General features: G+C 43.8%; 1 protein-coding gene across 2 annotated transcripts; it reads left to right on the plus strand.

Annotated features, from left to right (window-relative positions):
• The first annotated feature begins 881 nt into the window (after positions 1-881).
• Positions 882-42,473, plus strand: PPP4R3A (protein phosphatase 4 regulatory subunit 3A). 2 transcript variants are annotated; one of them, XM_056133648.1, is made up of 15 exons: positions 882-1,112; positions 13,565-13,620; positions 16,737-16,835; positions 21,900-22,517; positions 24,692-24,769; positions 24,846-24,962; positions 25,555-25,710; positions 28,711-28,842; positions 28,946-29,048; positions 30,496-30,654; positions 35,877-36,046; positions 38,258-38,400; positions 39,534-39,724; positions 40,124-40,350; positions 41,630-42,473. In XM_056133648.1, the coding sequence occupies exons 1-15, from the start codon at positions 971-973 to the stop codon at positions 41,741-41,743; spliced, it is 2,505 nt and encodes an 834-aa protein (XP_055989623.1). In that variant the 5' UTR covers positions 882-970; the 3' UTR covers positions 41,744-42,473. The 2 variants fall into 2 exon arrangements, with proteins under 2 accessions (XP_055989623.1, XP_055989624.1); XM_056133649.1 differs by having other exon boundaries at positions 25,555-25,671.
• The last annotated feature ends 10,463 nt before the right edge of the window (positions 42,474-52,936 follow it).

The raw sequence follows: 52,936 nt of genomic DNA on the forward strand, positions 1-52,936 counted from the left end.
CGTCCCGGGAAAAAAAGCGGCGCCGGGCTGGGCGGGGAGACGGACTCGGAGTCGGAAGCGCGCGGGACCCGCGGCCGGGGCGGCCGGAACTCGGCAGGCGCGAAGCCGCGGCCGGGCCGCGGCCGGAAGTGGCGCGATGACGCACAAAGGGCGCGACGGACGCCCGGGCCGCGCCGCGCCGCGCCGCGCTCGCACGACGACGACGACGACGACGCAGCGTGCGGGCCGCGCGAGGGAGCCCCGGGCCGTCACCGGCGCGACCAGCCTCTTCCGCCTCCCCGGCTCCCGCTCGCGTCTGCACGTCGGGCCTCGGCCTCGCCCCCGCCTGTCTCTCGCCTTGCCCGCCCGTCCGTCCGTCCGCCTGTCTGCCTGTCTGTCTCTCTCGACGGGCCGCCCCTGCAGCGGCCGCCCGGGTGGCCCCGCTCGCCGCTATTGAGGGGCGAAGCAAGATGGCGGCGGCGGCGCTGTGAGGAAGACGGAAGCGGCGGCGGCGGCGGCGGCGGGGAGGAGGAGACGTGCGGCGGCCCGCAGCGCCCGGGTTCCCGCGGCGGCGGCGGTGCCCCTCGAGTCCTCCCGCGCGGACGGGGCCGGCGCCCCCCGGAGAATCGCGCAGCGCCGCGGCCGGGCCGGGTCGCAGGCAGGAAAACATGGCGGCGGCGGTGGCGGCGGCGGCCTGAGGCGGCGGCGGCAGCGGCGCGGGAAGCGGCTCGGCGGCGGCCATGGCGGCGGCGGCGGCGGCGGCGGGGCAGTGAGCGGCCACCCGGACGCGGGGCCCGCGGCGGCGCGGGGAGCTGCGGGGCGCGGCGCGGGCGAGCTCGCGGGGCGCGGACAATAGCGGGGGGTCCCGGCGCGGGCCATGCGGGCGGCCGCGGCGGCGGCCTTGCTGGCGGCGTGGGCGGCGGCGCTGCGCCTCTGAGGCCGGGCGGCGCCCCCGGCGCGCGCGCGCGGCCCCCTCCCGCGGGCCGCCACCATGACCGACACCCGGCGGCGGGTGAAGGTGTACACGCTCAACGAGGACCGCCAGTGGGACGACCGGGGCACGGGCCATGTGTCGTCGGGCTACGTGGAGCGGCTGAAGGGCATGTCCCTGCTGGTCCGCGCCGAGAGCGACGGTGAGTTGGCGGGAGGGGGGGGATCGGGGTGGGGGGGGAGGCCCCCGCGCGCGCCACGCGCCCGTGACCTTGAGGCCGCGCGCGCCCGGGGGGTCCCCGCGGCCCGGGCTCCCCCCCGCTGGTGCCAGGGAACGTGCCCGGGCCGCTCTCGCCGGAGGGTTCCTGGAGGTGGGGGGGGTTGCCGGGGGCGCTTCCGGCCCCTGCACGAGCTGGGTAGTGGGGGGGAGGGGTCTCCCGTCGGCGCGCCGGCCAGAACTGGCTTTTGCACGCTTTGGGGGGCCGCGATTTGCACCCACGCGGGAGAAATTGGACTGTCGAGTGTGCAAGTGTGCTTGCTGTCCGGGCTTGGCTGGGCTTTTTTTGTTGTTTTTATTTTTTAACGACTGATCGCGTAGTAACCACTGGTCGGACGTGTCTTGGGGCTTGGGGGGAAACTTGGCCCTTTCGGGTTGGGGTTGGGTTTGGGTTTGGGTTTTTCCGTTGGAAGGTGTGGGATTTTGAAGGTTCCCCCGGCTGCTTGGAGACGAGCGCGCGAGCCTCCCGTGAAAATCGATTCTCTGCGAGCACCACTAACCTTACTTTGTTTACTTAGGCTCGCCCTCCGGGGTTGTGCGTTCGGAGTACTTTCTGGAGCGCAGGTTCCGAGAGTCTAGGGGATCGGACCTTGTCGGGCGGGCTGTTGCTGACTGGTCGGGGCTTGCTCCGAGGTGCTTGGGGCGGGGGGCGAGGGAGCAAGCCTGGATCTCCCACGTGCAAAACACGCGCTCGGTCCACTGAGCTGTTCCTCCAGCTGCTTCTTCCGCAGGGTGTTTTGAATCCCCTCTGTGGCTTTTTACTGGCGCATTTGTTCCTTTTGTACTCGGACACAAGATTTATTTCGAAGATTGGAGAGCAGTTTTTTGCTTGAAGACCTTTACTTGATGGTTTCTCTCCAAGCCACGCGGGGAGGGTTTTTGTGTGTGTGTGTGTGTTGACTACTATCTGGGGCTGTGTGTGCGCTTCCCCGTTCCTAGCTGTAGGGTAATTAAGAACTTTTATTAGGAGCCGAATGCAAAGCTTGTGGTTTTCCATAAGAATACACATTTATCCGTTAGAAAATAATTGACGACTGTCCACACGTGGACTGTATTGTTTCTATTTAAGTGTTTCCCCCTGCTTCCCCCCCCCCCGCAAAAAAAATGAAATTAAAGGGAGTGGCCATATAAAATGCTGAGTTAAGGTTGCTTATAATTTTCTTTTTTTGTCTGTTTGTTTGTTTGGGGGCTACATCCAGCAATGATTAAGGATTACCCTTGGTTCTGCACTCGGGAATTATTCCTGGCAGTGGTCAGAGGGACCATCTGGGATGTCAGGGATCCATCCTGGGGTGGCCTGCAAGGCAAGTGCCCTACCTGCGTGTCTCTCCAGCCTCTTTTCTATTTTCTCTGAATGCATATTTGGTGCTTGAGAGATAGTTCAGTAGGTATTGCATTCAGTCCCTTTCCTGAAGACAGCCAGGAGTCAGCCCTGAGTATTGCCAGGTGTGGTCCCAAAACCAAATAAAGAAATAAGTAAATACCTGGTTCTAAGTGTGGCAAATACTAATTTTCCTCTCAGAATGTTAACTTTTTCAAAGCTGTTCACCTGTTGAGATGAATTGGGATTCAGATTTTGGCCTTTTGTTTCTGGTTTGGAACACTTTCTACTGTAGTAGACATTTTCTTTCTGGGGCATCGCTTCTGGTGGGCTCAGGGGACCATACAGGATGCCAGCCATCAAACCTGGGTCACCTGCATACAAGCAAGCACTGTACCCACTGTAGTATTGCTCCAGCCCCAACCCCGCTGGCTATAGGCTTAAAGCATGCACCAGCCTATCTAAATGAGCGTTTGAACTTTGAGTGGCTCGTTTATAATGATGCTTCACACTAGCAACACAATAATTAAAAAATTAAAATAAACTTGTTAAATAATTTATAAAATTCCTTTTTAAGTGGGGTTGGAACCATAGTATAGCGGGTAGGGTGATTGCCTTGCAAATGGCTGACTCGGGGTCAATCCCAGGCATCCCGTTTGGTTCCCTGAGCACCACTGGGAGTAATTCTTGAGCGCTGAGCCAGGAATAACCCTGAGCATTGCCAGGTGTGGCCCAGAAACAAACAAACAAAAAGTTTTATTTTAAAGTTATAAATAGTGGGTAGGGCACTTGCCTTGCACAGCACTGACCCTGGTTCAGTCTTGGCCCCACCTATGCCCACGCCCTGCCTGTACGGTCTGTGAGCACAGCTCCATGTGCCCACCACCACCACAACCACCCTCCCCCCCAAAAAAAAATCTTTTACACTTATAAAATGACTGTCAGGTTAAAACCAGGACAGTCAGGGTGAAGGAAAAGCCTATGTCTTATTTATGAAAAGCCTATGTCTTATTTATGTGCTTGAGGTCTTGGTACCACAGAACAAAACATAAACATGTATTCGCCCCTCCTGTCCCCCACTTCCTGGTTTGAAAAAAAGGGGAACCAATTCCCATGGAACATTTTATAATTCAGACATAGACTTTTGGAAATCTAAAGAAGTAGATTAGTGAGTAATGTTTACTTCAACCATTAGCCAAGATTATTTGTTGTTACACAAAATAATATTCAAGAACCCACAAAGTTAGAGTGATTTTTTTTTTTTAAGCAGTGTAAAATACCTGTGTTCATCAATTAACCGTTTATCTGTAGTGTGTTTCTGGATCGTTTTTATTGCTAATTTTTCAACTCTACAACATGGTACAGTAATTTTGGTGGGGATCAAGGTTCACGGTGTGTTTCTGACTTTATTGGGGGACTCAGTTCTTGGGGGACTTTGATACCATATGTGGTGCTGTTGATTTGACCCTGGGTCAGCCATATGCAAGCCAAGTGTCCTACCTTCTGTACTATTTCTATGGATCCTTAAATTTTAAGTGTTACATTAATGCTCTTCATATTAGAGGAGGCAAAGTGGTTAATAATCGAGGATTTTTCCTCTTTTGATGTCTTGGTGTATTTATTATTTTGATGTTTTGGTGTATTGATTATTATTATTGGGGTAGTTTAATTTTTTCTGCACCTAGCTAAAACTTACAGGTTTCAATGAGACCGTCTTCCCATTTTGAAACATTTTCATGAATTCAGCATATGAATGCCATTTGTTAACACTAGGAATCAGACTGGATTCAGACTGAAAAACTAGTTTTGAGTTCTCTAAATCTTTTAAGTGAAACCTGGGCCTGTCAAGGAGCCCACCCCACTCTGAAAGTTTGGTTGCTTAGATTTGAAGGGAATGTGCAGGAAAAAAGGAAGATTCTTGCATTTTCTTTTATAGGACGAACAAAGATGTCATGACATAGGAGAGAGAGCTCTTTATTTTTGAGAGAGAGAGAGCGTTTTTAATGGCCTGATTATACATCTGGTATTTGTTTCCTTGCTATTGAGGTGGGACAAGTTTTACCGCTGGTTGTCTTGGTTGTCTTGGTGATGTTCTTAGTGGCATTTTCTAAGTGTGCGGGCCTACATTTGTTGGTATATTTGAGGTGTCTATTTGTGTCTGGATACAAAGGCATTTTATATACAGGTACACGTTTAGCATAGTGTACCACATTTTTAATTTGCACTGTATATTGGTGGTGTCATAGAATAACATTTCTCAAGTGTTTCCCTCAGAATACTTTTATGCTCTTAACTTTAAATTTGAGAATCTTCAAAGCTTTGGTTTGGATTATTTGGATTTGTGGGCTGCTTTTTTTTTTTGACAAATTTTTCTAGGGTCGTAGAATGTGTTCAGTGATAGAACACTAGTTTTGCATGTGTGAAGCCTTGGATTTCCTGGGTACTGCAAAAACAACAAAATTAAGCCGTTCAGAACTTTTAAAAAAAATAAGCATTTAGGGGTTGGAGCAATAGTAGTGGGTAAGGATTGCTATGCCTTGCTGTGACTCTCCCAGAGTTGATCCCCAGCATCCCATACTGTTCCCCTGAGCCATCCCCAGGAGTAGTGCTTGGGCATAGCTGGGTATGGCTCAAAAATCAAGAGTAAGTACAATAAAACCAGAATTTAATGGTTCAGAGAGCTAGTACAAGGTTAAGATGTTTATCCTGCATGCCTGACCCCTGTTTGATTGCCTGCACTATTCGTAGTTCCCTTAAATGCAGTGAAGAATAACCCCCTGAACACTGCTGCATGTGAGCCCAAAACTAAAAGGTCATTTCTATATTCTCTATTTCTATATCACTTGTGTTCTTGAGCCACACCTGGTGGTTCTCAGAGCTTACACTTGGCTCTGTGCTGGGGGAAGTCACTCCTCGCTATGCTTAGGGGACCTTATGTGGTGCAGGGGATAAAATCTGGGCCAGCTTTGTGCAAGGCAAACTTCTTACATCCTATACTATCCCTCAGCTTAATGCTTTTTGTTTCATTTTAACTGTTTTTGATGCTGATTGGGGATTACTCCTAGCTCTGCCTCGGGAATTATTTCTAGTAGTGATCAGGGGACCATATAGGATGCTGGGGATCAACGTGAGTTGGCCACATGCAAGGCCAGCATCCTACCTGCTGTACTATCTCTCCAAGCCCCAGTTTAATTTTTTAAAGGAGGATTCTCTACCTGCATACAGTCTGCTGTGGTGTCACTGTAGACACTGAGAAATGAGTTACAGGGCAGATAACATCTTAATAATGTTACAGAAACAGCTTTGATATTCCAGCTTTGATATTTGGGAACAACAGCTGGCACAGAGATTGTTTCTAGTTTTGTTGTTCAGTTTGATTTTTACCATTAGAGGCACCACAAACTACATCTATATTCACATTCCTGCCATTTCTGTAGATATATAGAATAATTTCCTAGAAGAATTGCTGAACCAAAGGGTAGAAGCATGTGTTAAAATTTTGATGACGACTCCAAAAATACCATTTCTGATTTTTAAGTCTTGTAATAGTAAAGGAATTAAGAACTATTGCTTGAAGAAGTCTTAAGTACAAATAAGGAATTACAGACCTTTAAGAACTTTTTGGAAATGGGCTGGAGCCATAGTATAGCAGGTAGCGTGCTTGCCTTGCATGCTGCCAACCCAGGTTCGATCCCCAGCATCCTGAATATGGTCCCTCAAGCACCGCCAGTAGTAAATCCTTAGTGTAGAGACAAGAATAACTTGACATCACTGAATGTGCCCCCGACTCCAAAAACTTCTTGAGAGTGGACTCAAATGATTTATGTAGTACACTTGAATACTCCCTGAGGATAGTTGAATTGACTAGTATCTGCATGTTGGTTTGTAATGAGAAATTCAAATGCATATCAATTCATTCCTCTTAGCTCTGCCACTTTCTTTTGCTTTTTGTTTTGGGGCCACATCCAGAAATATTCAGCAAGTGTTCTACCACGTATGCGCTCTCGCCCCTCAATTCTTTGTGCCTCCATATTTTTCCTCATTTTTAAGTCTTGCCATTTAGGTTTGCTGTTTAGGCTTCATTCTCTGGTTTGTGTAGTTGTCCTTTTTCAGATCTGTGAGGAGGCAGTGTCATAAAGAGGCCCAGTAAATTCCTTTTGGGGCATCAGGACATCTGTTAGAACGGATGGGTATGTCTCAAATAGGTTGGGTGGGTGACTGTCTTGTATGAATGTTTCCCTTATTTTATTGGAAGAACAGGCTACACCTTGCACCTGGAAGTGGTCGGACGACCATATGTATTGGGATTTGGACCAGAGGTGCAGTCATCTTTGCTCTGGTTATTACTAAGATACACTGCACGGACCTTCTCGTTCTCAGAAGCGTGTGTTTTCTTTCATGAAAACTTTTTCAGCCTCATTGCTGCTTTGGGTCTTCAACTGAGGATCATTTTTTCCTATCCCTTTTTTGTCTCAGCTACCATGATAAATACTTGCTTGTTACCTACAGTTGAATCTCCACTTTCCCATCCATACCTATACGTTACTAAAATAGAAGTATGGTTCCCACTGTCATAGTTTTAACAAAAGCTTTAAATAAACTTGGAAAGGATTGTGTTTATGTATAGTACGCCTCAAATGAATCTTTTTCCAGTTGATTAGCGCTCAGCTCATAAGTTGATCTAGTAAAACTTGTTACTATAACTTAAGACTAGAAAAATGCCCTCTGTCAAATAAAAAGACTTACCTACATTTCAGCCTTACAGGTTCATTAGGAAATATGGTATTTGGGGACCAAACAGACTTGATCAAATTGATTATCAGTAAAGGTAAAGGTAAAGGCCCTCCCGTTGATCGTCGATTTGCTCGAGCGGGCCCAGTAACGTCTCCATTGGAGACTTTGTTGTTACTGTGTCTGGCATATCGAATACTCTCGGTAGCTTGCCGGGCTCTCCGAGAGGGGCGGAGGAATCGAACTCGGGTCGGCCATGTTGGCCACTTGTAAGGCGAACACCCTACCGCTGTGCTAACCCTCCAAATAAGCTGATTTTCAGTCTTGCAAATAGTGAATGAGGATTGTTCTAGTGTAAGTTTGTTTTGTTGTGCAGTGAGGGGGCTGCAGAAATGGATTCATTCTTGACTTTGTTGTTGGGAGTTAGGTGGGAGTGGAAATGGGGTTACACCTGGCTCTGTGCTCAGCAATCACTCCTGGAAGGAATCTGGGGACCATTTTGAATACTGGGGCAAAACCTAGATCAGCTACATGCAAGTCAAGTTCCCTACCCATTGTACTATCACTCCAGCCCTAACATCACAAAGAGTTTTTAAATCAGATGCATACCGGACTGGTACGAAAAATACAAGTTGGACCCCTGCTGGATTTTTTTTGTGTGGAGGTGAGGGTTGTCTTACCCAGTGATGCTTGGATTACTCTCGGCTCTTGCACTCAGGAATTATTCCTGGTGATGTTCAGGGAACCATAATGAACATATAACCCAGGTCTTCCTCATAAAAAGCAACTGCCATATCCACTGTCCACTGAATAATTTTACCAGCCCCTAGATATGTTTCTTGAAAGCATAATTTGGGGACCAGAGCGATAGTACAGCAGGTAGGGCGCTTGCCTTGCATGCAGCTGTCCCAGATTCAATCTCCGGCATCCCAAGTAGTCCCCCAAGCATCACCAGGCATGATTCCTGAGCGCAGAGCCAGGAATAACCCCTCAGTATAGCTGGGTGTGACACAAAAAGAAGAAAAAAATCATGATTTGAAGTGAGAGTTAAGAGCTTCAGCCTCCCTGTACCATGTTTTGGTTTTCCCCTAACTTTATATTTTTATATTTTTCCTAACTTTATTTAAACACTGGTTTACAGAGTTGCTCATAATTCAGTTGTTTCGGGCATTAAGTGTTTTGACGCCAGTTTCACAACCATTGTAACCAGCTTCCCACCTACCCTTTAGCAGGCACAGAATAATTTTATATTGCTTGTTGCAATAAATGGTAAATGGAATTGTCCCCCAGAAGTTCAGTTTTTTTAAAAAAAGCTTGTGAAAATAGTTATGTCTCACAATGGTGTTATTAAAGTCATTGAGGATTTACTGGGCTGTTGCTGCTTGAGCCTTTTTTGTTACTGTTAGACTTACTGAGCTTAGTGGCCTTCTATGATGTTTTTCACTATAACTTGCTGTGTTCCTACTGGGCTGCAGTATTGTGGAACCCCAAAGTATCTCTCAGATAGCTCCATGAGCAGCCTGAAGACTGAGAGCCAGCGAGTTTTATTGGTTTGGCATATCAATGTGGAATCCGCTCCACGGTCCTCTTCGGTTGCCCTTTCCCATTATTCTCCCAGTAACTGCTAGCCTAACTTCTAACTGTAGAGTCCTTTTGACACTCTTTGAACTTGATATAAATAGAATTATGTGACATGTGCCCTTTTTGTTTCAAGCTCTTTGCAGGAGGTGGGGGCCATACCAGCAGTGCTCGGGGCTTACTCCTGGCTCTCTGCACTCAGGGGGCACTCCTGGCCAACCCTGGGGACCTGGGGTTGTTGCGGTTTGAACACAGATCTGCATTCACATGTTTGGTTAACATTGCTATGATACTCTAAATGTATAAACATTTACATTTTACACTTGGGGGAGGGGAGGTTTGACCATAACCACCAGTGCTCAGTGATCACTTCTGGCAGGTTTGGGAATCAAATCTCTTGTCAATGCCTGCAAGGCAAGCAAATTACCTGCCCCGCTATTGCCTGGACCCCTGAACGTTTACATTCTAATAGTGTTCACATACTATAGAATTTATCCATTCAGGGCTCTGCAGCCATCACCACAGTTTAATTCCAGAGCATTTTGTCCTCTAGAAGAAAAGATGTGCCCATTAGTGCCCATTCAGGCCCCTTCTTCCAAACCTAAGTAATGCCTGCTCTATGAATGTTTCTCTAAATTCACACATTCTAGACATTTTCTAAAGATGTAATCATAGTGTATGATCGATTGTGGCTGATAGCATGTATTGAATTTCATTTCTGATACAGATGAATAGTATATTATCCATTCCTTACTTTTGAGACATTCAGGTTGTTATCCTTGTTATTTCAAATGATGCTCCTGTGAGCAGCCATACATATTTGTAGATCATATTTATACCAGCATGGTGGTGATTGTTTCGTTTTGTTTGCGGTTGATGACTCATGTTTCGTTGTTTTGGGGCCACAAGCAGCAATGATCAGGACTTACTTCTAGCTCTGAGTTCAGGGATCATTCCTAGCCGGGATCTGGGAACTGTGTAGTGCTGGGAATGGCCTTGTGCAAGACAAATGCTATCTTGTATTGTTCTACTGTACCTGCATTGTTCTAGCTCCCTGGTGACAGATGTTTTGAGGTACTGCCCAGCCAGATGTATAAAGGTTCCAATGTCTCCTCTTGGTTACCAACATGTGTACAAGTAGTATTTTATTTGTGTGTGTGTTGTTATTTGTGGCTCTGGGGATTAAACCCTTATTTTTTTAAAAAAAAAAACATGTGCTCAGCTTGAAAGATAAGTGCTCAGTGGCAGTGCTGCTGGTGATGGGGGTCTTGAGGGCAGCAGTGGAGTTCAGGAGCCATGCAGTGCTGGGGATCAAGGCAGGCGAGGGGTCTCACCCATGCCAACCCTGTGTTCCACCTCTGACCCATGTTCTTGGTCCCCTCGTTTGTGGTTGTTATTTGCATTACTCTGGTAACAAGTGGTGTTTAGCATGTTTCCTAGTTGTGTGGTTATCATCTTTGGAGAAATGTTCATTCAAATCCAGTGCCCATTTTAAAATTTAAAACAATCTTACTGGGCTATAAAAGTTTGGGGTATAAATTCCTTATATGATTTTCAAAGATACTTTTTGTGGGGTGTCTCTTAACATTCTTGATATAAATGTCAGCACAGTTTTAAATTTTGATCATGTGAGTTGTCATCATTTATCAGTATTGACACTGATAAATGCGCGGGGCTGATCCATCTCTGTATGTTGCCCCTTCTTTGTATAAGTTCTGAGGGGCATTGCTTGTCTGTTCTATGCCACTAGACTTTTGCATCTTCTGAAATGTGTAATAAAGTAATCCAGTTGTTCATTCACTTATCTAATATAGTTTAGAGATGGATAGGTTTCCCCTACCTGCCAGGTTGTATCTTTCTAAGAAGATTGTAGATACTTCAAAGTGTAGTTGGGGAAAAGGTGGGCGTTGGGTTTGGGCAGTGCCAGGATTGAATCTAGATCAGCCGTGTGCAAGGCAAGGGACCTACTCACTGTATTATTGCCCCAGCCCCTGGAATGTATTGTGTAAGAAAATACATCTGACTCTGAACTTAGGGGTAACTACTGATGGGGCTCGTGGGGGGCTACCATATAATTTGCCAGGGATTGAACCCAAGTTCAGAAATTGTCTTGAGTGTATTTCATGTTTCGTCTTTTAAAAGCAAGTCTGGGGTTAAGAGTACAAAGGTCAGCCAACCCTGGTTCAATCCCGGATGCTGCATATGGTCCATCCCCACCCCAACCCCCCAAAAAGCTTGGTTCTTAGTGTACCTAACATGCATATATTTCACTGGGAAGCAATAGAATGTAAATTTTATGCCTATGGGCTGGAGCGATAGCACAGTGGGTAGGGTGTTTGCCTTGCACGCAGGCCATATGGCCGACCTGAGTTCGAATCCCCCGCCCCTCTCGGAGAGCCCGGCAAGCTACCGAGAGTATCTTGCCCACACGGCAAAGCCTGGCAAGCTCCCCGTGACGTATTCGATATGCCAAACACAGCAACAAGTCTCACAATGTTACTGGGCCCGCTCGAGCAAATCGATGAACAACGGGAGGATAGTGATAGTGATGGTTAGTCAGTGCAGTATTTACAAAGATGATTGAGAGCTTTTTTGGGTCACACCTGGCAGTGCTTTGGGGTTACTCCTGGCTCTACACTCAAGGATCACTTCTGGTGGGATGTCGGGGATAAACCTGGATCAGCCCCGCGCAAGACAAGCGCCCTACCCACTGTGCTATGGCTCCTGCCCTTAGATGGTTAAAAACCTTTTTGTTTGGGGGGCACACTTGACTGTTGTGGGCTTACTCCTGGCTCTGTACTTAGGGATACTCCTGGTGGGGCATGTCAGATGCCAGAAAACCCAAGTCAGCTGCATGCACGGCAAATAAATGCTTACCTGCTGTACTATCACTCTGGCCCTAGTTAGTTGAAAAATGTGAACACTTTACGAGAACTTTGGGCTTTGAATTCATAAGCTTGAGGGAAATATGATTTGATTACTCTGGAATGAATTGTGAAGATTGGATAGTTTTCTAAATGTGACAGTGCTTTTCTCGAACCTTGTTAAGGCAAGCAGTTAAAGGAACCTAGGGGTCAGGGAGGATAACAGTGCTGGTAATGCCTGTTACCAGACAGCCCATCTGGTTTCCATTCCAGTACCACATAAGGTTCCTTGTGCCCTACCAACAGTGATTCCTGAGCACAGAGCCGGGAAGGAGTAAACCCACCGGGTAGGAGTAAACCCACCGTTGGGTGACACCCCCTCCCACACACACACACACACACAAGCAACAAAACAGCCTAAAGGTACAAGTGAGAAGAATGTGGAGATTTTTTTTTATTGCCTTTGTCGTTGTTGATATTGTTGCTATGACAACAACTTGAAGCTGGTGACCAAGGGTCACATTGCACATTGAGTGCAGTGTACACACTGAGGTTTATACTCCCTTACAAGTGCACGCACGTAATCATGTCTGTTCCTGGTGAAGGTCACACTTCCCAGCTGCGACACTCAACATCCTTGTAGTGTGGTGCAGCTCAGGCTTGGTTGTGGAGTCAGAGAGCTCAGACTTCAATGCTGCCAGAATATCATTCAGCACAGGGACACAGGGAATTTGGGCTGGGACCCTGTGACTGCAAGGCAACTGCTCTGTACCATGCGGCCCTATTTAAGTACAGAAAGGATAAGGAATAGATTGAAGGTTAAGCAGTTTACTTGTGCTATACAGTTGAAGGATTCGAGCAAAATGCTGTGTGCACAGTGTTTGCAAATTAAAACGTAGTGTATATGGTCAGTGAATCAACATCAGGAGCCAGTATCATAAAATCAGTGAATTGACATAAAAGCAGGCAGGTTAAATTTGAAAATATTAAGAGCCCCCTTTTCTCAGCTGTCTAGCCACTTTCTGGAATGTGTAAGGCAACTGTTAGTTGTAACATGAGAAGAAATAAAAGCTAATGATGAGAGAGACAGCTGCAGAGTAAACTGCTTCCTCAGAAGCATTTTGAGATAGAACTTGCTTTAGATAATGCCTTGGGGAATAAAGTAATACTGTTTATTGAATATGAAAGAGCTTAGTCTTTAAGCATGCTTTTTGTCACAAAGCACTTCTAAATACCGTGAACCTTACTAATAGGAGTGTGCTAAATTAGTTTAATAGGAGAAATGAGTTGATTGTTTTAAGGTGAAAAGTTTAATTTCTGTATTAAGAAACCAAAATATGAAAGTGAAATGTAATTTAGAAATTATTTTCTTGATGTTTTCAAACTCTTGCAAGTAAATTGTCATTTTATTTTTCATTTCGTGATTGCTTGAAGTATTTCCCTAAGCCATACAGTTTATCAGATTTAAACCTACGTTATATGATTTCATGTTTTGGTGTTCCACACATTACATTATGTATGCTGCCCATAAGTTGTTATTAGGCTTCTGTTACTGCCCATGCTCTAAGCAATTTATCTCTTGATAAACCTAAGCACGTATGTGGGACTGGAGAAATCGTAAGGTGAGGAGGTTGCTTGCCTTGCACACAGCGTTTCCGGTTTAATCCCCAGCACCAAAGTAGTGAGTTTGTGTGAAGTAGGCATTTTTAACAAGTTTTGTGATAACTTTTAAAAAATAATCCTTAACTGAGGTCTACAGCGATAGTACAGTGGATAGGGTGCATGCATCAAGTATTCTGAGAAGTAAATTGTCCTGTATATAGGAAATACAATTTTACTGCTTTGCAATAAGATAATTAAATGTCTTTTCTTTCTGTTTCCTAGGTTCTCTACTTTTAGAGTCCAAAATAAATCCAAACACTGCATACCAGAAACAACAGGTAAAAATTTGAAGATGCTATGTTTTGCATGTTGTCCTCAGTTTGGTGATTAAAAGGAAAATTGCCATCTAATTCCTTATAATTAAAAAATTTTCAGAACCTGTTACAACAGACTTGGCCAGCCTGATTCCCAAATAGATTATTTATTTGTCCTTATTGTGTATGATAAAGCAATAATTTAAAATGCTATAAAGCTGTTTTAACTTGAGCTAAGTTTATGTTTCAGATAGGTTAGCATCTTAATTCTCAGAAGTTACTGATTGTTCATACCTTTAGAAAGGTGGAGGGGGGTATTAAGTGTATTACTTCATTATTTTCCATTCGCTTATACTACTAGATGGAGTTTGGTATTGGTTTTATTTTACATATTACGTGATGCCTCGTGATTGTGACTTACTTAAAATCATGCGGGTAGAAAAACTGGTATTCCTAAATTTGCTTTCTGGTGGTTTGTTCACCAAATGGTGGTACAATATAAAATATTTTCTCGGTAGTTTAATGAGTCTGTTCACTTTGCCTTTAGATTGTTCTAGGGACACAAGGGACAGCATTCTCAAGCAGTACTTAGGGGACCACCCCAGGCAGTCCTCATTATCCTGTCCGTTGGTTCAGTGATAGGACCAGAGGATGCTGCGCTGTTCTGGTTCCTCTATTTAAATTCAGGGTTTTAATCAGAAAAGTAAAAGCACAGTTTTGAAAAAGGAAAGATCAACTCTAGTTTGGGGATGAATGATGACTCCAAATGCCTTAGTTGGATAGGTGATTTGGTGAAAATGAAGCTCTTAAGGAAAACAGGCAGTTTTTCAAACTTCTAAGTTTGCTAGTAAATAATGAAAAGTTTATCTAGCTGTGCCCCAGTTTGATCATCCACGCGATTTTATTTATTTATTTTTTTATTTTTTTGCTTTTGGTCATACTTACCAGTGTGCAGCACTCAGGAATCACTCCTCGCAGTGAGTGCTCAGGGGAACCGTATGGGATGTTAAGGATCAGTCTCTAGTCCGCCACATGCAAGGCAAGCACTTTACCTGCTGTTCTGTCTCGGGTCCATCCTCCACATGAGTTTGCTTTATACACAGCTGTACTATTGATGGCTTTAGTTTTAGACTTGTTCTGTGTGGGTCTTCCCACCAGTTTTTGCAACAGAATGATGGGAAAACTATGGCTTGGGAGGTTATCCAACTGAGAAATTTCTGGCTTCTTGATGTTGCAAAATTAATGAAGATTATTTTGAGCTTGAACAGCTACTCAGTCACTATGGAATAGATTGCCTGACAGGAATTCATCTTTAGAGTCCCTACAGTTAATTTAAAGGGGGTCTTTTTTTATCTATTTTTTAATGCTGAATAAAAATTGTAGATTTATCGCCTTGGAGGGGGGAGGGGTTACTTGCTATGCATTAAGAAACCTTTGGCCATCTCAGACAAGGGTAGTTTGACTCCTCCTGAGCTACATCTCAAGCCCTGTGACCCTGTTTCTAGTATTAGAAACTGCTGCAGTAGAACCTTGGATCCTTTAGACACTTTTAACTTTCCTGTAGGTGGTCAGCCAACCTGGACTTAATCAGTAGTTTTTCTTGTGCTTAGATCTAATTATAATTTCCGCTAATAATTGTTTTTTGTGAGCCAGCTTGAAAAAAATTGCATGGTAGTTACGATTCTTGGTACTTTACATTCCATGTATGGAAACACTCAGGCACCCGTCTCTAGGATAGACCTTTTCTTAAACTTCGCCGAAAGCATACGCGTGTATTTGTAATTAATTAGCTCGAAAACCTGTGTTAGTTGCAGTCATATATATTATAGATTATAGACTGCTTGTCCTGTGGAAATAGAAAATGCTTTCAGAGTTGTAAGAGTACTGGTTTTTTTTTCTCTCTAAAATTATGTCTTAATAGAAACCTACTTAGCTGTTTATTAAATGTTGTATAGTTGGGGCCAGAGAGATACAGTACAGCTGATGAGGCACTTGCCCTGCAAGTAGCCAACCCAAGTTCGATCCTCAACATCCTATATGGTTTCCTGAGCGTCACCAGTTGAAACCCCCATCCTCCCTCCCCCCCCCCAAAAAAAAATGTAGTATTGTTAGAAATGCTTGAACACCGGTTTTCACCTTGCTTCTTGAACTTAATAAAAGGAGGTGGTAGTGGTTGTTTTTTACAAAGTTACAGATTTAAAAGACTTTACAGACCTCCTGTATCCCAGCTACACCTGACATTGAGGATAGAGGAGAGAAAGGGGGGCTAAATGACTTGATCCTGGTCTACTGTACCCTAGTTATTTGGCACTCAGCTTTCTTGAGTAGGCATAAAATATAATGGGGTGACCTGGCACAAGACTGATAAAATGTAGTTTATATCTTTTTGTTCATTTGTTTTGGGGTCACACCTAGTGGTACTCAGGGCTTGGTCTTGTTTCTGAGCTCGAGATCACTAATAGCAGGGCCCAGGGCTCTATATAAGGTATCAAGGACCAAACCTGGGTTGACCATATGCAAAGGTAGCACTCTACCCACTGTACTGTCGCTCCAGACCCTAGATTATGCCAATCATTGTTGGGTGAACTTGTTTTGTTTCTGGGTCACACCTGGTGATGTTCAGAGGTTACTCCTGGCTCTGCACTCAGAAATTACTCCTGGAGGTGCTTTGGAGGATCATACGGGATGCTGGGGATCAAACCCAGGTCATCTGCATGCAAGGCAAACACCCTACCTGCTGTACTGTCGCTTCAGCCCCTGATTAAACTTCTTGAAGAAAACTTTGTTCAGCTGTTCAGCTGGCCTTTCGGGTGATCTGTATGGGTTTGATCCCTAGCACCCCATATGGTTCCCCCATACTCTACCAAGAGTTATGAGCCCTGAACACCGCTGGGTGTGGCCCAGTCACAGACACACATACCCCCAAAGAAAAAAGGAGGAACTGAGAAAATTTTTTTTTCATTTTCTAGATGTAGGTATATAGCATGAACATTAAAAAGCGTTAGTATTTACCAGTATCAGAGCTGCAAGAAGTAAAAGTGCTATTCTTGGTTTCTGTTGTTTGTTCATTGGCCTTTTAGCTTGTAATAATGCCTGTTAATCATTCAGACTTTTCTCTCTCTTTGTGTGTCTCTCTCTAGGACACTTTGATTGTGTGGTCTGAAGCAGAAAATTATGACTTGGCCCTTAGCTTTCAAGAGAAAGCTGGATGTGATGAAATTTGGGAGAAAATATGTCAGGTAATTTAAATATTAAAATCAGTATGCTAAGTATCTTTGGATTTGCTCTGCTCGGCTATTGCCAGGGTCTTAATAAAACAGACATTCATATAGATCTCTTAAACTCTCAGTGAAAAGTTTGATGTATAGGAAAGTGCATTTTATTGACATTGATCCAGTGCAGACCTTTGATTAACTTCAGTTTTATATCCACCAACATTCTGGAAGCTGTTCCACTTGTGCATAACTAGTTTCTCAACCTAAATTATTGTAACACAGTAGTTGTTGTTTTAGTAAACACCGTCCAATTGTCGAAACCAGAAACTTAGATTGTTTTATTTTTGCTTCATCTCTCTCTCTTTTTACTTTTTGGGTCACACCCGGTGATGCACAGGGGTTATTCCTGGCTTTGTATTCAGGAATTACTGCTGACGGTGCTCAGGGGACTATATGGGATGCTGGGAATCAAACCCAGGTCCGCCGCATGCAAAACAAACTTCCTACCTGCTGTGCTATCGTTCCAGCCCCCCTTTCCTTCATCTCTTATCTGGTCCTTTAGTAATAAATTTGGGGTCCAATCACTGGGGTTCAGTTATTTTCACTGTCACGGTTCATCAAGCTGCCATCATTTCTGGCCTGGTTTATTGCTTTTGTCTTGATTGGTCTTCCTGGATCCACGCTATAGCTAGAGTGATTATAAGGCTTGTTTTGTTTTTGCCATATCATGCAGCTTCAGGGGCTGCTCCCACTCAGGCTGGTGCTGGAACTCTTTCTGGTGGTAATCAGGGTACCAGGAGATGTCAGGAATTGAACCTGGGCCTCCTGCACACCAAGCATGTGATCAGCTTTTGCTGCCTTTTTTTTTTTTAATAATGTAGGAGGACTGCTATTTGTTCAGCCATTGGTTAAAGTGATTGAATTTTAGCCCATCTTTTTGGGGGGGGGCAGGGGGACACCCGACTTTGCACAGGGGTTACTCCTGGCTCACGCACTCAGGAATTACTCCTGGCGGTGCTCAGGGGACCATATGGGATGCTGGGAATCAAACTCGGGTCGGTCCCGTGCAAGACAAATGCCCTACCTGCTGTGCTATCGCTCCAGCCCCTTCAGCCCATCTTTATGGTCCCTTACAATGGTCTTTTTTTGTTGGTTTCATTTTATTTTGGGATAACTCCTGATAGGCTCAGAGGTGCCAGGGAGGATACTCGTCAGCTTCATGCAAGGCAGTTGTCCAGCCCACTGACCCCAACAATTTATCTTAAATTGCTTTTTTTAGTAGCATGACTCCTGACTGGCCCTTAGGCTTCATTTTTCATGTTCCTGATTGATTTTGGAATTCCGCAGTAACTATTCTTTCGTTTTTATTACATAACCATTTTTTTTTATGAATATACTTTTTGTGTGTGGCTAAAGCCATTCTTATGGACTCCTTTATCCTTTAGACCACTGCTACTTCAGGATATTTTGCCCCTCATACATTTATTTTCTCTGGAAAATAATCTTATGCAATTGACTTAATTCACTACTTCTTAGCATTGTGGTTCTCAGACCAGCAGAAGGGACGTGGCCTGGTAATGGATATAGATACAGGTTGAGATTTTTCCATCCCAGATCTACTGAACTGGAAATTTTGCGGGTAGGTGCCAGCAGTTATATGTTAACCAGCCTGTGTGTCAGATTGTCTCTGTTAAAAAAAAAAAACAACAACACAGAATTTTAAGCCTTTGTGGGCCAGTTCAAGTTATTCAGCTCTGCTATTATAGTTCAAAAGTACCCATAGATAGTACTGAAACAATAGTACAGTGGAGTGTTTGCTTTGTACGTGGCTGACCTGGGTTTGGTTCCCCAACATCCCAGATGGTCCCTTGGGCACTGCCAGGAGTAGTTCCTGAGTATAGAGCCCCAAATAACCCTGGAGCATTGCTGGATGTGACTCCAAAATTTTTTTAAAAATAATAAAATGAAAGAAAAAGGGTTTCTAAAGAATAGCTGTGACTAGGTTTGACTAGTTTGTCAGCCTTTGCTTTGGATGGTTCTTAGCTGAAGATCCAGGGTGCTGCTGGGTTTAGGGGGCGGGATGTTTGTTTGCCTTTTGGGTCACACCCAGAGATGCTCAGGGGTTACTCCTGACTGCCCTCAGGAATTACACCTGGAGGTTCTCAGGGGGACTGTATGGAATACCAAGGATTGAACCCAGGTCAGCTGTGTGCAAGGCAGATGCCCTCCCCACTGGACTATTGCGCTGGCCCCAAAGTTAAAGTGTTCTTGAGACACTGTTTCCCTTTGCCATGTGCAATTTTTCTACTATATATTTTATACATCTGTAGTTTGGTTTGACTTTAGGTCACATCTGGCAGTGCTACTCCTGGCGTGATGCTTAGGGGAGCCATGAAGAGGTCAGGCCGAGGACTTCAGTATGCTTTTCATGCTGGAGCCCCGGGTCAACATACTATATTCTTTGAACTCTCTGACCTTCTCACTTAAACTGCTTTCTTCACACTCTTTATGTCCCATAATTTATAGCAGATTCCTCGAGATTTTGTCTTGTGAAATTCTACCTTAGGGAATTGAGAGGCTGAAAAGATAGTGCCATGGCTAAGACACTGGCCTTGCATGTGGCTGACCCAGCTTCAGTCCTGGCACCCCAGTTGGTTTGCTGAGCCCTGCCAAGATGGATACCCGAGTGTAAGCCTACAGTGGCCAAAAGAAAAAGGAATCGAGGTCAATGAGCTCCCAAGTATGCTGAAAGTACCCATCATTCAGGCAACTTTTGCTCTCTTTCCTGAGATGAACATTCCTACACTAGATAAATTGTTGGGCTGTAGTGATTGATTTGCATACAGGAGGTGTGGGTTTGAGTCCCTGGTACTATTTGTTCCACCAAGCAATTGGGATTTTTCCCTGAGCTCCGCTGAATGCTTTTAGGACAGCATTTCAGGTCTCATCAAGTATGTCTTTCTCTGGTATTTAGGCCACACCAAGTAGTTATCAAGGGTCACTCCCTGGCAGTACTTCGGGAACCACATGTGGTGCCAAGATCAAGCCCCTTTGCTTTCTCTCTCTGGCCCTTGATTACCTTCTTAACCTTCATATTTGCAAATTAATTCACCATTGTGTTTTTATTATAAGATCTCTTGTCCCTCTTTATGATTGCTTTTCCCCTTTTTTGCTTGTTTTTTTGTTTATTTTTTACTATTTGGGGGATCAGGACCATGCCCAGTGGTACTCAAGGATCACTCCTGGTTGTGCTTTGGGATCAAACCACTTGTCCTGCAGGCAAGACAAGTGCTTTAATATCTAAGTGCCTCTTTCTGACCCTCGTCTGATTTTTCCAAATGCCACTATTTTTCTATATCTAAGGTCATCACTGTCACTGTCCTCCCGTTGTTCATTGATTTTCTTGAGCTGGCACCAGTAACGTCTCCATTGTGAGACTTGTTACTGTTTTTGGCATATCAAATACGTCACGGGTAGCTTGCCAGGCTTTGCCATGCAGGCGGGATACTCTGGTAGCTTGCCGGGCTCTCCAAGAGGGGCAGAGAAATCAAACCCAGGTCGACCTCATGCAAAGCAAACACCCTACCCGCTGTGCTATCACTCCAGCCATTCAAGGTTATAATTCTTAAAAATCTAAAAACTATAATGAGAGCTTATACACTTACCAAATGTGGAACCAATGAAGACTTCCACCAGAAAAGTGTCTGACTTCTCACTGGTGCTGCAGTGGGTTACACAGGAGTCCAGGCAGGTAAGGCGCTTGCCCTGCATGTGGCTGGCTCAGGTTTGACTCCCAGCATCCCAAATGGTCTCCTGAGTGCAGAGCCAGCAGTAACTCCTGAGCACCACCAGATGTGACCTGAGAACTTAAAAAAAAGAAAGGATGAAGACCATACTATCTTGCATATCCAAGGCATATTCAAGATCTTCCTTTTCCAGGATCCAGCAGCCATCTTTCTCAAGTTTGGTGGAGTTCTTTCTTTGTTTGTTTTTTGGGTTTTGGGGTTTTTTGCCTGTTGAGTGCCTTTGGTGATTAGTATCTCAGATATAAAGCTAAGATTATGTCTGTGACCTTTTATCAAAGCATACTTTCGCTTTAAAGTATATTTTACAGGCTGGAACTATAGTACAGTGGTTAGGGTACTTAACTTTGTGTACACCAACCCAGGTTTGATTCCCGAGCCCTCCAGGAATGATCCCTGAGGGTAGAGTCAGCAGTAAACCCTGAGCCCTGCTGGGTGTATATTGTTCCCTCCCTCCCAATCCCCCCCCCCTTTAGTTAAATATGTTTTATTGTAAAATCTTTTGGGGGGTATTTTTTTAGGGGGTTACAAGGCAAACTCCCTACTCGCTATGCTATTGCTCCAGCCCCTTGTTATGAAATCTTAATAATCAGAGATCCTACACTAAGTTGAGATCTGAAAATTTATAAGACTTGTAAATCATGGAAAGTACAAATTTGGGGTATTGAAAGGGAGACTTTCCCATGGTTTTGGTTACTTAACCTGTTTTGTTTTTGTCTTGTTTTATATTGTAATTTTTGTTTGGGGGGACTACATCCAGCAGTGCTCATCCTAGAACTTTGTTCTAGAATTTATATTGACTATTTTCCTTACTCCTGTACTTAGGTATATTTTTTTGTGATCACAGCATTTTGGTATTTATTTGAATTCGACATTAAAGTTAGCATCTGAAGAGTTTGGTAGTGTCTGTCCTATAATACAGTGCCAGCAGTATTCTGAAATATGCCCAAGTTTGTTATAAAAGACAGCCATGGATATGAGATTGTTGTTTTACTTAGCTTTAGCCATGTATGTTTTGGGATTACAGGGCATTCTTGCATCACAGTCACAGTTTCTGTTAGAATGTTTCTCTTGCTGGTAAAATCTGAATTTTCTGAGGAAGCTCTTTCCATTTCTGATGAAGTTAAAATTCAGAGTATTTGGTTACTTGTGAACAGGTGGCACTTGCATCATTTGAAGAGCTTTAAATTTGGAAAGAACTATTACAAATCTCACTTTTATCTAAGAATATTGTTCATATTTGCTAGCTTATGTTTCGTCAGCTTCTATAAATCTTATTCAATAGGTTCAAGGAAAGGACCCTTCAGTGGACATCACTCAGGACCTTGTCGATGAATCTGAAGAAGAACGTTTCGATGATATGTCATCACCAGGTTTAGAATTGCCGTCTTGTGAATTAAGTCGCCTTGAGGAGATTGCTGAACTTGTGGCATCATCTTTACCTTCCCCGCTTCGTCGTGAAAAACTTGCACTAGCACTGGAAAATGAGGGTTATATTAAAAAGCTCTTAGAGCTTTTTCACGTGTGTGAGGATTTGGAAAACATTGAAGGACTACACCACTTGTATGAAATTATCAAAGGTATATTCCTCTTGAACCGAACTGCTCTTTTCGAAGTTATGTTTTCTGAGGAATGTATAATGGACGTCATTGGATGCTTAGAATATGATCCTGCTTTATCACAACCACGAAAACACAGGGAATTTCTAACAAAAACAGCCAAGTTTAAAGAAGTGATTCCCATATCAGATCCTGAGCTGAAACAAAAGATTCATCAGACATACAGAGTTCAGTATATACAAGATATGGTTCTACCTACCCCTTCAGTCTTTGAAGAAAATATGTTGTCAACACTTCACTCCTTTATATTTTTCAATAAGGTAGAAATTGTTGGTATGTTACAGGTATGTTACTTTTTTTCCTACTTAAAAAGTTAAGTCTTGATTGATAAGCTTAAATTGTTGTGTTTAACAGAAAAGATTTTTGGTGGGTTTTTTTTAATATACGTGTTTGCATTTTTGTCAGCAAGAATTTTGGCAATATTCCAAGAGATAGGTAATATGTATTTGGGTTAAGGTAGGTGATGAAGTTGGGAGGAAAAACCGGGGCTAGAGTGGTAGTACAGTGGTTACGGTGCATGACTCACACCCCAGATGCTCACCTGAGCACTGCCAGGATTCATCCCTGAGCACATAGCACATCCCTGTGAACCACCAGGTGTGGCCCCAAAAAAAAACTTAAAAAAAAAAAAAAGAATGATCTTCAGGGGCTGAAGTGATAGCACAGCGGGTAGGGCGTTTGCCTTGCATGCAGCCAACATGACCGACACAGGTTTGATTCCCAGCACCCCATATGGTCCCCTGAGCACCGCCAGGAGCAATTCCTGAGTGCATGAGCCAGGAGTAACCCCTGAGCATCACCGGGTGTGACCCAAAAAAAGCAAAAAAAAAGAATGATCTTCAGAAGTCATTGAATGTGCAGAATATTAGGGTTGTGAACTGTTTATAGACTAGAAAATAATGGAAGAGGAAAGAAAATGAAACTATGTGGCATGTCATTAAATGTGGAATGTAAATTCTTGAGGAATTTATAGAAATCTCAGCCAATGATAATGTTGAATACCCAGTTTTTAAGATTACGGGAATGGCAGATGCTGGCAAATAATTGCCCATCTTCTGCTGGAATACATTTTTATGGGAAAATTTGGTGTGAATGTCCATTTCAGTTCTGTCAGTAAACAGCTGTGTGAACTGGGCGGTTCTCTTATTCTGCTAACATGTTCTTTTCCTGATTCCCACTTTTCCCCCTTCAGATTTTGGGCCATACTCAGTGGTGTGCAGAAATTAGTCATAGCTCAACTCTGCCCTCAGGGGTCACTCCTGGCAGAGCTCGGTGATCCATAGGGGGTACCAGGGATAGCACCCAGATGGGACTACAGCACATTATCTACTGTACTATCACTTCACCCTGGGTTTACTGATGAAAAAGATATTAGTGATTAGCCTATAGAGTCATTTGAAGATTAAAATCACACATGTGAAGCATTGAGTGTAAGACTGTTAGGCATGGGGGGTTGTTTTGTTTTTAATCTGGGGCTATTCCCAACTGTGCTCAGGGATCACTACTCGTGGGGCTCAGGAGACCATATGGGGTGCCAGGGATTGAACCTGTGTCAGCTGATGCAAGGCAGTATGCAAGGCAGATGCTTTACCCACTATACTATCATTCTGGCCCCTAAGCATGTTTTTTATTGTTAAGGGTTGCTTGTTGCTGGGGCTGGAGTAATAATACAGTGGATAGGGCATTTACCTTGCACATGACCAACTGGGGTTAGTCCCCGGCATTCCATATGGTTCCCCAAGCAACGCCAGGAGTGGTTCCTGAGTTGCAGAGCCAGGAGTAACCCCTGAGCATTACCGGGTATGACCATACACCACCAATCAATCAATAAATGCTTGTTGAATTTTGTTTTGCTTCAGTATGCTCAATTTCTCGGGTCTTGGTTTTTGGGTACCTGCATAGGAATTCCTAGAGAGCAGTTTCCAGGAATCTGTCCAAAACATAGAATCAAGATGTGTACAAATTCAGCCATCATTTGCATTTGCGTCATCAGAGTGTCAGAGACCTTCTAAGTATATTATCCTGTGGTATATAGATAGTCTAAGTGGAACAGACATTTATCTAAAAATCTAAAACTTATACACCTCCTGTGTTTTTGTTTGTTTGATGATTGTAACATTGTAAGAATGACATGATAGACTTAAAACTTATATTAAGCCCTACTGGAATGGGACAATTGCATGGCATGCCATTTGTTTTTTATTATTACTGTTTTGTTGTGTGTGTGACTTTTTGGTTCTCACCCTGCAATTCTATAGTTACTTCTGGCTCTATACTCAGTACTCCTGTTGATGCTTGGGGGCCCATATTGGATGCTGGTGTTGATCCCAGCCACTTACAAGGTCATCATCCTACCCTATTGCTCCGGCCCCACGTGGCATTTCATTTTTGTCTTTTATTATCTTGAAATTATATGTTAACATACTCTAAGATTAACATAAATGTATCCTTTGCATAGGAAGATGAAAAGTTTCTGACAGATTTGTTTGCACAACTAACGGATGAAGCAACGGATGAGGAAAAGAGACAGGAATTGGTAGGTGATTTGATATTATGAAGGTCAGAAGACTGTAATAAAGATTTTACACTCACTCATTTTTTTCTAATTTTAGGTTAACTTTTTAAAAGAATTCTGTGCGTTTTCCCAAACGCTACAGCCTCAAAACAGAGATGCTTTTTTCAAGACGTTGTCAAACATGGGCATACTACCAGCTCTAGAAGTCATCCTAGTAAGTTGATTTCTTTTAATTTACAAAAATAGAATACTTACATGTAATACACAAGCTACAAGTAACATATTGAGACTACTTACAGAGAACTTGGAGAGGTTTTCTATTCGGAAATAATTTCTTTGTAAGTTTTGAAATAAGAGTAGTAGAAAAGTAAAAGGGAATAAAAGTACAACTTCAGGAGCCAGAGTAATAGTACAGTGGGTAGGGCATTTGCCTTGCACACCAGGGTTGGGATGGGAAAATTACATGGCATGTCATTTTCGGGGGGGGTTTTTTGTTTGCTTGTTTTGTTTTGTTTAACCTAGGCCGACCAGGGTTGATCCCTGGCATCATATGGACCCCTGAGCACTGCCAGGAGTAATTCCTGAGTGCAGAGCCAGGAGTGACCCCTAAGCAGTATTGCTGAGTGTGACCCAAGAAGCAAAAAAAAAAGTGCAACTTTATCCATAGTCAGAATTTCCTTGCCTTTTCCCCCGCCCCACCCCCCCTTCCATATTTTCCTCTTCATTTGGTTTGGGATTTGGGATTTACATAGCCGTCGGTTCCTATGCATGCCAGTATAAGAGGACTGGGTGCTCTTTATCTGCAGGGTATGGATGACACGCAGGTGCGCAGTGCTGCTACTGATATATTCTCATACTTGGTTGAATATAATCCGTCCATGGTACGAGAGTTTGTCATGCAGGAGGCACAGCAGAATGATGATGTAAGTAAGAAGTTAACAGAGCAAAAAATAAACAACAAGGTAAATATTATTTGTACTAATAAGTAAATATACGTGGGGAGCTGTGACTATTTTTAAGATGTAAAGAGTTAATGTTTGGGAAAATTGTGGCCTTTCTCAAATGGCCTTTCCCCCTTAACTGGCTCCAGTCCCAGTTCGCAAATTGCTTAGAGCAGTAATTATTGTTAAGGTTTTTATTTTTCAGGTTTTTTGAGATCAGTTTCCTTTTTGTGGGGTTGGGGGATCCTCCCAGAAATGTTCAGAGAACGTGCTGTAGTAGGGGTTAAACCACGGGTTCCTGCATACAAAGTGTGCACTCTTGCTCTTTTACCATCTTCCAACCCAGATGAAACTTTGAACTTCTAACAGTAACATACTGTTAGCTTTTCTAAGTCATTTGACTAAACCACTTTTCTTTCATACTTGGAATAATGAGTTATTGCCTATATTTTATTACTGACTGTTGGTGATACATTCTCAAAATTAAGAATGAAATCAAGGGGCAGTGGTACAGCGGGTAGGGCATTTGCCTTGCATGCAGCCAACCTAGGTTCAATGCCCAGCATCCCCTCCTATGGTCCCCCAAGCACAGCCAGGAATAATTTCTGAGTGCAGAGCCAGGAGTAAACCCCCTGTGCATCACCGGGTGTGACCCAAAACGAAAAAACAGAATGAAGTCAAGGAGAAGAGTGATTGGACAAGCGGATAGGATGCTTGCCTTGTGCACAGTCAACCTAGGTAAAACTAGAAAAATGAATAAAACATAGTCCCTGGGAAAGTACTTGAGGTACTTTCCTCCCACCCTTCAGACACTTGGAATACTTTCTTTAACCATAGGAAAGAAGGTGGTCTCATGTTTAAAGCAGCAGTTTTTTGTTTTGTTTTGTTTTTCTTTTTCTTTTTGGGTCACACCCCACAATACACAGGGGTTATTCCTGGTGGTGCTCAGGGGACATATGGGATGCTGAGAATCAAACCCGGGTCAGCCACGTGCAAGGCAAACACCCTATCTGCTGTGCAATCGCTCCAGCCCAGTTTTTCAATAGATGGAAGAATGTCCTAGTTATATGAAGGGCACTCCTGACTATAGATGCCTGGCATGTGTGGCATCCCTAAATGTGGACTCTCTTCTTTTCAGATAATTAAGGCAATAGTTCTTCCCTTCTCCCAATTTCCCCTCTAGAAATTTTAGAAATAACGTTTTACTTATCTTATCAGAACTTTTTTTTTTATGATATCTTATTGTCTCATTACTACTTTGGACAAACTTGCAGGCTATCGAATGTAGCCTGCCCACAGGGCAGAGTCTGGCAAACTCCCCGTGGCGTACCAAATATGCCAGATACCAGTAACAATAATGGGTCTCATTCTCCTAAAGAGCCTTGAATATAATCTCAGGGCTAGGATGAAAGAGATGTTCCTGGGGCCTGCTCGAGGCAATCGACGAATAACAGGATGATGAAATGAAATGAAATGAAACGTTTTACTTAAAAATAAACAAAGAGGGGCTGGAGAGATAGTACAACAGAGAATGTGCTTGCCTTGTGTGCCTCCAACCCAGCTCAGTCCACCAGCACACCATGGTCCCTCAAGCCCTGGTGGTAGTAAGTTTTGCTCCTAGCTGGGTATGGCAAAGAAGGGGGTCCAGAGAGGTAGGACAGCAATTAAGGCACTTGCCTGTCGCAGCGGCTTGACCCAGGTTGCATTTCCAACACCGAATATGGTCACCCACGCACTGCCAGGATGTGGCCTAGAGTGACTTTTAAAATACTGCTCAAAGTTATGTTACATTTTAACTTTTTTGAAATAGTCCAGTCTTGAGCCCAAGAAATAGTACAGTGGGTAGGGCACTTGCCTTGCAAACAGTCAACATAGGTTTAATCCCCAGTGTCCCACATCATCCCCAAGCACCACCAGGAGTGATACCTCAGTTCAGAGCCAGGAGTAACTTCCAAGCATTGCCAGGTCTGGCACAAAAACAGCAACAAAAATAACCTATCTTAAGAACCAAATTTTCTTTATGACTAAAGTGAAACGCTGGAGCAATGGCACAGCAGGTAGGGCGTTTGCCTTGCACATGGCCCACCTGGATTCGATTCCCAGCATCCCATAGGGTCCCCCGAGCACCGCCAGGAGTAATTTCTGAGTGCATGAGCCAGGAGTAACCCCTGTGCATCACCAAGTGTGACTCAAAAAGCAAAAAAAGTGAAATGCTAGTTTTGTTGGCTCTGTGACTTAGACAGTAATACAGTAATCATTCATATACGTTAGACCTTTCCATGTATTGTCTGCATTTTTGTCCTGCCATTGCATTTAGAGGTAAGAGCAGGGATTTTTTCTTGCTCAATCCTACTCCTGTACTCCTTGGGCCAAGAACAGTAGCTTTAGGAAAACTAGCACTCAGTTTTCTGGCATTAGAATCTCTTCACCTCTTTGTTCTATAAATATGTTAGATACTATTTTTCTTAATTTCTGACATTCAGCTGTTTTCTCTTAAATTTATTTTATTTTTCAATTTATTTCAAATGAAAGCTTCATTCTATATATGGGAAATAGTTATTTTTTGCCATATGTAGGAGCTATTAAAACGTAGTGAAAAAATAGAAGACTGTTACCAATTGTAGTTAAATAGTTTTGCTGTTGCAGGGGTGCTCCCAGGAGCGCTCCGGGGGTTCCAAGCCCCCTCCCAGTGATAATGGGAAGTAATGGGAAGCTGTCTTGACAGTTCAATACTAGAGTTTGAGGATGCCGTACTGTTTGTATCCTATGGAACTGCAGAACCACTGGGACTATATGATGCTTGCATGGCCTTGTGTTCCAGGAGTTGGGACAGCACGTGCCTAGACTACTGCGCTGTTTCTGGCCCCTGGTGTTCTTGGAATTAAGGCTATAAACCTAATAAGACCCATTAACTTTATTCAGAAGGAAGTTTTTATTAGAGATAGGTATAATGTTGTAATTGTATGTGCCTTTTTAGTCTTTGTAAAAAGTGCTTCTAACTATGTTTATTTTTCACCCCAGGATATTTTGCTCATCAACCTCATCATAGAACATATGATTTGTGATACAGACCCTGAACTTGGAGGAGCAGTCCAACTAATGGGCCTGCTTCGAACTTTAGTTGATCCAGAGAATATGTTAGCTACAGCCAACGTAAGCCATGGGTGTTTTTCTCCTTTTCAAAATAGTCTTTGTTTTTTATGGAGGATAGGATCCAGTGCAGTTAACGTTCATGGAAGTGTTTTTAATCCCTTAGAAAACAGAAAAGACTGAGTTTCTGGGTTTCTTCTATAAACACTGTATGCATGTCCTCACTGCTCCGTTACTGGCAAACACAACAGAAGACAAACCTAGCAAAGGTAAGATAAAGGCTCTTGAATTCTGAGACTTAGGTTGTTGCTAAGAGTCATCTAAAGAATGGTTCAAACCATTTGTTTACCATAAAGAAATAATATAAACAAAAATATTATGAGATTATTGTTTCAGTATTTTATGAACACATTTGTATTAATTTGCATGCATATAGATGAACTATAACAGTATGAAAATGTTTTTAAAGTATAAACTAAGTTATTTGTACTTAACTGTATAACTGAAGCTAAAATTAAACTGTTTTTGTATGTTTAGAAAGTAGTTGTGGATGGGGGCTGCAGAGATAGCACAGCGGGTAGGGCATTTTGCCTTGCACGCAGCCAACCTGGGTTCGATTCCCAGCATCCCATATGGTCCCCTGAGCATCGCCAGGTGTGACCCAAAAAGCAAAAAAAAGAAAGTAGTTGTGGGGTCTTCATTGAGAATATGTTGACATTTTTGAGAATAGAGTATGATTTTTCAGCATAAAGATAAAAAGATAAAGGCCCTCCCGTTGATCATCGATTTGCTCAAGCGAGCCCAGTAACGTCTCCATTGGAGACTTTGTTGTTACTGTGTTTGGCATATCGAATACGTCAAGGGGAGCTTGCCAGGCTCTCCGAGAGGGGCGGAGGAATCAAACTCGGGTCGGCCATGTTGGCTGCATGCAAGGCAAACGCCCCACCGCTGTGCTATCGCTCCAGCCCCAAAAATATGGAACGCTTCACGAATTTGCGTGTCATATAGCAACTTATATAATTATAGCGTTATTAACCTACACACACACTCACTTGCTCATACTCTAGAATCAAGTTTAGAAGACATTTTTCCTGTATCCTTTTATTTGTTGTAGGTAAGTCTAAGGCTTCTTTCCAAGCTCACATGTAATACAGCACACATTGGAAATTCATTGTGTGACTCATTGGTGCCATTGCTATGTAGTCCATAGGAGGGTTACATAGTAGGATGTGAAGAATGTGAGTGAAAATACTTTTCAGAGGTTTGCTGCCAGGTAAGGGAGAATGGTAAACCAGTGATTGTGCTTCACTGGTATTCAGGTGTGATAAAGGAGGTACCAACACTGGAGTCAGCACTAGAGGACCAAGTGGTTTCTGATAAGATCTATGGCAATCCATGCATCTCTGTTGAGATACTGGGACACAGAAGAACATTCTTTCACATGGGTAAAAGCATATCTAATAGCATTGCATTCCATCTGTGCCTTACCGAAACAGTTCAGCCATAGGTCTTTTGAAATTATTTCTCACAGATAGTCATTCGAATTAAATGGTTTGGTACATGGCAGTGTTCAAAAAAATGCTAGTTACTGTTTCCTTAGCTTTTTGTTGTTGTTTGTGGGTAGCTTGATACAAGGATTTAACCTGATTGAAATCTGGATTCTTAAAATTAGAGGAAAAGATGTCTTTAAATGTTCTTTTTTTTATTTTATTTTAGATGATTTTCAAACAGCTCAATTGTTGGCACTTGTGTTGGAATTGTTAACGTTTTGTGTGGAGCATCATACCTACCACATAAAGAATTACATTATTAATAAGGACATCCTTCGGAGAGTGCTTGTCCTGATGGCTTCAAGGCATGCTTTCTTAGCATTATGTAAGTGTTACTATAGGTAGAATTAAGTCTCTTTTACAGTGATTATGTTCTGAGAAGAAAATACATTAATTTTTAGGTGAGGCAACCTAGAGTCTAGTAAACTATACTGATTATATAGTTTTTCCACAATTTAAGTATGGTTTTTGGTTTTTGTTTTTAATTAAATTTTTGATACTTTGGTCTCAAGTATTTTTTATTTTGGGTTGTTGTGGGGGCTTTTTCCCACTTTTGACTGGTGTATCTAATTAAGAATTAGGTGTTTGGGGCCAGAGAAGGTACAGTGGGTAGGTTGCTTTTCTTGCTCACAGTCGACCTGGGTTCAATCCCCAGCTTCCCATGTGGCACCTGAGCCACTACCAGGTGTGATCCCTGAGTGCAGAGCCAGAAGTAACCCCTGAGCATTGCCAGATTTGACGCTCTCCTCGCTTCCCCCCACCCCCCCCCAAAAAATTGGTGTTCATTAGACTGGAGTGTCCTCAATCAAGAAGGATGGTTTTGTAATTTGAAAAATATGTAATGGTCCTGAGTTCCCCAAAACCCTGTTAACAGGACAAATGCAAACTCAGATGTAGATGATTTATTCATTATTTCCACAGATACTTCCCTCCAAGATTTACTAAAATGTGTTTGCTTTATTGTTTTGTGTTATCTTTGTTGCTTTAGAATAGAGGTGGCAGGCACACTACCACTGTGACCATATCCAGTCTGTAAACACTACACCCACACATACTATGTCAAAGGTTGTGTTTGGGATGGGGACAGTAACAGTATATGGCCTACAGGGTTGCCATGTGGTCCTTGATGGGGATAATACATAGATCTTCTAGATTTTGCAAAAGGTGACTGTTCTCCTGAGAACCTTCTGAACTGGAAGTAAAAACAGCCAGTTTTCTCTGGTAAGTTGGTAGGTGAAATTTAGAGATATCTGCTGGGAATTCTCTTACATTTTTGCTTCTTAGGGTAAGATTGGTTGTTCTTGTTGCTGTTAAAAGGCATAATCACCTACTAATTAGAGGCTTGAATATACATGTTCAGTGTTTTTTCCAGCTTGTTTTATTCAACTTTTTTTTTAACGTATTATAAAGACATTCTTCTGTTAACTTTTTTTTTCCTTTTTTTAAAAAACTATTATTTGATGAGTCAGGAGAGATAGTAAAACAGGTAGGGCATTTGCTTTGCACATGGCCAACCTGTATTTAGTCCTCAGCATCCCATGCGGTCCCTGAAGCACTGCCAGGAGTGATCCTGAGCTCTCAGCCAGGAGTCAGCCCTGAGCATCGCTGAATGTGGCCCCAAAACGAAGTAGCTCCGCCGACTTGAGCATGCCATGCATTGTGTGCAGGAGGCCTAGATTTCAGTCCCTAGCCCCACATGGTAACCCCTCTATCCTCCAAGTACCCCCCCGAGAAATGACGTGGCTGCCTCAACTTAAGCAGAGAACCAGGAGTAGCTCCTAAGCACACCAAGTGTGGACCAAAACAAAAATTAATAATGAAGGAGCCCAGGGGTACCACTGAGGATCAGAGCACATGGTTTGCTTGTTGAAGGTGTGGCTTCAATCACCAACATTGCATTGTTTCTCAAGCACTGCTATGTGTGCTCTTGGGAACCCCATGACCCACCCCCCAAAAAAATTTTTTTTTTAAACTAGATTTCCTTCTTAAATGTTGTTAAACATTCTATGGAGTAATGATTACAGCTGTCGTTTACCTTGTACAGAAAGAACTTACGTGGTAAGTTCAACTTTGAGATTACAGTTACTGAAAGGGTAAAGTAACAGATAGCACCCGGCATTCTAGATTGTAAGTGACAGCAAAAATAAATTCAGTGATTCCGTTTTGCACACACACACACACACACACACACCCATTCATCAGAGCAAAAGTGAAAATTTTAAAAAGAGCAAAGACAATTTAGAAAAGAGTTCAAAATGCTTCTTGGAATAGATTTTCACAAAACAGAAGTTTTTGTCTGAGTGAAGGAAATCAGTGAGTCAATTAAAAAGTTCAATGAATGATAAGCAGTCTGTTTCAATGAATTTATTACACCTATCATATCTTAATGATTTGAAGGTTTTTATATATTGACTCAGTGAATAACACATATGTCTTGGTTATTATATAGCTAGGAAAATTGAGGTGATTAAAATGTGCACTTTATTAAAGGACTAACTTCAACGGGGGGGGGGGTAGCATAATCATATAAAATTCAAATACGAAACCAGGGGCCAGAGTGATAGTACAGCAGGTAGGGTGCTTTAGCTTGAGTGCAGCTAATTCAGGAATACACACTGAGCATTACCGGGTGTGGTGCAAAAGCAAAAAGTGCAGAGCTGAGAAATAGAGCAGGTAAGGCACTTGCTATACTATCTCTCTGGCTCCTCTTTAAGACTTTTGCCAAGCGTATATCAAAGAAAACTAAAACTGGGCTGGAGAGGTAGTACAGTGAGTTTTCCTTGCACATATGCAACACAGGTTCTATCCCCTCTGCCTCATATATTCTCCCAAGCCTGCCAGGAGTAGTTCCTGAGTGCAGAACTAGGAGTAAGCCCTGAGCATTGCCAGGTGTGGCCCAAAAACAAACCAAAAAAAAGAGAAGAAGAATTGGGGGGGGGGGGGACACTAAGTATACGGTTGAGGGTATTTACACCATTTTGGTCTTGTAAGGAAAAACACCTTAAATACTAGGTGTTTGTGTGTGTGTGTGTATTTTTTTTAAGAGTTGTATAAATTTAGATGCCCACTTGTGAAAACAAAAGATCATAGTAAGTGGTTAAATGCTGCTTTTAATAGTGTACTTATTTGATATTCTATGGGTGACACCAGCAGTCTTCTCCAAGTGTAGTCTTTATAGATTACTTCTGTATGTGCATGTATACATACATACCTATCAGTTTTACCACTCTCGTTTTAGTGGTCTTGTCAGTAATACTTGCATGTTGCCTGGGGTTTTATGTTTTTGTTCAAAGATGGCAGTCTGTGATAGAAATAAAAAAAGTTTTTGTTGGGGCTGGAGCGATAGCACAGCGAGTAAGGCATTTGCCTTGTATGCAGCCAACCCGGGTTTGATTCCCAGCATCCCATATGGTCCCCCCGAGCAATGCCAGGGGTAATTCTGAGTGCAGAGCCAGGAATAAACCCCTGAGCATGGACGGGGTGACCTAAAAAGGAAAAAAGAAAGTTTTTTGGTGTTCATTAGACTGGATGCTTTAATCATTGTAGATTCAGTTGACATTAATCACATGAGAAAGTATTAGAATGTACTTTACATTGAACATTCTGTGGTTATGCCAATTTGATCTGACTCAAATACTTTTCTTTGAGCAACTTCATAGAATTCATTGGTACATTTGAAAGCTATTTTACTTAATAGTAAAAAGTAGGAGTTGGGGGGCAAAGTGATAGGACAGCGGGAGGGCGTTTGCCTTACACACGGCCGAACCAGGTTCAATCTGCAGCATCCCATATGGTCACCCACTCACTGCCAGGAGTCATTCCTGAGTGCAGAGCCAGTAGTAATCTCGAGCATCGCTGGGTGTGACCCAAAAAGAAAAAAGTAGAAGTTGGATTTTTTTTTTTGAGGCAGTTTTCTTTTGGGGGGAAGTATTGAGTGGAAAATAATATAATTCTTAAATTCTTGAAGGCACATAAAAACAAGCAGCAAAAACAAGATCTTCAGAGTTACTTTCTGCATCAGCAGTTTCTAGACAGAACTGCATTCCTGTTGTCCGTGAATTTTAGGAAGGGAGTTTGCTTTGCTTAATCTAGAAACTGCATGCAGACCTGAAGGTTGAACATGAGTGTGTGTTACAGTAGGGCACAAGTCTTCACAAAACCTGCAGAGTTGGAGTACCAATTTGTAAGAATAGCTCTTGTCTTAATTACTAAAATCTTAGTTTGGCCTCTTTAGCGGGAGCTCTTTAGTATTTTCATTCTTAACTAATGGAAAAGCCTAAGTTTCTTTATAAAGAAATCTTTTGTTAAAAAAAAAAATAAACCCACCAAACTTTTAAGATCATGGTTTTTGGGTAATAAATCCTTTTTTAGATTTTGATTTAATACACAGAAGGATGCCTCATGTTTAAAATGTCTTATTTCACCATGCTTCTATATTTGAAATACTCAGTAGTTTGAAAAAATAAAATGCAATTACTATTCTATAAACTTTTGAAATTCCCTGCCCAGAGTGTCTCTAAAGAGACACTCTTAAATAAGTTGCATTGTTAAGGCAGTTTATAGTCAACTGTACCTAATTGGGCATTCACTTGTGGACCTCTTTTCTGCCATCTAAAGAAAAATTGAGCTGCTTTACTCCTCTGCCTTCCCACCCAGAAACCGTGTCAGCATGGTTGCCTGGCTACCTGCTCATGAAGGACTTGATTAATAACAAATTGGCAATTTAACGGGCCACTTCCATGATCTCCAAAGAAATCAAAATACAAACACAATATTTAATCTTGCCAACCGAAGACGATGTGACTGCATGAAGTGAGTATGCTTTTTTGAACTGTTTACAGTAACTGGGGCATTAACTTACTGGTAATCCCACCTAGATAAAGAGGGCTTTGTTGAAGTCTAGTCGTCGGAGTATATTTGGATCTTGACGAATGGTGACTTAACTCTCCATACCTCAAGGTGTAAATATACCTGTTAATCTGTAAGTTAAAGCCTAATTACAAAAATGAAAACTAGAAAACATTTAAAAAGCATACTCGCTACAGTAAGCATAAAGAGCTACTCTTTTTTTTTTTTAATTCTAAACTTTGGGAAGGCAAATTTGGCAAATTTGGGGTCTGGCAGATTTTTGTGGTTTTATACAAACGTCCACAAATCAACGAGTCTGATACATAACAAGAGTGTCCAAAAATAATAATACAGTGGATTGCCCAAATAAAACAAATGTCAGCTTAAGAAGTATGAAAGGATAATTCACTTTTAACCTTTAGCTTTTATTTCAGTCATAAAATGTATTTTGGTCATTAGCAACTTGCAGAAATTTTTTTTTCTGACACTAGAAGACTTGTATCCTATGATGACACACACTAATTTTAAAATACCTCTTCCTGATAACCCTTTCATGATCCCTTATCTTCAGGTTTCATACTTCTGGAAACTCAACTAGCATTTTGCTGCACAAGGAACTTTATTTGTAAAGTGGATGTTTTTTCTAATTACAGAATACAGAAGTGTGCTATATAATTGCAACAACAATATCTGTTTCAGGTGCTCTTCGTTTTAAGAGAAAGATAATTGGATTAAAGGATGAGTTTTACAATCGCTACATAATGAAAAGCTTTTTGTTTGAACCAGTAGTCAAAGCGTTTCTCAACAATGGATCCCGCTACAATCTGATGAACTCTGCCATAATAGAGATGTTTGAATTTATAAGAGTGGTAGGTTCTGTGTGGTTTTTTTAGTTGAATTTTGATTTTCAAGTATTTCAGCTTGAGATTCTGTGTCTGGCTTAAAAGAAAACTAGTGTTGCCAAAACCTTGTTAGAGGTTTAATTCAAGTTTTTTAAAAGTCTTCTTTCTCAAAAGCATGCATGAATTCATTTAATTCTACTGTGGCAAATCATTTTTAAGAAAGTAACCCCAACCCCACTCTTCACCCCAATAAACCAGGGTAATAGCTGGAGTAGCTACACGCAAGGCAAATGCTTTATCTCCTGTACTGTTCTAGTAAGGAATTAGCACCACTTCCAAAAACCGGGTCAGTTTAGGGATATTTCAGGTTTCTATAGCCACGGGAGAGTTTTTGGAGTTAATAAAATTACTACTTTTTACCTTCACAGGGTCAAGATTCTTAGAAAGTCCTATTTTGTATCTTCAAAGTTTCCCACTAAAAGTAGAAAGGCAAAATTAGGATTTACCATGTATCCAGAATGAAGATTAGGTCACTGGAAGATTTAGCTAAACTTATGATTTGGAGGCAGCAAGTAGTATTATTATATAGTGCTATGAAGGAGAGAGTGACTTTTTAAATAATACTTTTATTTTTGGGGGGGAGGTCATACCCTTGATTACCGGGGGCTTCTCCTGGCTCTGAATTCAGGAATCACTCCTGGCAGTACACAGGAGACTATATGGGATGGCAGGGATTCAGTCAGCTGCATGCAATGCAAACGCCCCATCTGCTGTATCATCTCTCCAGCCTCAACTATAATATATTTTGGAATAATAAAAATAAAATGATAAATTATCATTTCCCCAAAAAAAGAAAGTAAAATTGCCATTGGTTTTTTAACTATGAAAATTATGTCAAAATTAAATGCTTCATTTTAGCCTACATGCAGTTCAGTTTTGGATATATAGTTCTTTGCTGTAGAATTAAGGGGCTCTTCCTGGCTTTGTGCTCAGTAGTGACCTCTGGTGCTGCTCAGGGAAGTGTCCGTGGTGCTGGAGATTGGAAACAGGGTCCCATCGCGTGCAAGTCCTTAACAACCCCCAACCCTTTGCTATCTCTCTAGCCCTGAGTGTACAGTTCTTTGCCAGAAAGAACACTGAATTTCCTTCACTAATTGGGAATATTTCTCAATGCTAGAATGACTTCCTGTTTGTCCTCTATTTAGCCTAATTGCCTGTGATTGTATGCGGCATTCAAGTGAGTCGTTACTCGAACGTATTCATGCCAAATAATCTCTTCAAAGTCTGGTATACTAGAGCTGACCAGGGAAGCGAGGACAAGGGACATGGGGGCGTGGAGGGAAGGGACCAGAACCTCAGGTAGCGGGGGGGACATACTTGCCTTGTATGAGGTCAACCTAGGCTCAGTCCCTGGCACCACAGAAGAGAGGGAGGGAGGGAGAGTGAAGAGAGCTGTTGTCAAGACAATCTCTTTTCTTCCTGATACTGTAGTTTCTGTGTTTTGTAACTTAAGACTTTTCTGAGTTTTCCCAACCTTGACTAAAACATGCATACCTAAAAAGCAACTTCATGACATACAACAGTGATTCTCAAATATTGAAATAGCTCTTTTCTGCTGCGTCTCTTTCTATTCTTTTTTTTTTTTTAAGAATAATAAAATGGAGCAGTGGTACCATAGGTAGGATATTTGCCTTGCATACAGCCAACCCAGGTTTGATCCCTAGCATCCCATAGAGTAGCCTGAGCACAGAGCCAGGAGGAAGCCCTGAGCACCACTGGGTGTGCACCCTCCCCGCTCCCCAAAAGAAATTTTTTTTTAATGATGATATGGGCCCCTGGGCACCACTAGGTGTCGCGCGCTCCCCCCCTCGCAGTGTGAAATACACATAAAGAATTTTCTTTTTTATCATGTAAATTGCATTACGTATATTGAGACTGTTATATAATAGCACCGTCCATCCTCGTTTTATGATCTGTCCAGATTCCAAATCATAATCACTTAGTAGGCATTCACTTTGGAAAATTAAAGAGTATACACATTTGTGGAGTATACTGAAAACTGGGGCTCTTGAAGGTACTAATATGTTATTCCTGTTTTCATCATTTGACGACAAATTTGGAAACTTTTATGAAGTTAAATTGAGTGGGTTTGTGAATTTATTACAGTTGCCTTTGTATCTTGCTCAACCTACCATTTTTCTTTATTTTTGTTTTTAAATTATGATTCTTTTTCTGTAGGAAGATATAAAATCATTAACTGCTCATGTGATTGAAAATTACTGGAAAGCCCTGGAAGATGTAGATTATGTACAGACATTTAAAGGATTGAAACTGAGATTTGAACAGCAAAGAGAAAGACAAGATAATCCCAAACTTGATAGGTAAATTCCTACATATTTGAACCTGCTTATTTAGTGATCTGGGGTTTGGTATTATGCTTGGTAGGGGAGAAGGAAATTGGCAGATGGTAAGCAAAAGTTTGATCAATATAAATAGATCCGACTGAATTGTGAGATCCATGATTTCCTGAAGGTGTAGGTCATTATGTGAGTATCCTCGTGGCATAAGATCTCAGATTTGGTTCCTTGGCATCACTGGACCCGACACAGTTGCATTGCTGAGCCCAAGTGGCATTGAACTGTTTGGCCTGCTTGACAGAATGTTGCTGCAGTTGGCCCTCAAGTCCTCCTGAGCATTGTATTAATGTCCCTCCCACCCCACGCCCTACTATTTTTATACCACTTTCTGAATACCTGAGTTCACCTACTTAGGATATATTTTTAAAAATTTTTTTAATTATGATTCATTAATTCCTGGTGTTAAAAATACGTTTGGTAAGAGATCTGTGTTGGGTTTTTGGCAGGGATTTTTGTTCTGTTTCATGTTTTTTTGTTGTTTAATTTTGTTGGGGAGGTGTCAGAAGTGGCCCTGGTGGTGCTCAGGTGATCATCTCTCTGACCCCGGGGTTTTCTATTGGTTTTGAATTTGGGACCACACCTGGCTGTGTTCAGGGCCTTACTCCTGGCCTTTCGCTCTGATAGACTTTGGGAGATCCAGACTAGCTGCATGCAAAGAAAGCACCTTAACAACTGTAGTGCATCTCTGGCCCTTCTTTCTCTTTCTGTTTTGGGGCCATACCTCGTAATGCTCAGAGACTCCTCCCAGGTCTATGCTCAGAGTCTCTGCTGGTCATGCCTGGAAATCCTACTGGGGCCTCTTGCATGAAGTGCAGGCCTCGGGTCTGGCTTTTTACCAGTTTGATATTTTGTTTATCCCACTAATCTATTAAGATCAAAGCAATATTTGACCAATCTTGAGAGGATGGGAAAACAGCTGCAAGGGGCTAAAACACGTGTATTACATGCAGGAGCCCAGAGTTTAATCTCCTGCTGCTGCATGGTCTCCTGAGTGAGACCCCCAAGCACTGCCAGGTGTGTCCAGAAACATAAAATTTTGTAAATTAAATTTTCATGTGAGTAACCTGTTTACTCTGCTTTTCTCTCTTTACTCCCAGTATGCGTTCCATTTTGAGGAATCATAGGTATCGAAGAGACGCCAGAACATTAGAAGATGAAGAGGAGATGTGGTTTAACACAGATGAAGATGACATGGAAGATGGAGAAGCCGTTGTGTCTCCATCTGACAAAACGAAAAATGATGATGATATCATGGATCCAATAAGTAAATTCATGGAAAGGAAGAAATGTATGTTGAGAAATGGGGCGGGGGGGAGTGACAAAATGATTAGTATTGCCAGTTGTGTCATAGACATTTAATGATTGTTGCTTTTAGAATGTGGATGAATTGAATTTCACCTATTCTGAAGGTGAAGACCAAATTTTCTGTTGGTGAGGAGAAATAATTACTCCACTGAGGATAGGAAGACTGAAAATAATACTGAAGGCTTATTTTTTTCCCTTCTCAGTAAACTTTTATCGCTATGTGTTTCGTGTTTTGATGATGTTTGGTCCATAAACTGAACTTGGAGTATTTCTCCTCACCAAAGGAGAGAAGTAAATTAGTTACGTTTTACTGGTCCATTGTTTGGAGGAATTAAAAAAAAAAATGAGTGTTAGTGATACTAATGACCGTGTTCTCTTTTAGTGAAAGAAAGTGAGGAAAAGGAGGTGCTTCTGAAAACCAATCTTTCTGGTCGGCAGAGCCCAAGTTTCAAGCTTTCTCTCTCTAGTGGAACAAAGACAAATCTCACCAGCCAGTCACCTGCAGCTAATCTGCCTGGCTCTCCAGGGTCCCCTGGGTCCCCTGGGTCCCCAGGCTCTCCTGGATCCGTCCCTAAGAATACATCTCAGACGGCAGCTATTACTACAAAGGTACGCTCTTGGCTCCCTGCTCTAATTGACGCTTTCTCAACAGTTGGTGTAACTGGGATTCTTTTTCATCTATAATAATTGCCTTCTAAAACTGATAGAATTTGTCACCTATGAAATACTTCTTCCACCGTCTCCTGAACTAATTTAAAAGTGGAGACTATGGAAAGGTGGTTTTTTGGGGGGTGGAGGAGTTCATTTCATTTGGATTTGGGGGCCACAGCCGGAATCACGCTAGTTTATTCTGGCTCTTTGCTAAGGGATCAAACCAGAGTTGTCTACATATAAGGCAAGTGCTTTAATCCCTGCAGTCTTATCAGCCCCTCAAATTTTTGTGACTAATATAAAAGTATAAGTAGAAAGGTCGGAAAGAGAACAGAAGGTAAGACACTTGAATTGCCTGTGGACTATCCTGGTTTGGTCCTGAATACTACACATGGTCCCCCAGCACCACCAGGAGCACAGTCAGGAATGGCACCCGAGCACCCTAAGGCGCTTGTCTTGCACGCAGTCAACCCAGGTTTGATCCCCATTGTCCCGTGTGGTGTCCTGAATCCCACCAGGAGTGGTTGCTGAGTGCAGAGTCAGAACTAAGCCCTGAACGTCACCAGGTGTGACCAAAAAGACCCCCACCCCCCCCAAAAAAAAATAATAATTTTGCTCACTTCTGATAATTCAATCTGCTTTCAGTTATTAATAGATTTTTGTTCTGAAAAGTTTTGTTCGGCAGGGAAGTAGGGTTTTCCTACTTGATTAAAGATTGAGTGGAATTCTAGGTGGGGTGTTGGGCCATGCCTGGTGGTGTTTAACTGCTGCTCTGTTCTCAGTATCATGGCTGTGCTGGCAGGAGACCCTGCTGTGCCGCACTGGAGCCTGGGCCTCTTCAGCATGCTCGCCCTACCCTCCAGCTCCCCGCTCCGCCAAAAGAAAGAAAATCCTGATTTGATTTGGTTTTGGTTTGGGGTCATATCTGGCTATGTTTGGATATCCTCATTCTACGGAGGGTACCGATTTTGTGGTGCCAGGGATCAAACCTGGGTCAGCTGCTTGCAAGATGCCCTGACTGACCCCAGGGAGTTGTTTTTTGTTTTTTGTTGTTGCTTTTTTAGAGGGGTGGTTTTGTTTTGTTTTGTTTTTAATCCTTTTATTTGTACACAGTCTCAGAATAACCACCAGGTTAATACATTGAGGTGATGATATCTGGTTATCTAGATTGAAATGTTTTTTAAAATGTCTTTAAAAACCTAGTGTTTCGTTTTAATAAATCCTTATTTCTGAACAGGGTGGCCTCGTGGGTCTGGTAGATTATCCTGATGATGATGAAGATGACGATGAGGATGAAGACAAGGAAGATACGCTACCGTTGTCAAAGAAAGCAAAATTTGAGTCATCATAATGGCCACTGCCTATGATCAGTACCTGTTGAAAAAACTGGTTCTCTGCCCTCCCCCCTACAAAATCCACAATAAGCAGTGGTCTCTTGTGAGTGACTGACAGATCAGCCTGCACATTTGACTTCTGCTCATCAAGTGCCAATTCAATGGAGCAGGAGGAGGGGATATTACACATTTAGGGGAAGGACTTAAAGCCTTTGAGCTCTCCAGCTTGGACCACACGTTGCCCTTTTCTCAGGGAAGGAAATGGAAATAAAAAGCCAACAGGGCAGGGGTTTTGTAAGTGGAACTCTGGATTGGCTGGTCAGTCGCAACAATCAGAATATGCTTTCTCGGACCATGTTTGAGACTCAGAAGAAGAGGGGCTTTTCCGCCGTGATTCTTCACGAGTTAAGAATGCCAGCAGTTTCTTTGATAAAGAGACCTGCCTTTAAAACCGTACGTTCTGAACATTTTAGTCGAGCTACAACAGGTTTGGAAAACCTCTATGGGGGAGGGGCGAATATAAAATTTCCTCTTTTTTATCTGTTCCCTTTGCCCTTCAAACTGCAGTTTTTTTTTAAGTAGGGTTTTTCCCTACTTGATTAAAGATTGAGTGGAATTCTAGATGTGGTCATTTGTGTCATATGTTTTGTTTGATTTTGTTTCGATTTTTTTTCTTCCCCTAAGTGTATGCTTAGTTGTTGAGTATATATATTTGGGACCATTAAAACTTTTTTTGATGTAATATAACCTAACGTTGTGCTGGTACCTATTTTACCATGTGTAATTTTTGTTCTACATCACAGTTCTTAATTTGTTTAGAGTTTTATGAGAGATGGTATAGTTTTTATTGACGAAAAGCAAAGTAATCTTACAACTATGTGCATACAAAAGCAATACTATTTTGTGACTGAATATTTTATATTAAAATTTACATCAGCAACTGTCTCGAATTCAGGGAAATAGAGTGGAATTTAAAACTTCAAGTTTTGTTAAACCTAGAAACATGAAATTAGTATTCCAAAGAGATTCTGAAATTTCATATCTTGGGGAAATGACGGTACATTCAATCAAAATTGAGGATGAATGGTTTAAAAAATAACATCTGACTTTTGAATAATAAAAAAAAGTGAAGAGTAAGAGAAATTGTATTAGTTGTATGTTTCTTTTCTCTCTTTTTCAAACTATTTCCTTAGGAATACCAATTGGAGATGTAAGTTGGTGGTTCCTAAATATTTATCTAGCCAGAGGACCATCAGATAGGACCTTCATAAAACAGCATTTTTTTGTTGGTTTGGTGTTTGGGCCACACCCAACGCTGATCAGTGCATGCTTACTCCTAGCTCTGTACTCAGGGATCACTCCTGGTTATGCTCAAGAAGCATACTTGGTGGTGGAACCCAGGTCAGCGATGTGCAAGCGCTTTACCCACTGTTCTCTCTGGCCCTAAAATAGTATTTTTAAGTGTATGATTTTTATTATCTTAGATCTATTAAGATTTGTTTGAAGAAATGAAATCTACCCTCACTTTTTGTTTTTTAAAAAGTTAATTGGAAATCTAAGTAAAAATTTATATCCAGGAAAGAGTACTATTTTAAGTATTTCTTCTCTTTAACTGCTAAGTATCTGGCGAGCTCTTGTTTTTTTCTTTGCTTGTCTTTGGCTTAGTCTTCAGTATATTTTTTTATGGTTACAAAAACAAGATTGTACTGAACAGTTGAATAAGTAACGCACCTTTGTACATAGTTTTATTGCTTGGTTTTATTAGACCCTTTGAGTACACAATTGTAAGAGTTTAAGAGTAAGTTGGGGGTGTGGTTCAGTGGTGGAGGATTTGCCTTGCCTGGAACAGGGGGGTGTGGGAAAGAGTTTCAAAATATTTTATCAACTTGCAAATGAATAACAAATAGTCTAAGTGAATTACATTGTCTCTTGCCCAGAAAGAAAGTTTCATGTAGTTTTACCTATCCTTTACGGATTTCTGGAAGACTGATTTATTATCTCTGTTCTTGGAGTTTCTGAATTGAGAAAAGAACCCTTGCCTTCATACTCTATTATCCAGCGAAAAGAAAAGTTCCTGTTGTTTCGGCATGTAAGAGTTTCCCTTTCAGGGCTGGAGCAATAGCACAGCGGGTAGAGCACACGGCCAACCCGGGCTCAATTCCCAACATCCCATATGGTTCCCTGAGCATGACTGGGTGTGACCCAAAAAGAAAAAAAAAGAGTTGCCCTTTCTCTTGTTTTTGGGGTACACCTGGCAGCACTCAGGGGATCATATTGGTGCCAGGTCTCAGATTGGGGTTGGCCTTTGCAAAACAAGCACCTTCCTGCACTATCCCTCCAGCCCATGCTAGCTGCCTTTTTATTGATTTGGGGGAGAAGCGTGTTGTTTTGTGGGCTCTATTACCTTCTATATACCTAGCAGTACTCGGGTATCACTCCTAACAGCCCAGTGACCCTATGTGGTACCAGGGATCAAACTTGGGTTGCCTGTTTGCATGGCAGGCACCCTGCCTGCTGTATTACCACTCCAATTCCTCGATGATGGATTCTTGCTCTTCCTTGGTTATTGATTTTGGTGCAGAAACTAAGAAATTTGACTTGGAAAAGCTAAGTCAAGCGTGTTACAGCATTTTCTGGAGATTGACTTAACTGGAATTGTTTGAAAAGTGTGCATCACCCCTGGTTATCAGGAAAGGGGTTTGGGAGAAGTGTAACACTTGAATTGACGATTGGTCCATATTGGGGGCAGGGGTGAATAGTACTTGAGCCATACCCAGTGGTGTTTAGGAACTTTTTTTAAAGTGCCACCTCGTGCCTGGAGTACCATACACAACACCAGGAATTTTTGTTTTTGAACCACATGTCATGGTGCTCAGGGCTTAGTCCTGACTCTTGAATTCAGGTATCAGTTCAGGTGGGGCTTGGGGGCCATATGTGATGCTGGGGATTGAACCCAGGTCAGCCACAAGCAAGGCCAGCACTGTACCCACTGTACTGTTGCTCCAGTGCCAGGGATTGAACCAGGTTTGCCACACACAAGGCATTTGCCCTACATCTACCCCTGGTCCCCGGAGTTCATACTCATTGGCCACTGGTGGAGGGTGCACACACCAGAAGCTTCTCTGGGCTTACTCCTGCTCAGGGATCACTCCTGGTAGTGTTCAGGGGACCTTGTGGGATGCCGTGCATCAGCCTAAATCAGCCACATACGAAGCAAGCACCCTACCTGCTGTACTGTTTCCAGGTCCCATAGTTCCTACTTGTTTAGATTTGAGGCCCTTCCCTGCAGTGCTGGGGGTCACCAGGGCTATGCTCAATATTATTGATCAGATGATGCTTGGGATCAGACTAGGGGTCAGATGATGCCCAGTGCACCTGATGCCAGGTGTGTATTCCGGTCCTCAGCACTCTCCCCAGCCCTGTGTCTTCATAATTTTAATGTTACCAGACTTGTTGGTTAACTTAGTGATTATCAAATAATTTCTGGAAAATACACAATTATAGTAGGTAATACGTATAATCCAAAAGTGATGTCAGTGATTAAAAATTGTGTGGGGGAGGGGCTGGAGCGATAGCACAGCGGGTAAGGCATTTGCCTTGCATGCGACCGGGGTTCAATTTCCAGCACTCCTTATGGTCCCCCTAGCACCGCCAGAAGTAATTTCAGAGTGAAGAACCAGGAGTAACCCCTGTGCTTCACCGGGTGTGACCCAAAAAGCAAAAAAAAAAAAACCTGGTGGGGAGGGGCCAGAGCCATAGTACAGCAGGTAGGGCATTTGCCTTGCATGTGGCTCACCCAGGTTCAATCCCCGGCATCCCATATGGTCCTCCGAGCACCACCAGGAGTAATTCCTGAGTGCAGAGCCAGGAGTGACCCCCTGAGCATCGCTGGGTGCTGATGGTTGGTTGCATGTGGTTGGTCCCCTGGGAACTGCCAGGCAATAAACCCTGGTTACAGCCAGGTGTGACTCAAAAATATCAAAGGGCGGAGGGGCAAGCTAGAGTTTAAATCCATTGCTAATGTTCTGATTTCTCTCCCTGGCATTAAATACACATGGCTCACGGGGTCTTGATACCTGACACCACAGGGTCCCCAAAAAGGAGCTTGGAGTAGCCTCTTTACTGCACCGCCACCTCCTTCCAGCCCCATGGTGACTCTTCACGGGTCTGAGAGATTGCAGGACCAGGAGTCCCCTGTCCTCACCCCCTCCCCCAAGGTGGGGAATTCTTGCTTTCCTGTGGGCTTTCATGCCACACTAGGTGGTGCATGAATCACTTCCAGAGGTGCTTAGAGAACTGGACACTGAAGGGCATTAAAAGTGGGCCTGCTACATCAAAGCAAGGGCCTCTCATGCTCTCTCCAACCCCCAGTCTTGGTTCTTTAGAATGATGACTCGGAAAGGACTTCCGAAAAACACAGGAGGGGGCTGGAGCGATAGTACAGCGGGTAGGGCGTTTGCTTTGCATGCGGCTGACCCAGGTTCCATTCCCATCATCCCATCTGGTCCCCCAAGCACCACCAGGAGTAATTTCTGAGTGCAGAACCAGGAGCAATCCCTGAGCATCACCAAGTGTGACCCCAAAAAAGAAAAAAAAAATACAAGAGGAGGAAGCTCCCAATTTTTATAAGACAATGTTAACCTTGTTATCAAAATCCATCGGACAGGATAAAATCACAGATCTCTATCCCTGGTGAACATATCTGCAAAAAAAATTTTTTTTTTCTTTTTGAGTCACACCCGGCGATGCACAGGGATTATCTCCTGCCCTATCGCTCCAGCCCTGCAAAAAATTCTTAGCAGAAGATGACCAAACCGGGGCTGGGGAGAGAGCACAGCGGGTAGGGCGTTTGCCTTGCACGTGGCCGACCTGGGTTCGATTCCCAGCATCCCATATGGTCCTCTGAGCACCGCCAGGAGTAACTCCTGAGTGCAGAGCCAGGAGGAACCCCTGTGCATCGCCGGGTGTGACCCAAAAAGAAAAAAAACAGATGACCAAACTGAATTGGACAGTCATTAAAAGCATCAGGCAGGGGGAGTTCCATGCTTGCATTTCAAAGTGATGCACAAATCCTTATTGGGAAGGACTAAGCGTGACCCGGTTCCCAGCCTGTGTCGACTCAGAAGATGGGTTATCGGGTGGAAGGTAGCAGGGCAGTGCCCCACAGGGCTGCCCGCTGTCTAGTTAACCACTCAACTCTGTTCCTGGGCCCTACATGCACGTGTCTACACTGGCTGCAGTCACAGTGACAAGAGAGTACCTGCTCTCCTTCCAGGGGGCAGTGATCCCGGGTGGACAGAGCGGGCCTACTGGGCTTAGAGAGCTTAAGAGGAGGAACCCTGTCAGTGACGGTCAGCTATGCGCCACCAGCCTCCCCCTGTCCTCTGTCCTCGTGGGCCGAGAGCTGCTGGAGGATGACACGCAGTGCCCACACAGGGAGACACCGGCAGAAGCGGAAAGGAGGTTGGGGAGAGAAAGACCGGAGAGGGGGTGTGATGGAGAAAATGAGGGGTCCTTGGGGCTGGAGTGATAGCCTAAAGAGTAGGGCATTTGCCTTGCACGTGGCCGACCCAGGTTCAATCCCCAGCATCCCCTATGGTCCCCTGAGCACTGCCAGGAGTGATTCCTGAGTGCAGAGCCAAGAGTAACCCCTGTGCATCGCCAGGTGTGACCCAAAAATTAAAAAAATGAAAGGTGCAGAGGAGGGAGAGGGTGACACGAAAGACCCGAAAGTTTGTTGTGTATGAGGTAGATGGGCATGAGCTGGAAGGCGGGAGGGCGACCCAGGATGGGGAGGGCCGAGCACACGGTGGAGAGGCCGAGGTCGGGACATCACAGGCCCCCTGGGCATCATGGCACCGGAGGGGCCCAAACTGGCACGGAAATGAGGTTTCTGTAGAGGACACTCACCGGCCAGCTGATGGGGCCACCCCTGTCGAGGGCAGTTAGTGGCAGAGTTCTGTGTCCCCCTGTTCGCTCCCGGTCCCTCCCATCCCTTTTCTACCCCTTTTCCTGTCAAAATACCAGAGGCACTCCTTGAAGAAATAGCCAAAATAAACCTACGAGAGTTCAGGATCACACACCCCCAAACCCAAATCACCCGGCAGCAGTGGGCAAGCAACAGGAAACTTCCGGTGTCACACTAGACCGCAAAGTTGCATTCATGGGGACACTGTGACACGGGAACGAAGGGACGCAAAGGCTCATGGGAGAGCCTGAGTCAAGTCTGCACACAGTCAACAGATACTGCACCGGGCATCCGCCAACAGCCCATGGGTGGCAAAGGTGTTAAATACAGACACGGCCGGAGCCATAGGACAGCGAGTAGGGCACTTGCCTTGCACATGGCCTACCTGGATTTGATCCCCAGCATCCCATACGGTCCTACGGTCCCCCACGCACTGCCAGGAGTGATTCCTGAGTGCAGAGACAGGAGTAACCTCTGAGCATCGCCACACTCAGGAATCACTCCCAGGGGACCATATGGGATGGCGGGGACCGAACCTACGTTGGCTGCGTGCAAGGCAAATGCCTTACACACTGTCCTATTGCTCCAGCCCCCCAAAGTTTTAAAACTGTTAAAAAAAAGAGAAAAGAAGGAAAAAGAGTGAGAAAGTGGAGGAAAGAAAAAAGGAAAGGAAAGAAAAAGGAAAGAGGAAGGAAGTTAGGAAGGAAGAAAGGAAGACAGTCTTCACGAAAAAACGTGGGGCTGGAGTGATAGCACAGGGGGTAGGGCGTTGGCCTTGTATGCAGCTGACCTAGGTTTAATCCCCAGCATCCCATATGATCCCCCCCTGAGCACAGAGTCAGGAGTGACCCCTGAGCATTGCTGGATGTGGCCCAAAAACTTTTTAAAAAAAGGAAAAAAAAAAAGCAAGGAATGGACTAAAGGCGGTTGGGGACAGCTCAGTCCTCACATCAACACATCAAACAGGCCAACACTGGAGGGCGCCATGGCGTAAGCACACAGGGCATGCGGATTGTCCTTAAGATGGTTCTGGTCTCCTGTGGTAACCTTGGTAACCTGACACCGTCCTCCACATGTGCTCATGTCCTTGAGGGGGTCCCCGACCAACCGACCAACCATGCTCTGCAGAATAACATCTTGGAAATTACTCCTGCCAGCTGCCGGTGCCCCCTCCCAGCCCCCCACTACCCCTGTCAGGTAACTGCCTAGGGCCCCGGGATCAGGCGCTTTCAGGTCTTGCAAGTCACTTTAGCCTTCATGCTTGTTCAATAATTGGTGATTTCCAGGGCTTCGGTAGCTACCGCTGCTTGAGGGACCATGCACAGCACTAGGATCAAACCCAGGTTGGCAGCTTGCAAAGCAATCACCTTGATCTCTGTACCATCTCTCCAGCCGCCAAGTTTTTGTTCTGTTTTTGTTTTTTAATTTGGTCATGGAGCAAATGGGTCATACCCACCACGTGGCCCCCTGGCGCCGTGTAATCCCATCAGCGGCCAAGACTCAGAGACTATAAAATCCAGCTCCCGGAACCGCACGACCTTATCAGGACATCTTTTTATGACATCTTATTATCTCTTTCCTACTTAGGACAAACTTGCAGGCTATCGAATGTAGCCTGCCCACAGGGCAGAGTCTGGCAAACTCCCCGAGGCGTACCAAATATGCCAAATACCAGTAACAACGATGGGTCTCATTCTCCTAAAGAGCCTTGAATATAATCTCAGGGCTAGGATAAAAGAGACGTTACTGGGGCCTGCTCGAGGCAATCGACGAATAACAGGATGATGAATGAAATGAATGAAATGAAATGGAGCAATAGCATAGCAGTAGGGCGTTTGCCTTGCGCGCAGCCAGCCCGGCTGAGCCAGGTTCGATTCCTCCGCCCCTCTCGGAGAGCCTGGCAAGCTACTGAGAGTATCTCGCCCGCATGGCAAAGCCTGGCAAGCTACCCGTGATGTATTCAATATGCCAAACACAGTAACAAAAAGTCTCACGATGAAGACGTTACTGGGCCCGCTTGAGCAAATTGATGAATAATGGGAGGAACGTGACCGTGACCTGACCGTGAATTTGGTCATACCCAGCTGTGGTCAGGGGTTACTTTTTCTTTTTTTGTAGGAGTACTGCTATTTATTCAGTCACTGATTAGCTGATTGAATTGTGCATGAACTCCACCTTACTTTTTTTTTCTTTTTCCATTTTTTATAATTTTATTTATTGAATCACCGTGAGAGCAGTTACAAAGCTTTTGGGTCTGAGTCTCAGTCATACAATGAAACACCCGTACCTTCACCAGTGCCCATTCTCCACCACCAAAAATCCCAGTATACCCCCATTCCACACCCTCCCCCTGCCTGTGGGGCAGATGATTTCTACATTACTCTCTCTCTACTTTGATCACATTCACTATTTCGACACCAGACCCACCATTATTTAAGATTTTACCCCAACACTCAGATCCGTTGAAAAGGCAACAATAGACAATTTGTGTTCTATTGCTGGTTATGAGTAACATATGATGTCGTGTGGCTGCAGTAGGGCCATGTGGTTTTGAAGTTCTGAAATGTTAACACTTAAATCTGGAGGGATTTCTGCCAAAAGCCACTGGGTTTAGAGATCTGCTCCTGAGTCTCTGGGATCATGGCCGTTGAGCAGCTTGATGAGAAGCCAGAGAGGCCATTTGTGGGCGATGACTTGGGGTCTCGTTAGGGTGGGGAGGACAGGCCCGGTTCCACCTCCCCCCCATCCCATGAGGCCCAACAAGTTTCGTCACTGCGGGCCCAAGCCTGACTGTCCAATGGCCTCTGGAGGATGACAGCCACCAAGTCGCCAAGAGGGAGCAGGCGGAGGGACAGCATCCATTCCCCCCTGGGGTGGCCCGGTGACAGTAACCTACTGCAGGGTCCGGACACATTTCTGCCAAAAGCGGCTGGGTTTCGAGATTTGTTTCTGAGTCTCTGGAAACAAGGCCATTGAGCAGCTTGATGAGGAGCCAGAGAGGCCGTTTGTGGGCGATGACTTGGGGTCTTGTTAGGGTGGGGAGGACAGGCCCGGCTCCACCCCCATCTCATGAGGCCCTTTGTGTCTTGTCACTGGGGGCCCAAATGTGACTATCCAGTGGCCTCAGACGGATGGCGGCCACTGGGCCGCCAGGGGGAACAGGCCAAGGCACGAAACCTATTCCCACCTGGGTTGGCCCAGCTCCGGTAGCCTACTGCAGAGACCAGACGCATTTCTACCTAAAGCCACTGGGTTCGGAGATTCGTTTCTGAGTCTCTGGGATCATGTCCATTAAGCAGTTCAATCAGGAACCAAAGAGGCCTTGCCTCCAATTATATAGCTGAGCCGGAGGTGGTTTGTGGGTGTGTTTCCCACATACCTAACTTTTGGCCATTTACTTTCTTGGTAAACTTTGCCCCAAGTTTTGGGGGTCTGGCCAAAGGCACAGCAGCAATTTTGGGGGTATCTGGAAGTCTGAAGGCGCCATGAGGCTGCTGATGCACTCGCCTCACAGGTACAGATTGACCTGCTGGCGGCACCATACCCCCAGGGGTTACTCTTGACTCTGTATCAGGATCACTCCTGGCAGGAGGACTCAGGGGACTGTATGTGATGCTAGGGATTGAACACAGGTCAAGCACCCTGCTCTGCCCATCTGACCCCAAACTTTTATTTTTATGTATCTGCATATTTGCAGCTCTCTGACCCCAGCTAAGGATGTCACCTACCTGATCATTTCTCTAAGATGCCCGCCCTGTTCACAAGATTGTTGGCCTGTTACTGTTCGGCAGAGGCTCAGCCATACCGATATAGAAAAAAAAAAAAAAAAAGAAAAAACCCACTAGCCTTGCGGACCTAGATGAGAGGAACGAGAAGCTCAGGGAAGGAAAGAAATTGAGGGCCAAAGCAATGGCACAGCGGGTAGAGCGTTTGTCTTGCATGTGGCCGACCAGGGTTCAATCCCGGCATCCCATATGCTCCCCCAAGCACCACCAGGAGTAATTCCTGAGTGCAGAGACAGGAGTAGTAACCCCTGAGCATCACTGAGTGTGACCTCAAAAGCACAAAAAAAGAGAGAAAGAAATTGAGGGCAGACGTGAGAAGAGGCAGATGGAAGGTAACAGGGGCGGGAGTCTCAGGCATGTGGTTGGTCTAGAGGGGTGGCACGTCTGGATATCTAAACCACAAAGCAGGAGACACAAACTCAGTCAAAGTTGATAATAGGCATGTCATGAGGCTGGCTGAGGACTTAGGAGAGGCTGGGACACTGGTGGAGGGAAGCTGGTGGTGGGATTGGTGTTGGAACACTGTATGCATGAAACTTATCTATGAGTAACTTTGTAAGTCCGGATGCCTCGATTTAAAAAAATCATAGTAGGGGCTGAAGCCTAGGTACCTAGGTCGAGAAGTCAACATGACAAATGACCTGGCACCTGAGTTGAGCAGGAGGAGGAGAGCAGTTTGGAATGCCTTCAAAGAAATAGCTGAGAGGACGAAGAACCTCCAGCTCCGGGCACATCTCTTCGATTCCACTGTTCTTCCTGCATTAACATATGCCTCAGAGACCTGGGCCCTACGAAAACAGGATGAGAACGCTATTCGGGTCTCCCAAAGAGGAATCGAAAAAGCTATGCTTGGAATATCACGCTTCACTCAAATGAGAGAAGGAATCCGGAGTTCTAACCTCCATCGATGGTCAAAGAATCAGGGACGCTGTCTCGTTTGCCATGGCGTCAAAAACCAGATGGGCTGGACACATAATGAGATTTAGAGATGACCGCTGGACTAGAGCCGTTACCGACTGGATTCCACAGGATGTCAAAAGACCGCGTGGCCGCCCACCTATGAGATGGTCAGACTTCTTCGTCAAGACCTGAATGATCGGTTTGAGGCTCTTCGTGTTCCTAGAACAAGCAGACACCATTGGGCTACACTAGTACGTGACAGGGATGGATGGAGACATTACTGGCGCCCACTCGAGCAAATTGATGAACAATGGGATGTCAGTTGATCAAGTGATCAAGGGACTGGAGCGATAGCACAGCGGGTAAGGTGTTTGCCTTGCATGCGGCTGACCAAGGTTCTATTCCCAGCATCCCATATGGTCTCCCAAGCACCGCCAGGAGTAACCCCTATACATCGCTGGGTGTGACCAAAAAGCAAAAAAAAAAAAAAATTAATCATAGTGAAAAAATAAGCCCCCACAAAGAGGCCAGCCTTCCCCACACAGAAGGACTGCGTG

The sequence above is a fragment of the Sorex fumeus genome, unplaced genomic scaffold (genome assembly GCF_029834395.1).
Source record: "Sorex fumeus unplaced genomic scaffold, SorFum_2.1 ptg000098l, whole genome shotgun sequence".
Classification (NCBI taxonomy): Eukaryota; Metazoa; Chordata; class Mammalia; order Eulipotyphla; family Soricidae; genus Sorex; species Sorex fumeus.

Excerpts from the sequence above, each read along its gene's own strand:
- PPP4R3A (XM_056133648.1), top strand. The coding sequence starts at position 971 with ATGACCGACACCCGGCGGCGGGTGAAGGTGTACACGCTCAACGAGGAC. Across the intron at positions 24,963-25,554 it reads CAGCTCTAGAAGTCATCCTA|GGTATGGATGACACGCAGGT; the intron begins GTAAGTTGATTT and ends CTTTATCTGCAG. Across the intron at positions 25,711-28,710 it reads AGCAAAAAATAAACAACAAG|GATATTTTGCTCATCAACCT; the intron begins GTAAATATTATT and ends TTTTCACCCCAG.